Here is a 72,089-nt window from a genome sequence, read left to right as displayed (position 1 = left end):
ATCACATTCAATTACCTAGTTTTACCCCTACTTTATCTATTAAATTTTACAAAGATGTAAATGAAAAATGGATGAAAATTAGTCGTATGGAAAATATGTATCCACTCCACGGGGAGATGAAACAACATAGAAATAATTTTATAGCACTTTCACATGGGAATGGGTTTCCATACAATTCGATGTCGATTCGATACACGGACAATTACATTAATATTATTATCTGCATATGTAATATGAAAGTCTGATATTTTCATCTTTGCCATTAACCTTTGCAATCATTGGATTTCATGGAGACTGAATGTACATGTACGATTTATGTCTTGCTAATATTAGTTGAACACGCGTATGACCCTGCGAAAATGAAAGTAAATGCATGTTTCTAATCAAACTGTGCAAATTTATAGTTCTATTTTTGCTCTTTAAATGCTGGAAAGTAAACTTGCAATGTATTATCGATACATATAGCACGCTGTAAAATGAAGCAAAATTTATAAAAAAAAAATTCAAAGAATACAGTACCACAAACAGGTTTAAAGTCTCCTATGTATGGTGAACAAAAATAGTAATTTTAAAAGAATAGAACTATCTCTGATCGAAATATGTACTAGAATTAAAGTGATGAGTTAGCCATTTGTTTCCAATACAGCACATATTTGGAGAGAATGCTTTCGAATAATCCTAAACATTACTGAAGAATTTAATTCTTGATTGAAATTATATTTATAAAAGTGTTGTTTTTTCAGTATGCACCTATATCAAACAATTTTTTTTCCTTAAGGGGGATGTACAAGCCATATTGGATCTAGTCTGGTGTAAACTAAGAAATACCAAGAATGCGCTTAATACTCTACTAAACTAGCTCAAAGTTACTCAAAGTGCTAATGCACTAATTACCTACTGTTAGAGACCAAAATTAGTAAACAATTAAGTTTATTTTGTCTTAATTAGAAGAAAATTAATCATGTTAGAACTGCGCAGCTACAGCATTCATGAGATGAAAAATGCATTGAAAATGGAGTTAGTTTGATTCATTGATAATATGGCTACAACCATTTGTTTCGTTTTTTTCTTGTCATTATCCATAATTCTTGAAAATTTGATTTTTCATATGGGTGTCTTCCTGAGGCCATGTGTTTATTTCGTCCGCCATTCCTCTGTCACACAGAGTTCGAATATCAATGATTTTAGAATAAATGCGACCATAATAACACCAAGACAAGAAATTACTAAGTAATAATCATTAGGTTATATTACTTACTACTTTCATTTGTTGCATCGCATCGTCTGATTAATGAAAAAACGCGATTTTAACCTCACTCCAGCAAATCGGGAAAAACTGTTCTGTTTACAACTCGAAATTCCTCGTTAATATTATTCCACTAAGCACATGGTTGACATGTGCATATATCTGTTGTGGATAAATCCGTTTATTACCATGATTATATTTAATTTTTATGGAACAAGTCTTGATAATTTGTTGGTTTCTTTAAAACTCAAGAAAAAAAGATAAAAATGTCCTAAACATATGTGTTTACGGTGGGTCTTTTTTCTGTGGCGATAGAAGTTATTTTCAAATGGGGCACTGCAAGGAGGATGCTTAGCATTTAATTTGAAAATGTTAAACAATACGCAGTGCATGAAAAATAAATTGTAATTACATGTCTTACATTCAAAAAGTTGGTACATATGTCTATTTTGTTTATAAGTTAGATAGAAAAAATAGGCAGTTATAGGATTTCCTTCAGGCACCTCACATAAATAGCTAGAATGTTTGCAATGACCCACACATTGTATGGGGTCATGTTTGGACAAAAAACGCATCATGTCTCATTATGTTGACAACGTTGTAAGCTCTCGCTCATTGAACATACGAAGCTTGATAAAATATAATGAGTTGTTTCTATGAAATTTAGAAGCGAGCACAATGTTTGCAATGAAAGGTCCATTGCATATGCTATGTCTATCATCGCAAAAAAAGTGAGTGCTAACCCCACCCCCCCCTCCTCCGAAAATCCTTTGTTTGTTTTTCAAAATAGTGTCAAAGATTAAAAAAAATTGCATTACTAAGTATGTGATGGAACATGTACTAGCCTTATAATACCACTTGTTATAAAAATATTTGGTTGCCCTCTCTCCCGATCTACTGCCTAGAAATGGCCCGACTCATTTTTTTAACATTCCATTACACGATATTTTTTTCTTTTTCTTCCGTAAACAATTCTGTTTAAATTTTAAGGATTTTTTTTCTCACCTATAAATACGGACCCAATAATTTTTCCCTGAGTTGGGAGGACCACCAAACATCATTTTAAAGATGTTTATAGGTTGATTTTTTCTCTTTACTTTGTACAATTGTAATTTTGAAAATATGGGCAAATAGAAAAAAAAATTATGTTCAAACTAAATAAATTACTTCAAGCCACACTATAACACCTTTCCTCCTTTAAAAGTGTTCATATTATTTGAAATATTTTGCAACTGTAATTCTCTTCTACATTTAAAGATTGTTATGCCCCTCCATATTAAGAAGAGGTCTGGAAAACAAGATTCTGTGCTAAAAATAGACCACGTGCTGCTATCCATGAACTACTTTCATGGTTCTTTACACTCTTTTTGAAGACAATGGTACCTTGTTTTGAACTTGAAATTATCATTTAAAAGTGCAAAATTTAGACATTTTCTCAACAAATGGTTGTAGAGAGAACATTAATGCACAGTTTGCATATTTTTTTGGATTTTTTAAGGCTCTGCTGAATTCTGTAGCTGCGCAGTTCTAAGGAGCATATCAAAAAGCATTTTTCTGCAAAAGTATAGATTATATATGCACAACATGCATTCGGTTATGCATATTTATTGTATCTTTATCAAAAAGACTTAAAATTTGATCAAAATATAATGTATTTTAGCCATTTGAAGAAATGTTTACATTTTGCTCTCACTGCACTAAAAGTGGCCGTACATCCCCCTTAAAGGTATGTGATAAGGATTTTGAAAATAAAATTAATGCAAAATCGTAACTTTTCCAAATTTGAAAACAATTAATGTTTGCATTTTTGTATCCGACGGTAACATTTTAAACGACTGTGCACTTACATGAATTTCATCTGTGCAAAATGGGGCCAAATGAGGTAATAATAATAATAATAATAATGTAATATAATGCTGTTGTTGAGCTTTAAGAACACCCTTTAAAGAAAGGGAAGCACATCAAATCCAGCTTAAAGATTACACCGGTAAAAATTCTGGAAATTTGTCGCTTCAATTCTAAATTCAATGTAAATACATGTTATGTACAATATGACTAAAATGCATTAAACCCTAGCGAGTAGTAAGCTGATGCCTCTCAAAGCCCCAAAAGGCTACACAACCAATAAATAGTATTTTTGTGTGTGTCACGGGTGGGGTCCGATTTAACTAAAACCTTTTTGGACAGATGGGTTTATAGTAAGCTCCCAAACTATATTTGCAACAACTGATAATCTCTGAAAAGTGATGGGCCACCACCCTATCCTCATTCCCGACACTACAGCTCAACACACTGTATAAACTCACATGGTTTTTCGCACAAATTAAGATCATTTAAACAATAAAATGCTGTCTTTGTTTGTTATTACTGGAATTAACGGAAGCAGCTGTTGAAGAAAAAATACATAACCCGCGACCGTTAATTCCAGTAATAACAAACAAAGAAAGACATTTTATTGTTTATATTTATATCTGTTTAAATAATCATTTAAAGTAGGATTAAAAAGATTAATTATTGTATTAATGATGCGAACGTCTTTATACGTTTCATTGAAGGAACAGCCACTGATCAAGAAATTTGTACAGGCGACATGCCAAATGTAGTTCATGCAGTGATTAATGCAATGGGTTTTCTTAAGAAATAAAGAAGAAAATATTCAGTGGATGTAAATATATTGTTATAATGCAAAAATCGTGTAATGTGACAACAAAATATGTGTAAGAAATGATTTATAACTTAATTTGATCATATCCCATTACTTTAATCATAATTCACACATAATAATTGGTAGGATTTTTATATGCTCTTGGATGATATCTTAGGAGAATTTCCAAAAGGTTTTTTCATTGTTTCTCGTCAAATGCAACCGTCTTTGTATCCGACCATTTTAATGCATACTTTTACCTTGCCTTAATACAGAAACAGTGCAGTTCATGTTATTTCTGTATTTTCTGAACATTATTATGACACTAAGGCGTAAGATGACAGAGGCATTTCCCATCTGTTCGACTCCTTTCCATGTTCAAAAGATGGCATTTTTTCAGTTCAACTTCCTGAAATCTATAGCATCATGAAAGATACCTTCCATCGCAAAATTTCAGAGTTTCAGACCATAAATGTAAATGAAGTTTCTTTTCGATATTTACAATTTACGCTATTGAAAGATAAACAATACTTTATTATCCTATCCTTTTGCATGATTTCTTTATGCAGTTTTTTTCATTTTTCGGCGCTGAATTTCGACAAAACCAAGAGAAGTATGAAAAATGTGCAAAGCACCTCGAAAAGTACTCATTTTAAGAAGTAAATTTGAACATTTCAACCAAATAGTATCATAGAAAGTTCCATTGATTAATTTGTAAAAACCTATGATTGAATCATACATATTTAACATCATACAATTTATGAACAAACCTTTTAGAGCACTGGCTTTTTAAACTTAAGATACTGATTTTAAAGAATGTGCACCTGTAAAATGAAACCATTTAATACAATAATGGTTATGTCTCGTACTGAAACTCGATACTTTTAAGCTTTATTGCAAGAAAATCTGACTTTAATTTGTGCGAAAAACCATGTGAGTTTAAAAAATGCGTTGAGCTATATGTATTTGAAACCAAAATATGTAAAACTAATCAAATTAGAAGTCAAATGTTACTAGATTTGAAATGGCCTTTATATAACAAGATCAATTAAATATGCTGATATTTAATATAATCGTGTGATTATAACGGTATTGAAAAAAGAAATCCAGGAATTTGTCCTCTAGATCCATTCGTGCCATTAGTACACAGCTCGCTATTCTTAAAAGTAACTTGAACGTCATCTTCGGTCACCATGGAGTGACAATTCTTCATCCGGTAGCTTTTAGATCCAAACATCCTTAACCAAATTGTATAATCCTGGTTTGCTTCAACTAAACAGTGCTCATCAAAGCTAACTTGAAATTCTTTGCCACTGCTGGTAACCGGTTGTTCTAGAAACCAACATACAGTTTTATTATCACTATTTATTATTTTGACTTCTACTGTGTAGGTGTACAAATCCTTTTCACAACTACCAAGCAGAATCAATCCGCGCATGTACAAAGTTTTGTTAACTCTGAATATGAGTGCATCTATTTTACCATAAAACCTCCAGAAGGGATGATAATCTGTGCCTCTATAGATAGTGATGTCCTTTGTCCTATGACCTGTTGGGAAAATCAGTGCATTTTCAACAGGTATACCGGCAATAAATTTTGACATTTGATCTTTTTCTTGGTCTGTTAGAATGTTGTCCCCAGCTAACTTCAGGAATGTTCCCAATGGCATGAGAGGGAATCTAACATGATGTAAAAGATCTCCCATCATGCTTCGAATATTTTCCGTATTATTCACATCATTCCCTTCCTTATCACAGTTTCGAAGTGACCACAACTTTAAGGATTTGTAGAGAAATTCCTCATTTACAGGCAGGTTATCTAATTTGGTTAGTGACGCCAAACACTCTCTATTTAGCTCAAGAAAATTCGGTGACTCAAACACTGATTTAGTAGTAGCCTCTGATTTTACTATAAAGTTAATACATTTGGTGAACAAGTCATTTAAACTAAACAGTTTTGCATTTTCCATAATGGTACAGACAGACTCCTCACTGATGTGGTTTTTCAGGTAAGAATTACAATATTCTTTTAGGTCAGCCACACCATACTTCTCTGAAGCATACAGAATCCCTAAAACATTTTCCTCCTTTACAGTTATCTCCTCATAATAAAGGAACCTACAATTCACAAAAAATGAAAGTATGTAAATCATCTCTATGACATCCATGCCATTTGTATTTTTAAACACTTCTCCAAATGCATATTCATTCGACATATACCACACATGTATTTAAGATAGAAAAGTTGTACTTTTTAATTACAGTCAAAGTTTCCTTTTAAGGACACCACGGAGGGAGTGCAATCCGAAAAAAAATCATATAATTCATGTAATCTTTTTTTGACTTTCAAAGAGTAGGCAATTTGAATAAGTTTATTTCATTTTAAATAATTATTCAATAACAATTAAGGATATTCGGAACTCATATATATATGTATATTATAAACTGCTCGTAAAATGTTCACAATGTCAGAAAAAAATTGTTTGCATGAGTATTTATGTAAACCTACCTCAACAGTTCTTGGAAAATATCGGGTTCAATATCAGGAACAATGATGTCAGTAGAATTACCCGAGAGACTTCCGAACAGCATGGCATAAAATACGGAACTCCTACTGCCCAAAACATATCTGTGTGCTTTTACTTCTTTTCCCTCTTGCCCAACCTTGAATGTTACATCGCACTGGATTTGTTTGGTATACATGTACTTGTTACATTCAAGAACTTTCTTTCCAACTTGCCAATTGTTACTGGACTGATCTATTTCCGACATCTTGGATCATCATCTGAGTGGAGTTGACTTTAACTGTAATTGACTTTAAACAGTTAAATATAATTTATTACATCAGCCTGTAGAAATTATAGTGGGGAAAATGTTCCTTGTACCTTGTTATATACCATCAATTCTATCTCTTTTATTTAAAAAGAATGTTAGTACAGCTTCGGGAACTGTTATTAAACCTTTGCATATAGTTACGTGATACGTTGGAGACGTGCATTTACTTAAGGAACTTATTCTATGAAAGTCTAATAAAAAACGAATGATTTTCATTTATAGGCAAGCATACATTTCAAGTCTGCATCGTATATAATACCTCTTGAAATCTGAGGCTTTTTGTGTTTTTTTTTTAATTTGTTGAAAGTTCCTTTTAAACGTGTCCTCTCTTCTTTCTATAGCAGAAAACCACCTTAATTAAATCATAACATAATACAAAGAGAACTGATCAAATTAAATGATTATAAATAAATATTGTATTATGCAATTTTCAGGTAATATCATATTATACAATTTTTTTTTTAATTTGTAGACGTATTATACAATAATCATTAAACAACAGTTTTACTAAATTTTCTCGCTAGTAATATTCAAATATATCCAAATAAAGAATTAAACCGTTGTGTTGAAAAATTAAAAAAAAACTTTGGATAAAATAGTGAAGTGAGATATATCATTTAATTATACTTTGGTATATATTATAAAGTAATTAAATATTTCAATAGTTTTGGGTGATAACTGAAAATAAAAATGATTTAAAACTATAATATGGTTTTCAAGAATTTAAATGTATTATAAGTAGGTCTCCCTATTCTGTATATTGGACAAATGAACTCCATATCAAGATTAAAATATTAAACTATAAACAGTGTATGTGTAGTATATTGAATATTAAGTGTTTGTTAAAATGTATGGATTTCTAATGGACTAATTATTTTTAAGTCGTAATTTTATTTAAAGATATTTAAACATCACGACCTACGTCCAATAAAATAACGCTTATATACATGTAGGTATTTTTCTTTAATATAGGTAAGTAATGATACACTGCGTGTCCCTCTGAGTAGGCCTCTTTAACAAATCATGACTTTTTACATCATTACTTATTTGGTATTAAGCGAATTAACCGTTCGGGGAAAGCTATTGTCAGATATTTTCTACGTATATGGAAAATATTAAAGTAATATGAACAAAGGAGACCAGAGAGAAGATAATAATAAATATATATGTATATATTACCACTGATATCCAATACGAAGGGCTCTTCATGTGTCACTATTCTTTAACAAATATGGAGAACTTTAAATACGTATATCAACAATGAAATCGGGTCGAAGTCCAATCCGTTATTTTGAACCAGTTTCAATATCATGAAGTAAATGAGTAAAGGGGGAAATTGGGACCGGGTCATTTAATTCGATTGAGTCCAATAGATGAAGTGACTATACAATCTTTTTTTGTTAGATATGGATTCTTTTCATAATTACTGTATTAAAAAATGAAACGGTCACAGTTTCAAGAAGACAGGCAGTAACTGATGGTGTCAAATTAATATAAGAGTATAAGAAAGAAAGTACGATAAATAAATGTTAACTTAAAGGCTGAAGATAGCACACAGTGATCATTCTGGATAAAAATAAATAAATGAAAAAAATGTTGAGAGCAGGGCACAAAACAGTGACTCGAAAAATTCCAGAGGTAAAATCAGATGCCCAGAGGGAGTGGGCAAAATTGAATTCATTAAAAAATAGAAAAGAATGCCAGACATGTTTATAGTATTATAATAAAATCATTTTTAACGCGAAAAGATTATTTAATTTTAAAGCCAAAGTTCCGAATTATTCTAATCTGGAGTATGATAGTAAACATACTGAAAAGGCTTACATTTGTGACTCGTTTAAGGATGCAGGGAAACACAATACAGACAAATGCAAATCAGTCGATCCTGAAATCTATCTGCATATAAAATAACGCTCTGAAAACAGTGATGAAATTATGGTCTTGTGAATACTTAAAAGAAGAAGGTATCCATTGAAATATGTTCAAAGTCAGAAAATATCTGCTTATCTTTAAAAGCAAATTTTCTGACACATTCAATAGTATTTTTTATGTCACCTGAGTAAACTCACGTGTTTTCGTCCTTCGTCGCTGTCCGTTTTCGTCCGTCGTCGTGCGTTAACATTTGAACATTTTCAGCTTCTTCTCTGCAACCACTCAACCAATTTCAACCAGATTTGCCACAAAGGATCTATCGGTTAAGGGGAACAAAAAATGTGAATTTCATGGTCCCTGCCCCACTTGGGCTTAAGGGTGGGGCCAAAACCAATAAAATTAATGCAATCTTTAAAAAATCTTCTTCTTTACTCCTGGACATCAGGCAGTCAAAATGTTTGCATGATTGTAATCAGCATTTAGTCCTCTACCAAAATTGTGAAATTCATGGCCCTTGGGTCAAGGGTTTCAGTGCTAGGGCGGGGCTAAATAAATTATATAGTGATTTCTTTGAAAACCTTCTCCTTTGCTCTTGGGCATTAAATAAACTAAATAAGTACATAGTTATGATGAATAAGGCTGCCTCTTCCAAATTTGTGAATTTCGTGGCCCCAGGGACAGGGGTTCTTAGGTGCTAGGGCGGAGCTATATAGATTATATAGTGAAAATGCATTATTTCTTTGAAAATTTTCTTCTTTGCTCCTGGGTATGTAATAAACAAATCAAATACATAGTTATGTTGAATAAGGCTGCCTCTTTTGTTAATTTCCGTAATTACTGAATTTCATTATTTCTTTGCCCCCTGGGTATTTAAGAATTAAATCAGGGGTTCTGGTGAATTAGGGCGAGGCTCTATTAATTATGTAGTGAAAATGCATAAATTCTTTGAAAATCTTCTCTGCTCCTGGGTATTAAACAAACTAACCAAGTACATAGTTATGTTGAATAAGAGTGTCTCTTCCAAAATTGTGAATTTCATGGCCCAAGGGTCATGGGTTCTGGTGTTAGGGCGGGGCTCTATTGTATAGTGAAAATACATTAATTCTTTAAGGATCTTCTCCTCTGCTCTTGCGTATTAAACCAATGAACTATGTACATAGTTATGATGCACCCATTCTCAATATAAGGGCTCAAATAATGTCGCCTCATTTTCATTTAGATGAAATACCACTGATGTAATTTTAAATCAACATTATAAATAGTCATATAACAATGAATAAGAATTCATATAATTATCGATCTGAAAAAGTATTTAAGGAGTTCCAAATTCAAATATAGTAGCCTATTTGAAATGCACGTTATTGTCGCATGCAAATATTATGCCTAATGTAATATATAGTTTTGATTCTCAAGTAAAAATTTTCTGATAAAATCAACCTTGTATCATATATATTTCTTTTCATAACAATAAATACATTTTCTTTGTGATAATAAATAATTTTTATTGTGCAATGTCCCTGTCGCTTAATTCTATTTAAACCACATTACAAGCAAACACAAAGATTATACACTTGATAGTTTTGTTCTCCTTTATTTATTGATGGGCTAAATTTGAAATTTCAAACGATTAATTACTCCTACTTAGATAATGTAACATGAAATTGAACAATTTGAGCAACTTTTATAAATATATTTACGGAATGAAAGACATTTTCAATCGTAGAAATAAGAAAGAAATGTACGTTACCTATATTCTTCCATTAAGAATAGATATTAAGTAGAAAATATGAGACGACTCTGAATAAGCAACCCCTTGTATCCTGTAAACTGGCAAAGACGTTTTGCTTAACACAATTAAAAATTATTTTTTACATGAAAAGTATCATTTGAAATATACGTGACTGAAATGTACATGAAATTCGAATTAAGTGAATCTCGCACGAATTTTCATGTATTCTCATACTTTCACACACTCGAATGTGTACACAAAGGAAAGTTTCAAAGGTTGGAGGTCGGCTCAACCCAAAATTAATGAAAAGAAACGTTTCTGCTGAGGAAAAAAATATATTAAGGTCAATTATATGTAATTTATAATTTTGATACCTGGTATATATTTCTGAGTACGAAACCTGTATGATGCATTTCTTATGATATGCAAGTTCAAATAGAATCAATATATTGCGTGTCTAATGTACGCTTGTGGAAGGGAATTGATTTTTATATTTGAAATGTACGTTACGTATGGTAACGTACATTTTGCGTATTTCTAACTGTTTTTTTTATTTAGTCAATGAATTTCGTTTACACGAGCGAAACAAAATTATCGTTACAATCCATTTGACAACTGATCACATAAATCCATTGCACCCCCAATCCTGTAAATGTGGTAGACTGTTACCACATGCTAGAAAATTTATTTCTAAGTGTCTTAAATTCATCTTTAGCAACCTTTTTGCAGTTTGTTTACTTTTAATATGCGACTTTTCGTCAATATTAATTTAATTCTTGGATAATTTAAAACAAGGTATGCGTAGGCTTATAATTGGTAAAAAACAAAACAAAAAAAGAAAAAAGAAAGAAAGAAAAGAAACAAAAACAAATAAACCCAGAACACAAGACGGTCACGTACATTTCAAATACTGAAAGGCAAACAATACTCAGTTTTGTTTGAATCATTGCATTTTGGGTTATATTTTCCAGATCTGCTGAAAAGCACGTAATGTATGTTTGTGTTTTGACATGTTGCTACTTGAAATTGTTAACAAAACCGTCGATGGATATATTCTAGATTTATGTATTTCAATGGCCAAACACGAGCATTTGTTAGATCATAGCAAATAAACTCTTATTTATTTTTTTTTTGTCTGTACCCTTGCACACATAGAAGTAACTAGGCTACGGTGTTAATTTCAGCGAAACAGCACCAAAGAATGGTTGACCTGAGGTGGAGGGGACTCCCAAATAATATGTGAAATGAACGTTACCGATGTAACGTGACATTCATGTAGTTAATGAAAAATAACCTCGTTTGTTACATTATCTTATATTACTGCATTAAAACGCTTCATTGAAATGATTTTTATGTCAATAATTGCTTTTTTTCAATAATCTTTCTTATTACTAATTTACATATTATTACAAGCTTGAAATGTATGTTACCTACTCACTTCTGAGGCAATCGTGTCTTTATAGTGGTGATTGTGACATATAACACAATGTGATCACATAGAGAATCGTTTTTGGAATAAACTGAAACAAAACGATGAACTTTTAGATGAATTTTAAGCTTTTTATTAAACAGAAATATATCTTGAAATGTACGTTATATTTACGTAGTTTTCTAAATCGGCATGGATATATGTTTAAAAAAACAGTAACTACAAAATAGAATTTTACTACATGTACATGTTAAGTTCCAGTATCTATAGAAAATGAAAAGATTCCAAACTGATCGTTTAAACAAAACAGAGAGAAGAATTTAAAGCATATATCTAAAAAAAATGTTTTTATACATCTGGATCAAAAAGTAACCTTTGTTTTTTGAAAGGAAAAATCAAACGCACGTTCTATGCCGAGAAAATATGTTGCTGACAGAGTTGGTATGTGCTGGTGTTAAGATGAGATATTCCAATTGTGATTTTAATGAACATTTTTTTTGACATATCTTTTTGGACATTGAAGAAAGAGTGACGTACATTTCAAGCTACATTTCTGAATAAAATCACCCTCTACTTTACCGTCTTGTCATTATTCCAATTAAAATTTGATGAAAAAAATCTGGACAAAATCTTCAGATACTTTCTTTCAAAGGTAATTGATAGAAAAAATGTTATCTTGAACTTCATTTTTTAAAAAATCAGAGAGGCATTTGTGCCCTTATATTGAGAATTGGTGATGATGAAAGATGCCTCATTCAGATTTGTGAATTCCAGGGCCCCAGGGTCAGGGGTTTTGGTGTTAGAGGCGGGGTTCTAATGATTATATAGTGGAAATGCATGGATTCTTTGAAAACCTTTTCCTTTGCTCCTGGGTATCATGCCAATTTTCTAAGTACACATTAATGATGATGAAAGGTGCCTCTTCCAAAATGGTTAATTTCAGGGCCACAGGGTCAGGGTACTTGGGGTGGGGTGGGGGTTACATAGTCTGAAAATAAATTAATGCTTCGAAACTGCTTCTTAGCATTAATCAATCATTTATGGTGAAATGAAATTTATGATAAAATTTCCAGAATTTTGAAATATATGCCCCCAGGGTCAGTAGTTCCTTGGGTTGGGTGCACAACTGGTTATAAAGTGGAAATGCATTTTCTCATTGTTAATCTGATCTACCTCTGGGTATTAAGTAATCAAAGTAAGCATGCTATTTTTAGTGTATAGTTATGATAAACAATGGTGCCTCTTTCAAGATTGTGAATTTCACGGCCTCTGGGTTTAAAACATGAATCAAATTTAATTGTAGGAAAGTTGTTACATGATACTCAGATGACCTATAAGGTCCGTGAACCTCTTTTTAAATATTCTAATGAATATGCACGAAAAACTTTGGTAAGGCGATGATACAAAAATCTCGAGTTAATAAAAATTTGATAAAAAATTGACATGATCATTACATACATATACATAAATTCGAATAATTAACCATGCTGCAAAGAGTTCTTTCTTCTTTTCCCTTTAAAAAAAACATCGGCCTAAAACTACTACGAATTACAAAAGTTTAAATTTTAAACAAGCAAAAATTTACTGGAAATGAAAAAAGAAAAATCCTGATCATGAAAGAGGAGTCAAATGCACCCAGCAGCACTCAACACAATCTAGAGGAATTAAATGATGAAACTGAACAGTCTTTGTAATAGAAGGCCGAAAACATAAAACTGGATTACAACTGGAACGCAGACCTCTTTATGAATATTTTTTTACAAACTTTTATGCCATTCAATACTGAAATATGAAACAATGCAAAAAAAAAAAAAAAAAAAAAAAAAAAACTGAGTATCGATCTAAAATAGTTTAGTTTTAATGGAGGGGTAAAATTCATTATTCATTACTTTCTTAAAAACAAAAAGACAGACTATAAACAGACTGTGTACAAATGCCTTGACGTAAGTTGACAAAGTAGAACATGTGCAAAAACATATTTCTTAGATTCACATTGTTTTTAATGTACAGGGTTATTTCTGGATTCCCTTTAATTGCTTTCAGAACACTCAATAACAACAGCAGTGTACAATGGTATTTTTTCTGTCCCTAAGATTGCAATAGTATTTCACACGAAAATATTATAAAAATCTAATAATATTTCCTCTCGAAGTTATTGAAACTTCAAATTTCTGGACGGCGATCGATGAAAAGCAAAAACCTCACTAGTATTGTCAGCCTGTGTTCAGTTTTGATTATAGAATTTAACAAATTGAGTACAAATGTAAAATGTAAACTGTTTTCGTAAATACGGTACGAGCTTTATTAATGTTAATGTTTACGATTCACAGAGTGTGTTCAATTGTTAAAGTCGGCACACACCACTAAGCACAGACTGACAATATACCGTGAGTGGGTTGATTTTGCTTTCGAAGATTTCTAATCTTAATCTTCTGGATTATAGATTTAATATACATGTAATTTATTAATGCTCAACAATTACTCCTTACTTCGCGACTCTAGACAAGATGATTTAACCACTGCGCCACGCAGGCGACTAATCAAAATTCTTAGTCTACCTACTTTCATTCTTTGGTACTTGAGACCATATTAACTTCTTCAAATTTTCTGCGCACGCAGTAGGAAGGAAGAAGGAAAGCAGTTTTTTTTTCATTTTGGGCTAACACAAATTCCCTTTAATTTACTTATATTTTCTCCATAAAGGTAGATTCTTTTTGGTTCTGAAACCTGTAATTTTCCTAAGCATAATACTTTCATGAATTGAACAAAAAGACGTGTAATGCAAAAATACTAGTTTGCTAATTTTTCCGTTTGCGGCACTGTATACGTATCGATTTAAATTTCTGTTATAATTTTCTTATATATACATTACCGATTCACATTATATAATTATGACTAACAAATGAAATAAGAATAATCATTTGTAACCCGACACTCGTTCTCTCTGTGCTTTGAATTTATCGATACAATGTTTTAAATAAGACGCCACCAATTCGTATCCCTTCATTAATTTAAAAAGAAGAAAGAAAGGACTGCAGGTCTCATAGTGATCTTCTTCTGTGAACAACTCGACTGTAAGTAAAAGTTTTGATGCTATCAAAATATAATTAAATTTCCGTTTCTTAAAGGATATAGAATTGGTCACATAATTGTGAAAGTACTAGTATCCATTTCGTACGCATTTAAATAGATGTAAAAAATACCGGTATATTATTATTTACTGTAAACAATGTATTTGACGGATGAAATTAAATTGATTGTTTGATTGATAGTACGTTCTTTAACGTAGTATGCGAGAAATTTGGACCAGAATAATGTAGTCAATATATACCGGGGAGGGGTTTCAAACTCCGACCTTTACTCGGGATTTAGGGCCATTGATGAGCGAGGGATATTTTTTATGACAGCGCCTTCCGTAACATTGGGCTTCAGATGTCAAGGTATCATTTGAAGGATCCTCCACGGAACAGTTGCGACATTTTTATCGACGGCAGAGGTTCTTATCCATGACCTTCCGATAAGGGAGAGAGCGCTCTACCAACTGCGTTACAGTGACGGTCTGGAATTGAATTGAAAAGTATCAGTACGATTTAATGTATAACCCAGATAGTACTCTCATAGTTTACATAATGGTCATAAAGACCTGTAAATACAGATAAATAATCAAAGTACTGAAAGTACTGGGAAGCGCTAAGCATATTGATTTGAAATTCGTCAGAATTATTTTAATTTTAAATGTCCTGTTGTATTGAATTTTAAGCGATATTTTGACAGTGTGATAGCGCTAGGTCGAGCACAGTTGTCAAAAAGTATGTGAGTCCTGAATATGTGAACCCCGTTGGGATAATTCAATTCAATTCACTTTATTGACAATTACCATGTCGGCATACAGTCATGAACACGAATAACATTATACAATTATTGACTTTTGATGAGGTCTCCTCGTGACTATACAGACCTGGGATATGAAATTCATCATTGTCTCATGCCTTTTTTTTAAGCATTATACATTATCTTCGTATGTAAAAAGATCAATCAATTTCACTTACAGTACTGTACACGAAATTGCAAGAAAATATTTTTGCATGTAAAATTATTTTCTTTTCACATCACCTTGTAGGAATCTATAAGAGGTCGTATTTGCGTATAAATTGCAATTTATTGGAAGGGATATGGTAATCCAGTTATTAGATGAAATTCAAACTCTAAATGTACATGCATAAAAAAAAATAGCTATACTTTTGCTGGAAAATGTATACATTGTATTTGAAAAAAAAATGTGAACACTTGAAATGTCGCTAAAATTCCTCTCATTACACTGAAAGATAAAATCTTCTGGTGATCGTATTTAATTATAAATAACGAATTCATTCTGCGTTTAATACAAGTTTTTTTTCAAATTGAAGATTGGCATCATGTTTGTAACAACGTCATATGACAAAACTCAATTTAAATGAATTGAAATCCGTAGAATTAACGCCCTTTATGTCAAAGATAATATGTAAGTATACATTTTAGTATAAAGATATTATATTTATCTTTGGCTGCATTTCATTTCCGGAATTTTTGGTAATTATCAACTTTTCATTTTCGACATTTTTTAGTTTTCATTTCCAACATTTTTTTGTTTTCATTTCCGACATTTTTCAAATACATATATACGTATAGTACCTATATTAACAGATTTGATATCTTTACTTATGAAAAATTTAAAGGATTAAATAATAAATAAATCATTGAAATCTAATTTTGTTAATCTATCAGTGACTTGGACATAAGTATGGTGCTGTCACTGACATTTAATTTAGTGCACATTAAATGTGGTGAAAAAGTTTTATGCTCATTGAACATTTTTACCTAGACTTAGTGCTAAATGTATGCATATATGTAGAGATGTTTTTTTTTTTTTATCTTTTATTAATATTTTGGTACTTTTAAAATTCCATTTTCTTTTACTTAGATAACATTGAATTGCCGCACAGGTAAAATCCGGAAATGAAAAGAAAATTATGTCGGAAATGAAAACAAAAAAATGTCGGAAATGAAATTTAAAAATGTCGGAAATGCTATGCATATTTCCGGAAATGAAATGCAGAGTTATCTTTTGATGCTATCCTGTAATCTCTCATTTTCAAATATATGATTTATAGCGTACATGTATTTGCAGTAACATTTGTGTTGATTTACAATACGTGTCACTCAATAGTAAATGATACGTTTTTGCAATTAAAATTTTACACTTTTCTTCTTTGGATTAAAAATACCTCATTAAACCCCCAAAAGTATTTTTGACTATTGTTGAAATAATTTAAAATGCTTCAATATTTTTTGCGGACGCTTGATGCTTTTCACCATTTTCTACTTGTGTATGTTTGATCTTCACCAAGAAAGAAATACAATATTAATCTCAAGTATTAATAAATCTTCATGAAGGTATACAACATTATTTTATTCTGTTTTTATTGAGTCTTCATTAAGAATTGGCAACACAGCTGAGACACATCTTTACATAAACTATTTATTCCTAGTTCCCTACTTCAAGTATTACACCGTTTGCTTAACATTTAACTTATTATCAACGCCCAAACCCTTATATGCTGGTGTTCCCCAGGGCTCAGTTTTAGGACCACTTTTGTTTTTAATTTATGTTAATGATGTTGCTGATAATATGGTTACTTTTTGTAGATTATTTGCTGATGATAATTCTTTGCAGCATTCGTCTCATAACATGAAAATAATTGAAAGAGACTTAAACAAAGATTTAAATGCTCTGGAACTATGGTCTAAAAAATGGTTATTGAAATTTAATCCCTCTAAAACAAAAGTAATAATGTTTAGCACAAAGAAAAATATAGAATATCCTAAGCTTCTATTTCGACAATGTGAATTAGACTTCATTACTGAACACAAACACCTCGGAGTACTATTTTCACACGATGCCAGTTGGTCACCACATATTGATAATATACTGTCTATTGCTTACAAAAAATTGTCTCTTTTAAAAAAATTAAAATTTAAAGTAAATCGAAAAACACTCTCACTCATGTATACATCATTCATAAGACCGCAACTTGAATACAATTCGGTGGTTTGGGGGTGTTGTCAACAGGGCGATAGTGATAAATTAGAAAAACTTCAACTTTATGCAGCTAGAATTGTAACAGGGTTAACAACTATAGCTTGAAACGGGATGGGAACCGCTTAGTTGTGGAAGACAAGAAGCTAGATTAAAAACAATGTTCAAACTTCATAATAATTTAGTGCCAGAATACTTAATGGACATCCTTCCAAATATGCGCTGTAACACATCTATCTACTCGACAAGAAATTCTCAAAATTATGATATTCCAAAGTGTCGATTACAAACTTATAAGTCTACGTTTATTCCTACTGTAGTTAACGAATGGAACTCCATTCCACTTGAAACTCGAAATTTACAGTCAATGTCGAAATTCAAATCTAAAATTAGTAATAAAAAATCTAGATCTGCCCCACCTTCTTACTTTGATTACGGTAACAGAAGATTTAATGTTCTTCAAACCAGACTACGACATAATTGTGTATTAAATAACGACCTTTATAGATGCAATTTAATATCAAGTCCCTTGTGCACGTGCGGTAAAGTTGAGGACACATATCATTATTTTTTCGTATGTCCAAAGTATGTGAACGCCAGAAATGAATTTTTAAATAAATTTTTACAATTTGATAAAATCCACATACTAGATACACATGTCTTATTATGGGGGGTTGAATCACTGAGTGCTGCAGAGAATGAACGTCTCTTTTCTTTTGTTCAAACATTTATTAAGCATTCCTTGTTAATTACTGTACCAATATTAATATATGAATTTGTTCGACTTTTATATATTTATACATAATTATGCAAAATGCATCAATTTGTTTACTTTTGCAAATTCTGAATCCTTTATATAGCATGTTTAACTGTGACAATATCAATGTGTAATTTACATGTATAGGGAGAGAGCGTTATAAGTATTCAGTACTTGTGCTCAATCCCTTTGTAATTATATTACAATAAAATATGTTCAAACCAAACCAACATTTAATCAGCCCTATTTCTGTCCATTGCTAAGAACGTGATTTTAGCATTTTTCGCCATATCCTGCACACTACAAGCACACTTTTAGAGCACAATATATGTAATCCGAGAAATAAATTTACTATTTGAGTGGATTCGTTGAAAACACATCCACCACATGCTCTACATGTCTGTACAGTCCGCCTCAAACTGCCCTTCCTTTCGAATTATGTACAACACAAGTATAGACATTAAAAAAAACGTCCTTAGATCTAAATGCATTCCAGTCTGTTACTAATTGATACGTAGATACGAAAATCAACTTCACTGATAAATTTCAGCATGGTGCAAGATGTAAATAGAAAGGCTTGTTTTAGTTACATTGCCTGAAATAATTGTCTAGAAGAAAAAAAAAATTATAGTTTATATGGATATATAAAGAACGTACCATATTATGTAAGTAGTACATTGTAAATCAATGTTCTGTGATTTTTTTTTACTGAATAAATCACTTCCAGTTTGAGATTTAAAAACTTATCAAAATCGCATCTGAGTTTTAAATCATGTACCGGGTAGGTATTGAATATTCAATCACTATATTGCATGTACATGATAAATAATATACTTTTGTAATTAAGTAGATTTACGCAGACAGAAAGCGCTTAGCGCTTAAAAAGTGGAAGGAAACTGTGTGTGTCATGGATATTTTACTCCTATTAAATTTGAACATCGATGTTATCATAAATTCAATACAGTTATCATAGATTATTTTAATCAAAATTAAGCGTATACGTTGGAATCATTTCTTCTCCGATTACCTTTGTTTAAAAACCCCGGATGAATATTATCGGTACTCCTCTGACTTTATCTGTGTTGAAATTATAACCATATTATGAGAACCAGTTTATATGTAAAAATAGAGAAGGGGAAATCCATTGTATTTTTATAATCATAAGAGTTGCGAGTTATGGAACTTGTTTAGTGGCGCTGGAACCGCGACGGAAGTGAATTTACGCTGCCAGAAAGCGCTTTGCGCTGCGCTTAGCGCTTAAAAATGAGACATAAAGGTCGGAGTCAATGAAATATGGAGATAACGAACAGTATTAACTCTCAAAGTCCATTAAACAATACAAAATGGGAGCAGAGCAAACATGGTCCTCCAAAACATCAGAGGTGGGATCAGATGCCATGGAGGATTGAGCATCCACCGCCGACCGGTCACAACTAACGTGTTCCTTGTCAATGTGATGGATGTATTACATGCTCTCAAACATTGCTGAATTTTATGTCTGTATTGCAATGACAGTGACAGAAAGGAGTATATATATTGGAAGGCAAATATGTCTAATCTGTGATTAATTACCGAAGACTCGACTACATTGTAAATGTTTACATGTAGTTGATCCCCGAATATCATATTTTTCTTTTTAAGGAATCTCTAAACACTGCACACAAAATAGTTCTAGTAATAGGATTATTTTATGCAGTAAGAGTGATCTACCCTTAGAAGTAAGACAGAAAAAATGGTAACTTACAGTTAATTTCACAATTTGTAATACCAAGTAGATTAAGCTATTCTAAGCATTATATTAGAGAAAGAATAAGTACATGAATTCATTTTTCCCACTTATTTTCCATAAGTAAATAAACAACAGTGATTTCTGCTCATGATTAGTATATTGTCTTCAAAATAATTTCTGCTTAAATAAGTCGGGTACCCTATATTGAAAATTAACTATTATATTAAAAATAGTCCCAATTTGCATACCTAAATGATATATTTTTCTCCAAGTCCAAAAAGCACTTTTTATCAGTGTTTAGAGCTTCCTGAACGGGAAGGGAAGGCACATAATTCAATATCTCAGTTTATGTTTTTTGTTAATTTCATATTTTAAAATTCTTTATGAATCTCTAACAGTTTTGTATTACCGGTGACCGGTGTCGCATAATATTTGGTCCGCCTCGTTTAAAGGTCCGGCCGGACCAAATACGATAACATATTTGGTCCGCCTGGCTCTATAAGAAATGGTCCGCCCTCGGCCTTTTATACAAATTGTATGCATGTGGTTCATTCGATATTAATTGAAAAACTATTCTTTTAAAATTAATTAAAGCTATATATGCCGTATTAGTGTTTTATTTTAAAATGAATAAATATATGTGGTGTCTCATCAAGTTACATAAGTTATATACTTTCTGCAAATAAGACAATTCCACTCCATCACTTTTAAAAGTTATGAAATATTATTTGGTAAAAATTATTTTCTCTCCGAATCGGATAATAAACCGCCTCTAATTGAAATATTCATGATCACGTGGTCTCACATGCTCACAGCAAACAATGGTCCAATCTCGTGAATGAACCGAAAAGCATGATGGTCTACTACGTTTTTACTACAAACACGTGAGTTAGGGATCGTCAATACGTGAGCACACCTCAGAGTTGGTTGCTTTTTGTACCAAGGAATAATCATGTGCAATTGTCTTTTCACTGGACATTTTCGGTTGGGTGAACTTCAACAGCTGTCAGCGACTATGGTTAAAGAAGTGTGGAAACCATGTTGTGCCAAAATGAAATAACTAATACAAACAAATGATATACTAGTAATCTGATCAATCAAAATGGTGATTAGATACATTCGATTCTGCATTTTTTAATGGTTCAAAACAAAAAAAAGTATTCCACAGAATATCATGTTTACATCTGCACAAAATACCAAATGCCAAAACCAGAATACTACTAATAAATATAAATATATTCTTTACATATGAACCACATTATTTCTGACCCCTTGATATAATACAAAAAATCTTGCAAGTAGGATATCAGCATTGGTTTGGGCAAATTCGAAAGTGAAATTTGGAGTTTGGCTCTAAATAATCTTTGATTATAAATCCTGGCTTCAAATTCTGAATTATAAGTTTGAAATCAGTACATGATCGATATGTAGGTTTTAAAACTTACGAGTAAATAACACGTGTGATGCTGAAAGCTGGAGTGAGCTTTTCTCTGACAAATGAAATACTGGGAACGCATTCCATAAAACTTTCGAGATTTTAGGAATGAATTGTTAAGAATGACATCTGAAATTCATGGTTTTAAACGAGGGCAGTGGCGCCCCCTCCTTATATATACTAGTAATCATTCAATATATATTTAACTACAGAAAAAGCTACTTTATGGAACTCCCCCCCCCCACATAAGTACATCTGATGACCTTTTTTAGCCTGTGAAGGAACATACACGAAGCATCAGTGGGCTAAGGGACCTGTTCCCCAAATGTAAAAAAAAAATTACTGTTGAAAATGTTCATTGAACATTTGCCCGGTTGCCCCCCCCCCCCCTTCCCAATTTTTGTTGCAGTATACTTAAATAGGGTAATGTTGTAGTGGATGAATAAAATTTAGTAATGAAAGATATTGGAACCTATTTTACTTGTTAGTCGATTTTTATTCTAACTGTTCTACCCCCCCCCCCCCCCCCGCCCACTTTAAAAAAACGATGCTACCTACCTGAATTAATTGTTCTTAATGCTGTTCACCGAAATGCTTGGTTGTGCCCTCAAACTGGAATAGTTTTTAGGAGCCTGGAATTCCTGACCCAATTTTATTTAATTATAGCCCAAATATATTTTCTAAGAAGGAAAGATTGTATGGTATGTAAGTTTCATCTACATTTATATACGACTTAAAATATATTTGCCCATAATGCGCTCCATACTGAAGATCCGTAGTCGCTATTTTGTAAATGCTCACCTAACCGAAAATGTCCACTAGCAGTACAACACGGGGAAACTCTAAACAAAAGGACCTGTATAATGGAGTGGGGAAAACTTCAATTTTTATCATTGTTAATCATTTGTATGCAAATATGAACATGGGATTAGTAGATAATAATGTACATAATGCATTAAGCGTGTAAATGCTTGAGAATATGCATCAAGTCTTTCCGAGAGCAATTTTAAAAAACTAGCCTTTTCGAATAACACAGTATTATTTTACACAGTAGTATTTTATGTAGTAACCCATAAATGCATTAAATGCAACTCATTGAGCTGATTGGTGGATTTGTGTTCCTCACTGAACAGACGTCACAAAAAATATTTTCCTCGACCTGATGGGATTCTCGTGATGCTTTTCCCGCGCACATGCGCAGATCCAGGATAAACGTCAGTCCTTCATAAATATGCATGAGAATATCGTGTTCTTTTCCCGACCAGTACTTTGTTAATACCGAATAATATTTCGTCGAATTAGCAAGAATGCTTCATTTTTGATAGCTTATCATACTTCAGAAATTTTTGTTCGGTTTCAGCTGTGGAAAAATACTGTTTAACACGGCATACATATCTTTAAGGATATATAGTCGTATTTATAGCTAGTGTTTTCTCCAAGAAAATGTAGTAAACAATAAGTAAGAAATCGAAATTAATACATAAATAAAGGAATGTTTACATGGTTTAGATTTATTGATCGGGTTTCCTGTCGGGAAGATGGGACATGCTTCTTTTGTCGTTTAAATTAATATACTAATGTCAACATTATCATCAAAAAATATATTAAGAATACAAATGAACATACATTTACCTTCACCGCCTTGTTTACTGGCAGATTAAGCAGTATTGAATGAACAGATAAATGTTTGTAAGTCAAACACGAATCATTTAGTTACACTCCCTTTCCTATAAACATGATAAACGTTTGACAATCCACTCATAAAAACTGAAGTTCACATCTTTCTAAATATATTTCTTTATAGTATTGATAAAAGAAATCTGTCATTCTTTACGTTCAATATTGTTGTAAATAAATGGAGGGTCACCAGCTGTGACAGGGGCTTATGTCACGGTATACTACCCTACACCCCTTATTGTAAAAACAACATGCCTACGGATTGGGCAGTTGGGGGTTAGCCTATAATTGTTCCGTTTGAGAAAACCTAAAGTACCGTATCCCCTGTGTTTTATATAACGTAACACTGTTTCTTACCAATTCAAAGGCTAAGTATTATATCTACTAGATCTCTGCATTTCATTTCCTGAATTTAACATTGCTGACAATTTTTGTTATTATTTCGGAATCCGACAGTTTTATTTTCATTTTCGACATTATTTATTTCTTTTTTTCACATTTTCGGATTTTTTAGGATACCTCTACAGCAATTTAAATTTAACATTTAATATTGTTTACTTCTAGTAGTAGTAGTAGTAGAAGTAAACAATATTAAGACTAGTTAATAAGTAAAGGAAATAGTTCAGTGAAACTTCACATTCACAATACATGTACCTACATCTGTTCCAGCGTAAAATCAATTAAGTTTTTTTGACAGCTAAGAGCAAAGTCTTTTATTTGAATAAATTATCTAAAATATTTTACCTTAAGGATTCATATAACGGATGCATGAATTCTTTTTTGCATTTACGAAAATGTACTGACATGAATTTGACAAATGTCGGAGATGAAAACTTTTAAAACTTGTAAAAACTTCGGAATGTCGGAAATGAAATGCGGCCTACTAAATATTGCTCCGGGACAAGGTAAATGTGCATTAATTGGCGAAATCAAACCAAATTAAGTTGATAAATTGCTGGATTTATAAATGCCTTTATTTTTCATATTTAATATACATGTTGCTCATATAAAATCTCTGTGCACTACATTTAGGATATATTATTTATACTTATGTCTCTCGGTTTCGGTTTCAATAAAAATCCGAACATTTTATACCCCCCTCCTAAATGTTTTTTTTTTTTTGGGGGGGGGGGGTAATGGAGTGTAGTAAAATCACGCAGATACCTGTCAAAAAAGTTTAAAGTTTTAAAGTATACCGATATTGTACACCATATAAAGAGCTTGAGTTTAAATACACACAATATCAGAATGCACTTATGGGCCTTGGTAAAATGTGAAAAAATAAACAAAGTTAGCAAATTTTTCATATCAAATCATTAATTGATCAATCATTAATTGATATCTAAACCACACGATTCAACAATTTTTAACGCTGAAATTCACGAAATATAAAGAACAAAACCATACAATGTGGTAGGGGTCAGCCGACTTTTGTGATCTTCTATTAATAGAAATCGAGAACGGTCATTCATTTCAAAGTTTTTGTTTACCATGAGCCTAACTTTGTACAAACTTGTGTAAATGGTAAAAGACGTACAATACATTTATAAAGCTTGTGTGAAAGTAGGAAATTTGCACACTATTAGGCTGGTACTTAAAATATTAATTAAGGAAGTTCTAAACACTGCACACTTAAAAAGTTCTAATCTCTAGTTTTCAAGTTACGAAAAAAAACCCTGTCCAAAAATTTTCCCTTTCTAACATAAAAATATTTAAAATACAGAGGGCGGACCTTTTCTGATAGCTGCATTTTAAGGTCCGCCCTATTCCTTTCTCTAGTTTTCAAGCTACGAAAATAAACCCTGTCTAAAATTTTCCCTTTATAATATAAAAATATCTGAAATACAGAGGGCGGACCTTTTCTGATAACTGCGTTTTAAGGTCCGCCCTGTCTATTTTTCTAGTTTTCAAGCTACACAAATAAACTCTGTCCAAAAATTTTCCCTTTATGACATGAATATATCTGAAATACAGAGGGCGGACCTTTTCTGATAACTGCGTTTTAAGGTCCGCCCTGTCTATTTTTTTTAGTTTTCAAGCTACGAAAATAAACCCAGTCCAAAAATTTCACTTTATGACATGAAGATATATATGAAATACAGAGGGCGGACCTTATATTATACTGCGTTTAAAAACTTTAAAGTCATAGAAGGCGTTTTTTTTTTATAAGTTCAGACGAAAAATATAAAAAAGAACTTTTTATTTGTTTTGGTACTTTATATACCACTGTAAAGATAGGACCGCTGCATTTCATTTCCGGAAATCGGCATGGCATTTCCGCCATTTCTTTATTTCATTTCCGACAATTTGTCTTTTCTTTTCTGACATTTATTTCTTTTCATTTCTGGAATTTTTGCAAGGTACCTCTCCGGTGATTTAATGATTACCAGATACATGTAATACATGTAGAAATGGAATTTTGAAAGAATTTATTATACACAACATTTTAATATAAAAGTTCTGTATACATGTATATACATCTGTAGATGAAGCACTACGAGTATAGTTAACAGAGTTTAATGAGCATGCAATTTTTTCATCGCATTTAATGTTCACAGTTTGAATTTAACTAATAGAAACGTGGGGATATTTAAGTTCAATATCGGTGAAATTTTTAATTTGAACATAAAAACCAACTCTCATGTAAATTTACGCTTAATCTTGTATTTTCAATTTTTAGCTCAGATACGCCATATTTAGCTTTAAATATTCAAATAAAGATTATGCATGTATGGTTATAATTATTAAAAATGTCGCAGTTTTGAAGTGTACGCCTGAATATTTGGTTCCTTGGCATAATTTATTAATCAAAAAATAAGATCTATTATAATATGTAAAGCTAACACATGACCATTAGGTTCACCGACCATTCAATGACAGCGCCATCTGCCGCGGGCTCTACCTGTGGGTACGGTGGGTACCTGTCAGGTAAACAAATCCGTCACATACCCATTGTTTTATTAGCTATACACACCGACAGATTTCACACCTTTAATCGTACTAATTTACAAAAAGCAAATTCTAAGGAAAATTTCCCTTTATGACATGAATATATCTGAAATACAGAGGGCGGACCTTTTCTGATAACTGCGTTTTAAGGTCCGCCCTGTCCCTTTCTCTTGTTTTTAAGCTACAAAAATAAACCCTGTCCAAAAAAAATCACTTTATGACATGAATATATCTGAAATACAGAGGGCGCACCTTTTCTGATAACTGCATTTTAAGGTCTGCCCTATTCCTTTCTCTAGTTTTCAAGCTACGAAAATAAACCCTGTCTAAAATTTTCCCTTTATAGTATAAAAATATCTGAAATACAGAGGGCGGACCTTTTCTGATAACTGCGTTTTAAGGTCCGCCCTGTCTATTATTCTAGTTTTCAAGCTATACAAATAAACTCTGTCCAAAAATTTTCCCTTTATGACATGAATATATCTGAAATACAGAGGGCGGACCTTTTCTGATAACTGCGTTTTAAGGTCCGCCCTGTCTATTTTTTTTAGTTTTCAAGCTACGAAAATAAACCCAGTCCAAAAATTTCACTTTATGACATGAAGATATATATGAAATACAGAGGGCGGACCTTATATTATACTGCGTTTAAAAACTTTAAAGTCATAGAAGGCGTTTTTTTTTATAAGTTCAGACTATAAAAAAGATCATTCTATTTGTTGTGGTACTTTATATACCACTGTAAAGATAGGACCGCTGCATTTCATTTCCGGAAATCGGCATGGCATTTCCGCCATTTCTTTATTTCATTTCCGACAATTTGTCTTTTCTTTTCTGACATTTATTTCTTTTCATTTCTGGAATTTTGCAAGGTACCTCTCCGGTGATTTAATGATTACCAGATACATGTAATACATGTAGAAATGGAATTTTGAAAGAATTTATTATACACAACATTTTAATATAAAAGTTCTGAATACATGTATATACATCTGTAGATGAAGCACTACGGGTATAGTTAACAGAGTTTAATGAGCATGCAATTTTTTCATCGCATTTAATGTTCACAGTTTGAATTTAACTAATAGAAACGTGGGGATATTTAAGTTCAATATCGGTGAAATTTTTAATTTGAACATAAATATCAAATCTCATGTAAATCTACGCTTAATTTAGTATTTTTAATTTTTAGCTCAGATACGCCATTATAATTTAACTTTAAATATTCAAATAAAGACTATACATGTATGATTATAATTATGATAAATGTCGCAGTTTTGAAGTGTACGCCTGAATATTTTGTTCCTTAGTTAGCATAATTTATTAATTAAAAAAAAATCAGATCTATTGATATGTAAAGCTAACGCATGACCATTATGTTCACCGACCATTCAATTACAGCGCCATCTGCCGCGGGCTCTACCTGTGGGTACCTGTCAGGTAAACAAATACGTCACACCCCCATTGTTTTATTAGCTATACACACCGACAGATTTCACACCTTTAATCGTACTAATTTACAAAAAGCAAATTCTAAGGAAAAACAAACACTTGCAAAATAATTGTGGCATGATTTTTAAAGAAATCATGGCCCTAAACGGTAAAGCACACTATACGAGTAGATTATTGTCTAGAGATACTTGTATGTTGTACAAAAAATAAAACACAACAGGGTTAATCCTTCTTTCATCATATAGTATGAACAAACTACCCGGTAGCCTTAATTTCATATGTTAAAGTCAAGATTAAAACATTTTGCACCACCCGGACCTTAAAACGCAGGTGGACCTTTTCTTATACGGGCCGGACCTTTTCTTATAAAAGGCGGACCAAATATGATATCGTATTAGGTCCGGCCGGACCTTTAAACGAGGCGGACCAAATATTATGCGACACCGGTGACGCAGTTGGGAATCTTGTTTTCTTGTCTTTCGTCGTTCAAACTTATTTTTAAACACATACCTATGCATATCTGTGTTAATCTAGTTTAGATAAAGCATAAATGAATATGAAATAAGAAAAAAGTCCAGAACCTTCAAAAATAGAAAGACAACAAAAACAAAATTCAGTCTCATTTATATTAGCAATACGGTTTTCACATACTGGTACATATACTACATGTAATATAGAATTAAAATAGAATCTCTTCGTACATTGGTTTTGTAAATTTGAAGTTTATACGTAATCAATTTAATTTCAAAGAAGATGGGTGAACAAGGCGGCCAGAATGCCTATTGCGTCAGATATTAAGAAATCATATTCAATATGTGAATTGATTTTTTAAATTAACTTGTAATTATTGAAAGTTTTGAAATTATGAGAAAAAAAAACTTTTCTGAGATAAAAAAAAATCTCGTTAAAAAATTTTCTTTCATAAAATTAATAGATGATATTCGTGTGATTCGAACCCTAGCAATAAAAATCCGACGTATCAATAGCATACTGCATTGAGACTAACGCGTTAACCACTATGCTACACCACTTGTGGTTATTTTAGGCATTTAAATCATGTTTGTGATATGACTTGCGACTTAATAGACTTGCTCGGAAAGATGCTAATTCTGTGTCATATAAGTGTACTTTTAAGGTATAGTGGGTCTTCGCTTCATGTTTTTGTAAACCAAAAAATGTGTATTTTATTGCACACTTTTAGGATAATCTTTCAAAAAAAATGGAGAGAAGACCCACCCATATCGAAAAATTTTGTTTAAGTATGAGAAAATGATCGTTTTTGTTCTTTTTAGTGTGTGTAAGCATTTTCATAGGCAAATATCTTCAGTCTTTGTGAGATTTTTGAAAATTGTATAGATTTTACATAAAGTATTGAGATTAAAATTTTCACTTCTTATCTGTCGCACTATAGGCACTTCGCCCGTCTTATTCCCCCATCTTCTTATAGATACAGCTATGAACGGTGAAAATGAGGACGCCAAATATCAAATGCCACCATCAGAGGAAAAGCAAAGCTACATCAAACAACCCTACATCCCTTTAATACTTGTGGCCTTTATAGCTCTAGCAGTTGGAGCAGGTGGAGGAATCTTGGTGTACCAACAATTAGGTATATATCATACAATCGTCTATTAAAACTTTAAATACCCTCTTATCATTTTTATTTTCTACCTGAATCCGTTTTGCACCGTTTCTTGCCAAAAGATAATGGCAACATATTTTGAATTGAAAAAGAGCATTTACGACAATTCCAATGCAAGAAATTAGAAAAAAACCCAGGGGTACATGATTTTTGGTGACATATCGGCTTTAATACCGATATCCGTTTTAAGGAGAGAAATTACTTTTTTCCTAATATTTTTTTTCACTGTTATATTTTAGAGACTAATCAAACACCATGTGAAGTCTCCGTCCCTGACCAAGAGAAACAAGGTCAAGGAGATTCCTCTTCTTTAGGTAACTGCTTGTTTTGTTGTTGTTGTCTCTCGAAAAGACACATTCTAAAAAAGTTTTATTTCCGGATGTGAAGTCCCAGTATAAAATAACAAATCATCAGTAATATAAACATTTTGATTTTTATATTATTCTACGGTATGTAGAGTTATTCTACTATCAAGAAAGCCAAAAAGAGGCCGAAAGAGAAGGTTAGTTTTCTTGAAAAAGCTATTTCTATTCGTTGCTTTCAAATTTGAAATAATTTGTCATCATTTATGACACTCAGAAAAGGGTATTTTACAAAAAAGATCACTTGGGATTCGGAAAAAGTTGTAATTATTGTGTGATTCAAGCTTACGGCATATATAACATATATGTATATATATATATACATGACAAAGGACTTTTGCTTTGAATCTTAAAAACGGACTTAATCGAAAAAATATTTGAAAATGTTTCACAGAAAAAATATGAATTTGTGGAAATATTGAAATTGAAATATTTGAAAAGCTTACTGCAGCTGCCTACGGAAGCCCGTTGTGGCCAGTTCAGAGACAGAAATATTTTTATTGGTTTAATCGCAATAATTATTGCGTTTAATCGCAATATTATAGTGAATAAGCGCAATATTATTGCGATTAAACGCAAAATTATTGCGTTTAATCGCAATATTATTGGGTTTAAAGCAAAAATTATTGCGATTAAATGCAATACTTCTTGCGTTTAAACGCAATTATAATATTTTTGCGGTTAATCGCAATAATTTTTGCGTTTAAACCCAATAATATTGCGATTAAAGGCATTAATTTTTGCGCTTAATCGCAATAATATTGCGCTTATTCACAATAATATTGCAATTAAACGCAATGATATTTGCATTTAAACGCAATTTTTTTTTTGCGTTTAAACGCTATAATTCTTTTTTTTTTTTTTTTAAAGCAATCACTTCTATTGATCTTTGGAGACTTCAATGGACCCACGCAAACTGATTTATTTTCTTTCTTTCTTGTACAGTTACTTATAAAGAGAATTGTGTATTGTTTAACTTATTATAGAATCAGATTCTTCTGAACAAGCATTTTCTGAATGGCTAAATCATTGGTGTGGATTTAAAGCGGAGAGAGAAATGTCGGTCTGTAAAAACAAAGACAACCTAAAAACGAAAGATAGCTTAAACATGCGTAGACCTCTATATTACTGTGAAAGTTTTGGTCAGTTGCTTACAAGCACAAATTACATTTCCTATATATTTTTTTCTACTTTTAAACTTTAAAACCATGCTAAAAATTTTAAAATATTTTTTTTAAAAAAGGAGAATTAATGATTGAAAAACTATCACCCCACGTTGCGGTTGCAAGTTTAAACCATGTATAAGGGGTGAAGGAAACGACTGATTAAATGTTTAGATTTATGTATATGTACATATTATGTATATTCACAACCTTTCCTCTGATCACATACAGTACACACGAGAAACAAGAATTTATGAGATGGAGTCATATGAAATAAAAATTAAAATCAAATAAAAGAGTTCGATGTGTACTACCAAATTGATGGGGTTCTTACATGTATAGGTTTAAAAAACTCTGGTTGCTAGGATGTCATTGTTTACCTTCAATTTTCAAAAAAAAAAAAAAAAAAAAAACTGCAAAATTTTGCAAAAAGACAAAGAATCAAACGGTTTTTCTTTAATCTACAGCACTAAATCATTGTGTTTAAATGCAAAATGAATCCTTAGAAGGAAGGATTATTGCGTTTAAATGCCAAAAATAATTGCAACTAGTGCTAATTGTAACGGGAACCGTTACAGATGTTCCCCAAACGCTCCCCAACTCCCTTTTCGTGCCATATTCCCTGTAAGTTTCATTAAAGAAGGCAAAATCTATGCATTTAAGAAGTAAACAACGTTTTTCCAAAAGTATACCAAGTATTTCAAATTTAAGCAATGCAGACGTGCGCATGTGATTGCATGAGCGTAATGTCGATATCATCTTGTCTACACTATTTGACTCATTTGAACGTGCACGCACATGCATGATGACCATACCATCTTGTAGGAGTCCATTATGTCTGTCTATGTTCTTAATCCCAACCTGTTTGGTTGAAAAACAAGGAGTTATAGCCATTTAAAGTTTAAGCCAATCAGATTGCAGCGCACGTGCATGCGCGTATTTGAATGACAATTATTATATATCATATTGTGGGACATCTTAAAGTATGCTTATGTTTTAAATTTCAAAGCATTTTATAAAAAAACAGAAAAGATATTGAGATTTTTGTGTCAGCCAATCAGAGCAAAGCGCACGTGCATGCACATGCATGCATGTGAACGGTGACCATACCATCCTGTAGGAGTTCTTTATGTCTATCTATGTTCTAAAGTCCATCCTGTTTGGTTGAAAACTAATGGAATTATAGCCATTTCAAGTTTCAGCCAATCAGATTAAAGCACACGTGCTTTCACGTGATTTCAAGAACTTTTTTCTTAATCATATTGTAGAATATCCTAATGCATAACTATGTTTTAAATTTCGAAGCATTTCGTCAAAAATCAAAGGAGATATGGCCATTTAAAGTTTCAGCCAATCAGATTGCAGCACACGTGCAAGCGCGTGATTTCTTGAAACTTTTGTATATCATATTGTAGGATATCCTAATGCATGACTATGTTTTAAATTTCAAAGCATTTCGTCAAAAATCAAAGGAGATATGGCCATTTAAAGTTTCAGCCAATCAGATTGCAGCACACGTGCATGCGCGTGATTTCTTGAATTTTTTTGTATATCATATTGCAGTATATCCTAATGCATGACTATGTTTTAAATTTCAAAGCATTTCGTCAAAAAATAAAGGAGATATGGCCATTTAAAGTTCCAGCCAATCAGATTGCAGCGCACGTGCACGCGCGTGATTTCATGATTTTTTTTCCATATCATATTGTAGGATATCCTAATTCATGACAATGTTAAAAATTTCAAAGCATCTCGTCTAAAAACAAAAGAGATATTGAGATTTTTGTTTCAGCCAATCAGAGGAAGGCGCACGTGCATGCGCGTGAGTTCATGCTAATTTGACAGTGTCATATTATTAACACTTTTAATATATCCTTATGTAATGAGTTTCAAAGCATTTCATTAAAAAATGTAAAAGTTATAGCTATATTAAGTATATCAGTCAATTCACTCATTTCACGCGCACGCACGTGCAGGCGTATGCGCGCAAAATGACCTTCGTTCCGCACACCTACACTACATACCTATTAACCCTAAAAAGGTTTTAGCTCAGTTGGGTGAACAGTTTCTGAGAACACTCGCGGACAAAAAAGTACCGGAGAACAAATAAGAAAAAAAAAAATAATAACTAGTGCTAATTGTAACGGGGACCGTTACAGATGTTCCCCAAACGCTCCCCAACTCCCTTTTGGTGCCATATTCCCTGGAAGCTTCATTAAATAAGACAAACTTGATGCATTTGAGACTTTAACTACGTTTACCCAGAAGTGTACAAAGTTAATTCAAATTTTAGCATTGCACGCGTGCGCATGTGAATGCATGTGTGTAATGACCATATCATCTTGTCAACACAATCTATATATTTTAATATACTAAATATTAAAGTATTTAATCCAAAAGTATTAAAAAAGATGCGCTCATTCAAGTGTTTTTTGGATTTTGCTCATTTCACGTGCACGCACGTGCATACTTGAGCATGGTGACCATACCTTCTTGTAGATGTCCGTTACATCTATCTATGTTCTAAATCCCACCCCGTTTGGTTGAAAACCAAGGGAGTTATAGCTGTTTAAAGTTTCAGCCAATCAGATTGCAGCGCACGTACATGCACGTGTATGCATGTGCATGGTGACCATATTTTCTTGTAGTAGACCAGTATATCTATCTATGTTCCAAATCTCATCCTGTTTGGTTGAAAATCAAAGGAGTTATAGCTATTTAAAATTTCAGCCAATCAGATTGCAGCGCACGTGCATGCACGTGTTTTCATGATAATTGCTATATATCAAGTTGTAGGATATTGTAATGCATGGCTATTTTCAAAATTTCAAAGGATTTCGTCAAAAAACAAGAAAGATATTGAGACTTTAGTTTCAGCCAATCAGAGCAAAGCGCACGTGCATGCGCGTGAGATCTTGCTATTTTGACCATGTCATATTGTCTATGCTTCTAATATATCCTTATGTTATAAGTTTTAAAGCATTTCATCAAAAATTTAAAAAGTTACACCAATATCAATTAAATCGGTCATTTCACATGTTGCACGTGCACGCTCTTGCAAGCACGTGCGCGCAAAATGACCTTCGTTCCGCAAATCTACATAACATGTCTACTGACCCTAAAAACATTTCACCTTAGTCGGATGTATAGTTTACGAGATCATTCCCGGACAAAAAAGTACCCAGGAAGAAGAAGAAGAAGAAGAAAAATAATAATAATAATAAGAAACAGAGTAAAAACAATATGTTCCCCAACTTCGTTTGGGGAACATAACTAGTGCTAATTGTAACGGGAACCGTTACAGATGTTCCCCAAACGCTCCCCAACTCCCTTTTTGTGCCATATTCCTGTAAGTTTCATTAAAATAGGCAGAGTCTATGCATTTAAGACTTAAACAACATTGCATGAGCGTAATGACTATATCATCTTGTCTACACTATTTTACTCATTACACGTGCACGCACGTGCATGAGACCATACCTTCTTGTTGGAGGCGATTATGTCTGTCTATGTTTTAAATCCCAATTTGTTTGGTTGAAAAACAAGGGAGTTATAGCCATTTAAAGTTTAAGCCAATCAGATTGCAGCGCATGTGCATGCGCGTGTTTTCATGAAAATTATTATATATCATATTGTAGGACATCTTAAAGTATGCCTATGTTTTAAATTTCAAAGCATTTTGTCAGAAAACAGAAAAGATATTGAGATTTTTGTTTCAGCCAATCAGAGCAAAGCGCACGTGCATCCACGTGCATGCATGTAAATGTTTACCATACCATCTTGTAGGAGTCCTTTATGTTTATCTATGTTCTAAATCCCATCATGTTTGGTTGGAAACCAAGGGAGTTATAGTCATTTAAAGTTTCAGCCAATCAGATTACAGCGCACGTGCATGCACGTGATTTCATGAAAATTTTTATATATCATATTGTAGGGTATCCTAATGTATGACTATGTTATAAATTTCAAAGTATTTCATCGAAAAACAAGTAAGATATTGAGGTTTTTGTTTCAGCCAATCAGAGCAAAGCGCACGTGCATGCGCGTGAGTTCATGCAAATTTGACCATGTCATCATATTTATACATCTTATATATTCTTATATAATGAGTTTCAAAACATTTCATCAAAAAATTTAGATGTTACATCCAAATTAAATATATCAGTCAATTCACTCATTTCACGCGCACGCACGTGCAGGCGTATGCGCGCAAAATGACCTTCGTTCCGCACACCTACACTACACACCTATTAACCCTAAAAAGGTTTTAGCTCAGTTGGTTGAACAGTTTCTGAGAACACTCGCGGACAAAAAAAGTACCGGAGAAGAAATAAGAAAAAAAATAATAATAATAAGAAACAGAGTAAAAACAATATGTTCCCAAACTCCGTTTGGGGAACATAATAAGAAACAGAGTAAAAACAATATGTTCCCAAACTCCGTTTGGGGAACATAATTAAACGCAATATTATTGCGATTAAACGCACAGATTATAGCGTTTAATCGCCAAAGTATTGCTTTTAATCGCAAAAATTATTGCGTTTAATCGCAATATTATTGTGTTTAAACGCAATACTTTTGCGATTAAACGCAAAAAATAATTATTCATCATAATTTTTTGGTGGATTTTGATTAGAGATCACTTAAGTATTAAATCCATGAATCATTAAGAAATCATAAGTTAATATGCGATTTTGTGTCGTTTTCCGTGTAATTAAAAACAAAGTTTTGCAAATATTTTTAACATTGTGACAAAATCTAACAAAAGTCCCCAACTTAACCTGGAAACAATGTTCAGATTGCCTATATGAGAAATGCTGCTAATTTCTGGGGAAAATGCTTGTGTTACTGTAATTATTTTTAACCGTGTACATTGCGTGCATCTATAGCTAGGGTTATTTTTTTTAAAAAAAAATTAGATCTCCGTTAAATAAAAAAAAACAAACTTCAATATATGCATGTATACTAATCGTACGAATTATTAAGAAAAAATGTTAATGTGCATTTTATATTCATATTTCAGGTTTACTACATGTACCAAGTAAGTATTATGAAAGTAATAAACACAAATTTTATACACTTGATATTATAACAGTGATTTTAAACAACGGTTTTGTGCAGAGAAAACTACTTCATCCTCTTACATACAAAGTTTTTTTGTTAAAAATATTCCAACAAGCGTTTGTGTTAAAATGAGACTTTGCCCTTTTTGAACAAGCATTTTAGAATTTGCCCTTTTTGAACAAGCATACATGTACATGTACTTGCAAACTATCAAGTTGCAGGGGGCAAATTAAGATAAGAACAAATAGTGTATCTGTTGACAGAAAGAATTAATTAAGATCACGTTCTAGTAAATGGTTCCCAAATGTCTCATTGGAACAAGACCATTATGAAGTCATAAATGATCTGACGAATCTTTCCCCCAGAGTTTACAGCTGTAAAAGAAAGAATGTAGAAAAAAGCAAAAAATCGCTCCTTGCGATTCTTCATTAAATAATTGAAAAAGTACATTATAGTCTAAAAACCTACATTCAATTTGATCTCTTTTTACAGGTGAGACCAAGTGCTGGTATAATGCCATTTTAGGAGAGGTCGGGCCATTCTAGATATATTTCATTTGTCAAAAATGGACAGAACTCCCAGTTTTTTTTTTATATGTATTTCCCTCTTATTTCATAGAAAATGACAGTTTAAAGCATGATTTGTTTATAGTGCTAATCATAAATTTAAGTCTCGGTGCATTCTATCAAACAAATCTTGTTATGATATGAAGCATAAAACTTGTAAAAGAATTTATGTCTTGAATTTCATAAGCTTGTGGGCTCCTTTAATATATAAGATCATGACTAAAACGAGGCCGAGTCTAATTATTTCTGCCCTAGGGATGTTGATAATTTTTGATAATTAGATTTTACTGTTATATTTATTGTTTAAAGATTAAAAAATCGAATGTTTACCATCCCAATTTCTTAGGGGGCCATCTCACAAGTTGTAAAATTTTACTATTGGACCCTATGGGAACTTGTTGGAAAAGAGTCAAATTATCACATTTTTTCAATAATTTTTGTATTTCAACCCTAGAGATTTCTTTTTCATTCAAGTAGATGAAAGTTATCTTAAAAAGTCACCAAATAGTAAAATTTCAAAAAGTTCAACTTCTAGGTTGGGTAAGGAATAAATCCGAATTGATTACTAAGTTTATTTTTTTCAAAACCCAATGCCTCTAAAATTGCCATATTACGGTATAAATAAATATTAGTGCAGATGAATTATCGGCGCATATGATTTTGTCGGTAAAAATAGCAATGTTTAGATTGCTTGTATGTTTCTTAGGATGGTCTGTCACCAGTATTTAGTATATTATCCATGGACGTCTTGAACATACAAGCGAGTCATGCGTCATTCTTCAGCGTCATGCATTGCCTACATGTACAAAATCCGAATTCAAAATTGTGACATTGTTAGAGCCATTTCAATATTTTTTCCTAATTATTGTCGTAAAATCACATTTTCAGACCAGTAGGGGTTTCAGAAAATGTTAATTTTTGATTAATCAAAATATTTGGTAAAGATGTATTGTCGCACAAATGACTGTAAAAAGCTGCTCAAAGTCATGCGCACTCGAATTAGACTCGGCCTCGTTAATTCTAATCAAAAATCAGTATGTTCATTTAAATTCGACTTAGGAAAAGAGCATTTACTTTATACTTTTATACAATTCAAAATAATTTAGGAAAATAAATCAAATTTGTTTCGTTGTTTTGAAAGATGCTCAATAGTGTACATAAATATATGGTAGAAAAAAATTGTTTTGAAATAGAAGATAAACAAGTGTTTAATTTTTCACTCTTCGTAAGCACGAGCTATTAAGAGCGCTTATTGTAGTTTGAAATTCAGAAATATTCAATACTTATCTATCACAATATAATATCCTACAAAAATATGTTTGTCTGTATTTTGATACATAAAACATACATAAACAATGTTGATTTTAAAACGTTTTTTTTTCAAATGTTTTACTCTTTGAATAAAAAAAGATGCAAAATAATACAATCCTTTTCACGCTTTAAATTAATGGGAATATACGTTGTCGTATTATTTAGAAAGCTTTATATTAAACAGCCAACTACTGTTTGTAATTTTTTATTATAGAAAATATAACTGTAATGTTTTTCTTTAATTTTTAAGTACATGTAGCGAAATCTTCAGATGTTACATTTTAAGTCTGAGGAAATATAAATAACAACAAAAAGAAAAATATTTATTTAATACATTTCAATCCATGATATGGTATGCAAAATAAATGACACAATACTTTTTTTTGATTTAAATAAAAGGTTCTTTTATAGTTACAAATACGATATCCTATCTGAGAACGTTTTTCGTAAGCAAACATACTAAGAAGATTGTTTTTAACGTTCCAATGCATTTTTTTTTTCAATTTTCAGAAAATGGTACAATAGGTACGTCTCGTAAGTTTCTTTCACTGAAACTATCGTAGAACAGAAAGCATATTGTCATAAAATTTAGAATTTAAAAATATTTAAAACACGCCTTCTGTCTATTTGAGTTTTGGTATATATACATGTGTATATTACTCAAAAACCAAATCAGCTTAGATCTTTTGTAGCATACTATCATCTTGCTTGTGGGTTTGACAAATATATTTGCCTATGGCAAAGTGCAGACGGCTGGGTAAATGTTGATGTCATTGGTGGTTCAATAGATGTTTCAATTCCAAAAGGTAGGTGTTTGTCAGTATTACTTTTCGTGGATTTGAAGTTTTGTTTTTTTCCCGAAGTTTCTAATACATGTACCTACAATTTGTAAACAAAACGAAAAAATATAATGTTAACTATCAATCCTAAACATCTGGCACAAAATATAATTGAATCTACATAATAGAAATGTATAACATTAAGTTGTATGGAGTTGATATGTTGTTTTCCCCTGAGACGAAAGTCCTGATGGGTTAAATATAAAAATTAGCATGACGTGTAAAATTTTGTAGAAAACATGGTGATTTCAAGACTCCGTCAGTTAATGATAAATGTTGGAGACTTTTTAAACTAAAAAGCGGTAAATGATCTTAATTAAAAAATAATTTCAAGAATTGTATTGCCTCTTACAGAGGTAATAACACAATAAAGAATTATACCTTAATGAAATCATTGATCTGTGAGTTTTTCAAGAAGTGCTAAACGTATATCATGTATATAAAAAAAATAAATTGTAATGGGATTAACTCGGGAAATTGCAATTAAATAACGTGTTTGGATAAAAAAGATTTTATTATGCATATTAATGCATAAATTGCATGTATGCTAAAGGTAACAAGTGTTGTATATTAACATGATTAATCTACATATAGTAAATTATTACTCATAGCTATTATGTGAAAATAAATAGTGATATGTTTTAGTATATGTTTCTGAATAACAGAAGACTTTATAAGTTTTAAAATAAATCTTGTGCAAACCTTCTCTGCATTTATAACAACACTTATTCTATATGCTCAGATCAAATTGGTTCATGATCTAGTATGAGATTTATTTCCATAGAGGTACACACCCCTACTAATGTGTTGGAACCTTTATATTTTCCTGTGTTCTGCAAATTATAAAATCCGATGAGTTCAGAGTAGCTTCGGCAGTGGCTCTGGCAAGAGTTAGCGAGATAGGGTAAATTATTCAAGGAAATTTTGCTAGGAAGTGACCAGCACGTGGAGACATGGTAAACAGAAAAGTTATTTTGCGTTTCAGTTTTCAACCCCTCCATGATATCTGTAGAAATGTATTTCAATCGATCTCTGTTGAATTCATTCAAATTCAAATAAGTATTTTCTAGGGTACAATTTTCTGTATTCATGAATTAAAATTCTTTTTGAACAAATATTTTTGCATGGGAACCTGGACTATATTTTGAGGCTTCAGATTAGCAAATGAGGCACCAACGTGACTTGAAAATCAGCTGAATGAGAATTGCTTTATGGGTTACTACGAATACTACAGGAATTTAACGCTTAAAAACAAAGGAAAATCTTATGGCGATTGGAAAGACACAAAGACCCTTTCCCCATCCATTTCGTATATGAATAACATTTTTTTTTAATTCTGACTTTCATGCTCACAATGACAAACAATTAATTTGTTAAATAAACGATGGAAGTCTAGGTTTATCAAAGTCATACTGCAAAGCGATTTGCGTCTGTATTAATTCTTTTGTTGTACTATCAGTGAATACAATTGTCAAGTGGATTCCCTGGCCAAACACGTGATCACGAGTATGGTTATGTATAAATGTTTTGTCCATTTAAATTCCCAAGATATGCTGCTCTTTTTCCTTACCCTTGAAGCCTGGTGTTCTGAACCTGACACAAACTACAATTTACTAAACGTATTTTTTTTTCTAATTAACAAAAAAAAAAAAAAATAATGATAATAATAAAAACGCCCGTGACATCTTTCATAGTTTCTAATCTTTGTATTTTGTTCATAAAAACATTGTTTTTATTTGCACTCTATTGACGTGATAATAGATTGACCTGAACCAAGTGTTCGAAGTAAAAGTATTTGGCGTAAACGTTGCAATTCATTCAATGATTGGTCAGTTGCTCGTGGTAAGGTCCTCCGTGCGTATTAATAAAGGATATGGAGATAACTAATGGTATTCAATATCAAAGTCCATAAAACAACACAAAATAGGAGCAGAGCAAACACGGAGCTCCGAAACATCAGAGGTTGGATCAGGTGCCATGGAGGAGTGAGCATCCCCTGCTGAATGGTCACACACGCCGTGTCCTCCTTGTCATGATCGGGAAATAACGAAAAAATCCGTCTTCAATTCAGTGTATAAATAATGGACTAACAATTAGTATGAAAAACGTCAGTCAGCATTTTACTCAATGATAAATTGTATTTGCTGACAAGGTCATTGTATTGACGATAGAACTTACGAAATGATGACTTTAATATTCTTGTTTCATCAACTTGCTTGTCAATAATTTATCTCGTTTTAGAAATTGTTCATACCTAGAGCATGCTCTTGCGCATCGAATCAACTGAGATATATATACTCCATATGCAGGTGATGAAGATATATTGCTGCATAAGTAGGGGAAGTTGACGATAGAAAAGTTAAAGTCATCACGTTTATCATATGGCTTGGTTGTTAGATAGAGCCATTTAAGGCAAACAAAGGTTTGTCAGTGCAGATGATATTACATTTTTACATTATTCCTCAGCATATCGGTCGCTACTAAGGCTCTAGTTTTCACCGTAAATTATGATAAGATATACATGTATTGTTATTTTATCATCCCCCTTTAACCAACCTTTTCTGAAAATCATGAAAGTCTTTAAGAAAGGTCTGGAACCACATATTTGTAAAAGAAACAGGCTATAGCAATTTCCTGTTTAATACAAATTTAAGTTCTACCCTAAAACTTTTGAATGTCTCAACCTAAACCACGTGTCTTGAATTTAAATCACAATTACAATAGTAGGGGTGTACAGAGAGCGTGGTACATTTCTTCGTATGCGAATTATTAAATATACATGTATTTACATGCAGTTGCAGTTTTAAAAAATGTCTTTATATATTCTGTTAATTAAGATTCCTACGCATTAGAAAGAGCAAGAGCCACTCCGGGCCTTTCTTGGCCCTAAGTATTTCTGAAAAATTAAAACTCAGCCCACTATAGGTTAAAAATGCAGTATTTTTCACTTGGAATGTTGGTGACCTTGTATCTATTTAACAAAACGTGATTTCCCTCTCGTCAATGCATTATTACGTCATAAATTGCGTCATTTTTACCATATCCTGTAGATTCCTTTAAAAATGGCCTAAAATTGAAGTATTTTTTTAAAATTTCATATAGAGAATAATCTCTGATCCAAAATATAGAATTATATAATGAACGAACTGTTTCTGAAGATCAAAAAGCATGTTTAAATATTTTGATCGTGGGCTGTGCTCATATTTTAATTCTTTGCTGAAGGTAGTCAAATATGCATGTTTTTTTTATTTGCAAAATTCAAGAACACTGCAGTTTCTAAAAGCCCATTTTGCAATACCTTGATTTTTAAAAAACGAATTTTATTACAGAAAATGAAAGCACTAAGTTTCTACTTTATTTTGATTCATGAAATAGGAAGGAGGGTGAAAGTCAATTAATTGATATTAGGACAGGGCCATTTTATGCATAAATTGAACCTAGCTCTTTGACGATTATTTTTTGCAGGAAAGGTTCTTATATATGATTCATTACAATCCTTTTATGACATGGCTGTTTTAACATCTCCGATCATTAACAACACTGAGGGCTCCTACTGTTTCCTTATGCAATACCGAGCGCTTGGAGACATATTGCTTAATATATTTCTCACGATTGGTGATAATTTCGTAGAATTATGGAATGATCCTATTAAGGACCTGACATGGCAGATTCTACGAGTGGATTTAGAAAAAGTATCAGGGAATTTCCAAGTGAGTACTTTTCTTGGTAATTTTTAATGTAGGTTCTTATATTTGGTTTAACCTGTTTAAATCAAATGTTAAACACTGATCCAAATAGGACAGATGATACAAACTTTTGTCAAAGAATTTGAAAATATCAACTTGGGTCATGTTTAAATGAACAAAATTAAAAAAAATTTCACTGCGTAGTTTTTGATTTTTTATTCAAATTTGTACAAAAATTTAACGTGGAAAATATTTGTATAGATTAATAAAGATGGTTTCAGAAGGGCAGAATTATGAACATCACAGAAGGTTTTCAATTTCTTTATATTCTAGAAATTTATTATTTGCATCGTTTGCATTGAAATTAGGCCAAAAAATATATACCAATCCGTGCATCCATTCTTTTTGTTTGTATCATCTGTCCTTAACCCTACGAAATATTTAATTTCATTTACCAACGACAATCTTATAAATCTGTAGCTTTTGAAATCATTTGATTTACAGCTATTCCTAACAGCTAGCGACCCTCAGCGTCAGAATATTCCAGAAGGTATTATTCCTCCACGTCAGAATGTGTCAGTCAGTATTGATTACACAGATCTACGATCTGGTCCCTGCAATCCCTCCATGATTGTGGAAGAAGTCCCGGATGTTATTGGTATTACTTTTCTTCACAAAATGTAAACTGAAAAAATTGTTTATGTTCAATATTATAAAATGTTCAATTGAAAACAAAAACTATCTATAATGTTTCTTAAATAGAAAATGGACCCATACCTGTACCAGATGTAAACAGTAAGTAAATATTGCCGCTGTAATATACCGAGCATATAATTTCTTCATATTCACAATTTATTTAAAGACTTTGAAAATCTTAAATTTTAATTGTCGCTTGATAACAAGGAAAAAATCACATTTGATAAACATCTCGTTTTCAACTGAAAATATATACACGAAGGATATGGAGATAACAGACAGTATTCAATCTCAAAATCCATAAAACAATACAAAATAGGAGCAGAGCAAACACGGACCTCCGAAACATCAGAGGTGGGATCAGGTGCCGTGGAAGAGTGAGCATCCCCTGCTGACCTATCTTTTCCATAAAAAGCACATTTTTCGAATCCTAAATTTTGCAAAATAATATTAAAAATCTTGAATCTTGTCGATATAGAAGGGCATTAACATGAATAAGCAGATCAATCAATTTTTAAAAATGGAAAAGCACCACCGATTTGCCCGCGGAGTTATGTTTTCAATAGAAATCTTCTCTAATATTACACGTATTGCTCAACAAAGGCTCTACGATTTGATTAAGCAACAATTTTTTTCATATTACTACGGATATTTGATTCTTCATGAATCACATGAAGAGATTCATTTTGTGACATTTTCATAACTTTGTAATTTATAATTGGCAAACAAGATAATTCAACTTTTCCGTCGTCAGCATCCCTCATTGATGTAGTAATATCCTTCGTATGGCAATTATTACCTTCATATGGTAATTACCTTCATAGGAAAATTATATATGATTTTTTCCAATTTATTTTCATTCACGTTTCAAAGGTTATGTAACAGAGGATATGTTTACTGGGAGTACTCTGTTTGGAATAGTATTAATCTCGAACAGGTGGTGCTTATTTACTTTTTCAGATGACCGTTTCGAATTCTTGGGTACGTATAAAACTTCCTGTTTGCAAGAATTCCTACAAATTTTGTCTCAAGGCTAACTAATAAATATCAACATGAATAGGAAAGTTTGAAGTATTCTATTTAATTTTACATTGTATAAAAGGAAATCCTTAAAGAAACTGTGGAATGTTAAATTTAATTTTTTTTTAAAGATTTTCGACGTCATGTATGCGGATTTGACGTGTCCACTTGTTTATGGAAAAGATCTGGCTGGGATATTTCAAATAAATCTTTTAATACACAAGATGCTTTGGTTCCAAAAGGTACCCAAATTATTCAAATTAAAAAATAATTTATCTAAATATTTATTTGAGGATCTCATGTCCTTTCTACAGTGAAAAGGAACAGTTGTTACAAGATGCTTTTTTTTAATCTAGCATACTTTTACAATGATTAATATATTATAGTTTTTGTTTATATTATCAATAAAAATTATTCCAACAAAACAATTAAAGATAGATTTTCATTCCGAGTGTGCATTTTTAACTCAGCAACAAATATATCGATCCCTTTTCGGCCGATAAATGTAGCATTGAAAGCATTTAATATAGATCTTTAAGTCTTATTGAATTTTATATACAAGAAAAGCTTAGAAAATTGACACAGTTCATCTGAAAAGTTCTTGAAAAATTCATAAATAAAAGTTGAGAATTATTTAACTTTGAAGCAATGCACAATTTAATTTCAAAATTACCTATTGATAAAAACGTTAGGTCATTTCATTAAATTAAACGACGACAGAGACACTGTTTCACTAATTGTTAACAAAGATGTTACAAAATTCATAATATTTTGTTATATATATTCTAAAATTAATATTGAATAACATTGATATGTTTGAGTACATCAGATTGACAAATTTCTACATGTATGTTCAAAAAATCCATTTTATAGCTATCAAGGTAACTTGTACTTGGTCACCCTTTGAATCAGTTATTTCACTTATTCTTTGAAAATATTACGTATTTTGTTCAACCTTAAAGATGGAGAGTGGTTTAAATGAATTAGAAAGATAAAGGACATGGAAGTCCTTTGTTTATTCTAAAACCGTCAGGGTAAGAAAATATAGAACGACCACCTTATTGAAATTCCAATATATTTTGATCTTATTCCTCATCGAAATAAGCGTTCTTGATACTTCATCCGATTTACCCTCTCAAAGATTTTGCTCTCCAATAATTCAATATCATTTGTATTATTTTACAGGAAGCTTTTTAAAATATGACTCCTACTCCTCAAATTTTGAACCGGTTGTTTTAAATTCTCCTATCATAAACAACACGGAAGGCTCCTATTGTTTCATAATGCAATACCAGATGATTGGAAATGGAGATTTTTATATCCTTCTTGAGGACGGTCTTTACAGACCTCTCATATGGAGAGGCCGTTTCAAGAATCTGGAATGGCACATCCTCCGGTTAGACTTAGAAGCTGCCTCAGACTTCAGGGTGGGTATCTTTTATCGTCAGCTCAAACATCAACGCTATGCCTTTGCATATTGATACATGTAAATCCTACAGAAAACTGACTCTTTTTGAAAAATTTTGCAATACAACATGATACTTACAAATAAAATGATGTCTTCTAGATGAAGGCATATAGATTTATCAGTGATCGCCAATTAATTTTGAATTATTAACTGACGTCTTTAATATTTTGACAAATGAAAATATCAAACATTAGATAAAGACAATATACGAAGCTACATTTTGAGGCGGGTCTCTTGTTTTTCACAAATATGAGAGAAATAAAAACAATTGCACATTTAAGCTTTCGCAAACACTGAGCTCAGAGTCGTGTTTGTGTGTTTGTAATATATATATATTTTATTGTTCGTATCGTTGGTCATTTTTAGTGCTTTATATAAATTTCCATCCGTGACCTTGTATCTACTTGGTAGATCCGACATTTAGGATATACAGTGTTGTTGGTTTTTTAGTGCTTTTTATATATATATATATAAAGCACTATATATATATATAAAGCACTATATATATATATATATATATATATATATATATATATATATATATATATATATATATATATATATATATATATATATATATATATATATATATATATATATATATATATATATATATATATATATATATATATATATATATATATATATATATATATATATATATATATATATATATATATATATATATATATATATATATATATATATATATATATATATATATATATATATATATATATATATATATATATATATATATATATATATATATATATATATATATATATATATATATATATATATATATATATATATATATATATATATATATATATATATATATATATATATATATATATATATATATATATATATATATATATATATATATATATATATATATATATATATATATAATATATATATATATATATATATATATATATATGTATATAAGTTGGTTAAAAATATCTTTGATAAATAACCCTGTGCTCTATCTTTTTTCATGGCAGGAATTGTGATTTTTAAAATCTCTTTCACTGATTATATATATATATATATATATATATATATATATATATATATATATATATATATATATATATATATATATATATATAAGTTGATTAAAAATATCTTTCACTGATTTTATATGCAAGCGACTAACTTCTTTTTGACTTGCTTTGGATCATAATAGATCACGTAGATTTGTAAATGCCCCTAGTTAACGTACTAGTTCTTATTTGGAAGGTATTCAACCTGTACTCAGTTTAACGGAAATGAAGCCATTCAGATTTAAGAGAGTGTAAAGATACTGTAAAATTGTATAAATATCTCAAAACTTATGGAAGATTAAATAAAATTAAAATTTTTACAATCTTGGTCGCAAACCTGCATCTATTAATTTAAATTATCTTTTATGTTTTCCTATTAAATCCGGGATTTAAAGTTTTGACATTTCTTTTATCATTGTTATATGTCCATTACAAAAAGAAAATTGCAATTTGTGAAGTATTTTAAGAAAAGTGGTGAAGATAACTGAGATGAATCATTTAGATTCCATGAAATATATGAAGATAACGAACATTTTTCAAGCTCAATAGTCCATTAAGCAATACAAAAAAAGCACAGCAAACACGAACACCCTAAAACATCGGAGGTGGAATCTGGTGCCATCGAAAAGTGAGCATCCCCTGCCCACCGGTCACACCTGCCGTGTGCTCCTTGTCATATTCGGGAAATAACGGGAAAATCCGTCGACAACTCAGTGTGTAAATAATGACCTAACAATTAGTATGAAAAACGTCAGTCAGCAATTCTTAAATACGGAGCAATCAAAAGCAGGCAAAACTTGCACCCATGAAAACAGGAAACATGTACCTGTCATAAGAAGAGTAGTCAGCCCCGATTGAGAGAGAATTGCTTATATTTATGAAATAATTTTTAATTTATAGTTGACCCTCGCAGTAGGCGATGACAAGCGGCAAAGTATATCAGTGCGTATTGATTACACAGATCTTCGATCTGGACAGTGCGATCCTTCCATGATTGTAGAAGAAATCCCGAATGTTTTCGGTAAGTTGTATTTAATTAAAAAATTAATGCAATCTTTAAAAAATTTCTTTTTTCTCCTGGACATCAAGCATTCAAACTGTTGTGTATGATTGTAATCAGCATTGAATACTCTACCAAAAGTGTGAAATTCATGGCCCTGGGATCAAGGGTTCTAGTTCTAGGGTGGGGCTAAATAGATTATATAGCGAAAATGCATAAATTCTTTGAAAATCTTACTCTCTGCTCCTGGGTATTAAACAAAATAACAAGTACATAGTAATAATGAGCGAGAATGTCTATTCCAGAATTGGAAATTTCATGGCATCTGGATTGGGGGTTCAGGGGTTAGGGCGGCCTCTATTGATTATATAATGAAAATATATCCAATTTTTAAAAAATCTAAGTAAGTACATAGTTATGTTGAATAAGAGTGCCTCTTTTAAAATTGTGTCTCTAATCTATTATGGGCTCTATTAATTGATATTGTGAAAATACATTAATTTTTTAAAAAAATTTTCTCCTCTGTTTCTGGGCATTAAACCATTGAAATATGTACATAGTTATGATGAGGAAGGATGCCTCTATCAAATTTGTGAATTTCAAGACCCCAGGGTTAGGGGCTTGGGTGTTCAGGTGGGATTCTAATGATTATATAGTAAAAATGATTGGATTCTTTGAATTTTTTTTCCTTTGCCCCTGGGTATTGTGCCAATGTTTTAAGTACATGTTAAAGGTGATGAAAGGTGCCTCTTCCAAAATGATTAATTTCATGGCGCCTTTAGTCAGGGGTACTTTGGGTGGGGGTTACATAGTCTGAAAATAAATCATTGCTTTGAACCCTTATTTTGGTATTAATCAACCATTTATGATGAAAATTTATGATAAAATTTCCAGAATTCTGAAATATGTGCCCCAGGGTAAGTTGTTCCTGTGGGTTGGGGGTGCACAACTGGTTATAAAGTGGAAATGAATTTTCTCCTTGTTACTCTGATCTACCTCTGGGTATTAAATAACCAAAGTAAGCAGGCTACATGTTTAGTCATGAAAAGCAAAAGTGCCTCTTTCAAAATTTTGAAGATGGCCTTTGATTTAAAACACGAACCAATTCAATTGTTGGAAAGTTGTTACGTGATACTCAGGTGACCTATAAGGCCCGTGGGCCTCTTGTTTATTTCTAGTGTGTTTGCTGGTCAAATGTGAATTGGAAAATGCATAGTAATTATTTTTATCTGCATTTCCTGAAGATTTTGTAATATTCCCTATATAATATGATTCACTTTAAAGATTTAGTTTGAAAAATCATCCTAGGAAAAACACATTATTTTGAGAATTCAGACACATTTTGGGAGCATTTTAAATTAGTCAATGCCAAATTTTCAGAACCTGAGGATCGAATAGCCCATCAATTTTATTAACAAATTAAAAAAAGCAACCTTTGTTTCTGCAAAGTCTTTTTAACTGAGAAAACAATTTTCAGTATTATTTTTTCTTTGTTTCAGCTGAACCTAGCTGAGGAAGTGGACGTGTGTAACACAATTAATTTGATTGGATTTTATGCATTTTTTAACAAAAAGGAGATACTATATATTGCGTGTTTCTATATTACATTACATATACTGTGACAAATCTTCACGAAAAAGCTGAGTCAAAGAATCAATGTTAACATTTAGCCTTGATCTTATTTAAATGAATAATTCTGCAATGGTTAATAAGACTGTAGCACAGACTATCTTTAATTTGTTATCTTAATCCTAACTTGTTTAAAATTCCAAAATTTAATTTAACTTTATCTCGAAATAAAAATTAAGTGTTTGCAAAGTACGCATAATCATTATTTCTGTAATTCAAAATTATTAACAACAGCTGCCTGTATACCCATTTTTAAATTTCAATTCATAAAGACATTTAGTACTAACCTTTTTCGTGTATGGAGCGAAAGTAGAAAGTAATAATGTTATTTAATGGTAAACAAAAGATGTGCCACATATATGTAAAATTTTAGTCATACACCCTCTATCACCTTTCCAACTCAAACAAATAATTCATTTACCTTGTTATTTGGTCATTTGTATTTTTTTTTAATAAACAGACCGATTGTAAACACACGAATCTCTACAAATCTGTTGAAATTCCTATGAGCATTGATTGCGCCTCCTATAAAAGACCTTTTTTGTACGTATTCATATGATGCAAACTGAAATCAAAATCTTAATCTTGGTAAGTAAAATCAAAAGCCGTGGCCTTTATGTAAAAAAAAAAACAAGCTTATATACTGCACATTATTAATTAAAAGTAGTTATACCTCCTTTCAGTGCGACATAACTATTTCTGGTGTAATTCAGCTTTTTTCAGTGTAGTTAAAACTTTTACGTTTAAGGACTTATAGGAAAACTTGACGTTCAAAAAAGTTATAAAAGTATTTCATTAATTTCATTTATTGTCAGTAAAATCAATACAACATACCGAAAAAAATTTTTAGTTTTTTTTTGGCTTGTTAACTTTTTCAGGTAAGTAAAATTGAAAAAAAATTAATTTCTATTATTTGTAATAGCTTCTTTACATTTTTAAAAAAAATACTACTCCACTAAAAAAGTAATAAAAATTTTAGGTAATTTCATTTATTGTCAGTAAAATCAATACAACATACATATACCGGGGGTATTTTGTTAACATGTGTATTAAGATCAGAAAAGATCTACATAACAAATTGTGAAAAGGTCAAAACAATGACCCAAGAAAACACATACTACTAGGTGGAATCACGTTCCTAACTAAGACGTGTAAGAGTTTTCTGTTGATTGGACACGCGCTCCCTGAGCCCTTGTAATTCGTATCAAATTGATCTGTTATATACAGTGACATAGTCAAATTTAGTTATTTTCTCCCTCGTAAACTCCTCCAAAAATTAATCTTTTCTTGACTAATTTGAATAACGACAACAATTAATTTAGTTTAGGTGCGTTCGTTACAAGATTGCATTTATATATCAATAATTATACTTAATAATGACGTAATTAGAAACACACTTTTATTTAACACCTACATTGACAATAAACATATACTTATATATGATAATTATTTGTAAATATACAAACAATGCGTTCCGTAGTTTTTAGGGCGGGGATGTAAGAGAAAATGTATGTTCTTAAGATATTGCGACGAACTTGGCAATGGCCAAACAGACTCCTGGAACACTACTAATCGTGCATGCAATAATTACTATGAAAAGATCGGACATTTCCGTAATACCGATTTCTCAAAAACGTCAAATTCATTTTAAAAAACCCTAACCCTATAATCGCTATTAAAAGGTATGACAGACAAAATACGGCATAATAAAAGTTTCTGTATACAGAGTCCTTTAAATGACAGTATAAATAGTGAAATCTGATTTTAAATATCGGTTTTTGAAATTTTTCTAATAGCAACTGATTCCGCAGATGGTTACTCGATGTAATGGATGACGTATCAGTTTCTGTACAAGTAAATAACATCTAGATGGCAATACACATATCGGTTTTATTAATAATTGTATGGCGGTATCATTGTACAATATATGACAATGGTTTCCAAACGGATACTAAAAATATATTGAAAATTTTCTATTTTTATAAATTAAAGTGAAAATTTCGCTTGATTTCAGAAATCAACTTGAGGAGATGGCGTTTAAATTTTAAGAAAACAAGACTGATTTGAAACTAGTGGAAACATGCTATCAAAATTTCTATTGCCTTTTCAAAGCTTTTTTGTCTTCGATTCTATTAAAATTCATTGATAAATCTTTGCAGGGAAATCAAAACTCACACTGAGTTACTAGTATATCAGAACACTGAATAAAATGACAATGGCAAAATTGAACGCCATTTGGTACTTGTAAGACGAAACAGCCGATGAAGAAAAAATCCCCGTGTCATAGTTACACGTGTCAATTGGAGTACTTGATGAATAGCCAACAAACGTGACCAGTTGTCCCTCAACCATTTTTTGGAGCTTCATTCCGTAGGCAGAATGTGAGTAAACAAACCGTTTTACAGTTACGTTTACATATGGATTTTCAGATTTCTTCGTGTCAAATGAAACAAAGGAATCGGTCCAAAATACTCGATAAATATTTGGAAGTTCAAATGTAGTTGACTTGAGGCTGAAAGTTCCCTTATTTTCAGGTATCGAAGAAGTGGACGTAGTTTGGATAATAAGAGATTGAAACCATGGATAGTTGTCCTCTAGAGTCTTTTGTGCGGAGGAAACATCGACGATATTGGGTTCTCCGAGCAACAGTTGTGCTTGGTGAAGAAAATGAGGACATGTTTCTCGTATACACTTCCGATAAAATTCTTTCATGTAAGAGTTTATTTTTTGAACTGAACTTTGACACTCAGTCTTGTACAGGGTAGACGATTGGTGAAATTTATCACGCTCTGCAGCAACGACTATAGCACAGCCATCTACGAAGTGTTTGTACAGATATTGGAACACAGTTCTAATTGTCGATCCTTTGTAGAATCCTTCTCTGTGGCGGTAAGCTCAAATAAGGGAGGAAGACCAACAATTGAACCACCGGACAAGTAACTGGCTATTGCTCTGACGTTCACCATGATATCATAGCATTTTTTTAAGTTTTCACGAGCTGCATTATTTGTTGGCCTTTGAAGAAAATTGTCTAAATCGATTTTGCAACTTTTTACTTTTTCGATATTACTTGATAGGGAAATTTTATACGGCTGTTCATTTATCAAGTCTATAAGTTTTTCAACAAGTGATGTCACATAATCCAGCTTGTTGTGAATTTCGTTAACGCTGCTTTGCAGGTTGTTTATTGCTTTCTGAATTTGGTTGAAGTCTTCTCCCGACGACAGTTTGTCGATAAAGTCGATGCCAAATGTAATGATATCGAATGCAGCGGAAGCAATAGATGCCATTTTCAGTCCTTGAGAAACAGCAAACTGAAGAAATATCAGTGTCGTAATGCAACACAATCTCATTTTTAAAATCTGAAAATTAGATTTTTAAAGAAATAAGAAAAAAAAAACAACTTCTACCAAGAATCCTTGGTCACACAATTAAAATGAACGTTCCCTTCTTAGATAAACCTTACTGGTTGTTTTCTTGTTCATTCATGGACTCTCGGTTCTACGTTTTGTTTCGTAATGACAAGAATGTTGCTTATTCACCTTAAAATGCATGCAGGAGGCACATGCTTCCAAGAAAAAAGATTTCATGCTATTACTTGGAATTATTTTTCGTGTCCAAAAAAGGCATGTTTGTTTAAAGTCCTTGGAGTTATTTTAAATAAAAGTTGTTTATAGCGTGAATCATTGCGTGAAAAAAGATAAGAACATAAAATGTCGGATTATGTAACTTTATGAAGAACAAATACACAGGATATCGCGGCCAAAATAATTCCTTGCTCTCTCAACTCGTATGAATAACTAGAGTACACAGAAAAAAGGTAGTTTCTTACTTAAGATATATACCTTATATATAGTATCTTATGATTGTCTCCTTTCAAAGTCCTTGTAATTTGAACATATTTCCTAAACTGAATGGATCTTCTAATGAAACACATTTAATATAAGCATGCGACAGACTGAGAAGTATTTTTGAAATTTATCATTTCAGGCATGTGGTATCCTGACCTCCTGCATGTACTTTTTCACACTTTTTGCATAGTAAATACGAAGTGGGATATGTACCACGGCGAGGATTTTGTTGTTTTAGTAATGGAATTATTTCTTTTGACATATTGAACTCTTGCCATTGATATTTAGATTTACTATAAATCCAATGAAATATCTTACACTAGTGTCAATTTCTCGGGCACTACCATTTCCAAAAGAACAAGGTTGTCAGATAGTCATCAATTAGATATTTTCTGAAAGATCGACCTTCTTACAGTTTCTAATACCTGCACAGGCAAAGTGCTTATAGCGAGTCAGTTTTCAATGGCTTGACGAACTAATGAAATAAAATAATACTTTATATCTGTTAAATTGTTGTAATTCTTTTTATAAGATTTCAAAATTTCCAATCAGAAATTGAACCTATTAATATGCAAAAAACAGTTTTTGTAGATGTAAGTTAAATTTGATCTTTTGAAAAAAATCAAAGAGGAAAAACGATTTGAAAATAACTGTACTCTAGGCTTTGATTACCAACTTAAATTAATGTATAAAGGGGCTGAGGAAACGACGTATGAAATATTGAAACTACATGTGAATAGTGGCGAAATATGCGAAGACATATTCATAACACGTCCTATGATTAAATTACGTAAACTCAAGAATGTTTATGATTAGATCTTTATATCAAATATACTCAACAAAAAAGAAACGCATATTGTTTAACTCATCAAAGAAAGTTTAAAAAAGTATATGGAACAACTATCTTTTTTACCATTGGATACCTGTGACCTATTTAAAGTACATCATAGGCTTTTAAACCCCAATTACTGAATTATTTCCCTTGATTTATCATGTTTATGAAAATAGTGTTTTGCATGATTTCTTGTAAATTAAGGGTCTATTTTCAATGAAAGTTTGGATTCAAAGAAACAATAAACACTGCTATTAAACCCATATTTTTGCTTTGATTGGAGTGTTGATGCTGCAATGCCATGCCTAAAGAAAGATGAACACCAAAACGCTCTAACAATGATACTAACCGGAGCTACGCAACTGGAAGTTGCAACTGCATTTGGCGCACATCAATCGGCTTTGCAGCACTTAAACGCACGTCTCCACCAGCTAGGAACACGGATGACTGAGGAAGAACAGGCCGTCCGCGGGTTACCACACCCAGGCAGGACCGTCAGATCTTCCTTCAGCAACTGCGCAATCGACTCAGAACTGCTGTAGACACTTCCTTTAAAAATCAGCATAAAGTGCACAAGTTCGCAAGAAACTTAGAGGAGCTGGCATTTGTGCACGACGTGCGTACATGGGAAATCCACTAGCGCTTAGGGGTCGCAAAGAACATATGAATTGGTTAAGACGTATGCCTCTGGCGAAGTCAATGACTTCGACTTTACTTGTCAATTTGGAACATAGGACATTAATTTTTATCACAACACACTCTAGAATCACTTAAAAATTAAGATATATACTGAAAACTGAGATTTTCATGTTTAATCTGAATATGCGTTTTTTTTTTTGTTGAGTATATATTAAGCAAATGCCATTCTTAAAGATTGTTTGTTTTATGCACATACAGACGGTAAACATCTGACGAGGCAGGTGAAACGGCACGTGCGATTAATACAGCCAAAGCAATCTTAACTAGATGTGATATATATATTTATAAAAGTTATGGTAAAACACGTGTGTTTGTTTTGTATGCAGATTAAGTCCATCGACAAAGGAGATCGATTGGTTGTTTATTTGTTTACGGGTGAATAGGTTGAATCCGTGCTACGCATGATTCAGACACGTATAAGGTAGATTTTCGGGTGTTTTAAGTTATTCGAAGTTCGCTGCTACATTGCAACAGACTTATGTTCGCTTAGATCGGAGATAGAAATCAGTCTATACTAGACGAGCGCCTAGCTTCATGTAGAAACAGTTGCTGATTATGCACAAACAAACAGAGCCGAGGTTCCGGGCATCTCTGACACGTTTGGACTCCATGTGGGTGAAAATTGGCATATTTGAAGGTGCAGCTACAAACTGGTAATTTCTTATTTGCGACTTCCTCAAAGAAAGAACGAAAGTATAAAAATAACGTTTGAATTTTAAACACTGTTTATATTATTTACGATAGGGTAAAGGACCATATAAGCACTCTGTGTCTTTCACATTAAGGCAACAAAATTTCATTCTGTTAATCGTAATTCCTGAAAGCTTGAGTGATTAAAACGTTTGTCAACGTCTAATCTTCTGCCAGTTTTGTTTCTTTAATTGTTACTAAGCCTCATAGACCATAGGACTATGTAAGCTACGGCTACGACTCTTACAGCAGATAGAGGCACGCGCAGAACAGAGAATCTGGTAAGCATTTGGACACAGATTAATGTCCGTTTTTCAGCTTGAATTTAGCTTTGTAAAAAAAACAAAAAAAAAAAAAAACATGTGTTACTTGAGAATGAGTATAATTCTAGTAAAGTCACGGTAGTAATTAATACACGTACGTACCTGGTACATGTATATATAATTTTATATCTATGTGATGGGTTGGAATTTGGTAGCAATTATGAACAAAGTTCCACTGTTTCTAATTTAAAGTAACGAGACACACTATTTTGGAAGCTAATTGTATTTGAATTTCATGATATGGTTTGAACAGTCCTAAAATTTTACAATTCTACATTGTACTGCGACACATTGATGCTTAGAACTGCACATAGCTGGTTCATTTTTCTGAAGTTGTTTTCAAATCTTGGAAATAATGTACAATGTACATGTAATTGAATATATTGTTCCTGATGTTCCTGATATAAACTCGAAAAATGATGAAACATCGTTTTATTTTAGAAAAAAATTTTATTCAATAAAACCTTTGTTTAGCCACAGTGGTTTTTATGCTCCTAATTCTGGACGTTGTACAATGTATTTTAAAATACGTAGAAATGAAGAACATAAGATAAATGCATATTATTGATGCTCCATAATTTGTACATAATGTATTCCGATGCTGATAAATATTATAGAGTATCAATTTAAGACAGTGTTTATAATAGCCTTCATTATACATTTTGCATGTCCTAATTTAGTGTTTTCTATCTGTTATGAAGAAAATACGACTCAAGAGTTGATATCATGATGATATTCGCAAGACCTATTGCCACATGTATTGATGTATTGCAGACAAGGCCCTTTTAAAGTTCTGTAAGTAGCTTGAAGAAGCTGGCATGGTCTGGCATGTAGTATGATGCAGACAAGGCCCCTTTTGAAGTTCTGAAAGTAGCTTGAAGAAGCTGGCATGGTATGAGAAGTAGTATGATGCAGACAAGGCCCTTTTGAAGTTCTGTAAGTAGCTTGATAAAGCTGGCATGGTCTGGCATGTAGTATGATGCAGACAAGGACCTTTGGAAGTTCTGTAAGTAGCTTGATGAAGCTGGCATGGTCTGGCATGTAGTATGATGCAGACAAGACCCTTTCCAAGCTTGAAGAAGCTGGCATAGTCTGAGATGTAATATGATGCAGACGAAGCCCTTTTCAAGTCCTGTAAGTAGCTTGAAGAAGCTGGCAGGGTCTGGCATGTAGTATAATGCAGACAAGGCCATTTTCAAGTTCTGTAAGAAGCTTGAAGAAGCTGGCATGGTCTGAGATGTAGTATGATGCAGACGAGGCCCCTTTTCATGTTCCGTAAGTAGCTTGATGAAGATGGCATGGTCTGAGATGTAGTATGATGCAGACGAGGCCCTTTTCAAGTTCCGTAAGTAACTTGATGAAGCTGGCATGGTCTGAGATGTAGTATGATGCAGACGAGGCCCTTTTCAAGTTCTGTAAGTAGCTTGAAGAAGCTGGCATGGTCTGAGATGTAGTATGATGCAGACAAGGCCCTTTTCAAGTTCTGTAATTAGCTTGAAGCTTGCATGGTTTGAGATGTAGATTGATACAGACAAGACCATAGAGAATTCAGTAAGTAGTTCGAAGAAGCTGGCATGGTTTGAGATGTAGTTTTACAAAGAAACGACCATATAAAATTCAGTTAGTAGCTTGAAGAAACTGGCATGTTTGAGAGGCTTTGATACAGACAAAACCACTTAAAATTCAGTTATAGTAGCTTGAAGAATCTGGCATGGTTTCAGATGTAGTATGATGCAGGCAAGACCCTTTCAAATTCTGTAAGTAGCTTAGATGAAGCTGGAATGCTTGAATGGTTCATCATGTACATTGATCATAAAATTATTTTTGAAATTTTTAAAATTTTAGAAGTTAACATTTTTGGAATGTAGTATTGACTAGTATATTTAGCAAAAGACCTTCAAAAGACCTATAAGTATCTTGATGAAGCTGGAAAATTCCGAGATGTATGGTTATGCAGACAATTCTCTTGTTGGATTTGTAAGTATTTTCGAAGTTGACATGGCCTTAAATATAGTTGCCTTCTTGTCTTTTGAAGATGTGTAAAATTATAGTATCTCATTGAAGCAGGAAACTCGTTTTATCGATAAATGCAAGTACATAAACTTCAAAAGATATACAAAAGTGCAATTTGTTTGAGATGTATTTGCAGACATATTTGAAATTTCAATTGACAAAGCGAAACTACTGTACTTGCGTATTTATATTTTAATAGCTTAAATACTAATATAGCATTGTCTTGTTTATTCTGTAAAGGAGGCCAAATTGTAACTGTGCTTCTTATAATCACAGACTCTGTTGGATTGGATTCTAAGCGTTTAGAAAATGATTTGGGAATAATAAGGCAGTTTGATATCACAATCTGATTTTGAAATTTTTGGAGCAAAGTTTTTTCAGGTATCTTTAGTCAGGACACACGGACCAGATGTTTTGCAAAACTTTCATTGAAGGATTTGTCTGAAGACTTCCAAAGCCGTGTTTTAAAATCAAGGTTCGGACAAATCACCTCTAGTCAAAATCAAAGAGGAATAATGTTTACATTCTGGTAGGTGTAGTTCAGTTCTTTTGTCCTATTGCTAATAACCAAGAGATGTTTAGAAAAGGTTAATAATTGAGTTTGATCAGATGAGTATAATTTATGATTGATTTAAATTTATTTTGTATTGTAAAAGTTATTCTTGTGTATCTGGAAGTCACAAACAGATTTTCTCTGTTTCTAGATTGAACAAGAAACAGAGAAAATCTGTAAGCACTCAAACTTTTAAGTTTATATAAGTAATTTTATTCTTCATAGTGTTTTAACGGGGTTGCTATCTGAACTGCAAATGCTGATATGTATGATTCACTAAAAAAAAAAAAAAATCAACGTAGAAGGCTTTTTGAGTTCATCTGAAGACGTCATGGTAAAAAGGAAAAGAAAACTCTTCAGCCGGGAAGGATAACTCTTTTATTTAATGATTTATTCAAAAAGTCATGAAAGTCTCCAAAGGAAGCTTGAAATTGAAATCTTTATGTATAACAAATTGAATTTCATGCAACTTAAGGTTCATTAATACTCTGATAGGAGAGATAACTCTGAATGACATAAATGTCTAATATTCCTTTATAGATTTGCAAGTGTCTTTTTTGTCTAATTGCATGTATTTTACTTATAAATACATTTCTTTTTTGGAAAATCATTTAGGTTCAAGCAACATTTCATACCAGTGAGCAGACTGAGTGTTTATGAATCTTAATGTAATTGAAAGTTCTTTGAACATTTTTATACAAATGTCCTCGATTTAGCCTTAAATACCAATTTTTAAGTTTGATATAAATTTATAATTGGTTTATGAAGTTTAGCATTCATAGCAAACGCTTTATAAACTACAGTATTTATGCATAATAATAATTGTGCAGCATACATAGAAGAAATTAAAGTAACACAGAACTCAGTATAAAAATCTGTGGAGTTTTCTTCAAATGCTTGGAAACCTATAATTTTTAACATAGATATAATTGTCGAAAAACTTTCGTTTGGAAAATGCATGTTATAGGTGAATTCATTTGCATTCCTGAAAAGTTATATTTTTATTCTCCTAAATAATATTAACTTTTCTTTATGAAGTTTGAAGAATGATCAATGTGGGTAAATACGCATCACTTTGAGAATTCTGCGACATTTTTATGATAATTTTTAATTATTCAAGGCCTGGTTTGAAAAACATAATAATTGGATTACCTTGAAGTCTTGATATCTAGGGGTGGGGTCATACACGTTTCGATAATTTTATGTCAATGCTTTCTTTATCGTCGAAGTCTGTTGCACTCGCGCATGCGAGCTCATCCTATATAAAGTGTTTTTGAGTTTTATTTATAAATAATTTATGTTCGTTTGAACTGGTGAATTTAAAACAAAAATATATTTATAAAAGTTATGATAAAACACGTGTGTTTGTTTTGTATGCAGATTAAGTCCATCGACAAAGGAGATCGATTGGTTGTTTATTTGTTTACGGGTGAATAGGTTGAATCCGTGCTACGCATGATTCAGACACGTATAAGGTAGATTTTCGGGTGTTTTAAGTTATTCGAAGTTCGCTGCTACATTGCAACAGACTTATCCCCCACCCCACCCACCCTTCCAGCATGATCGATATACTGTACACGTTAAAATGTTCGTTTTAATGTTGACTGTCGCTTTATTTGTTTCTTTTTCTTTTGTAGAATGATTTGGATTTCAGAAGTTAAGCTAAAGACTGTGCTTTGTATACTGTATACACTTCATTAAAGTCTGTTGCACTCGCGCATGCGAGCTCATCCTATATAAAGTGTTTTTGAGTTTTATTTATAAATAATTTATGTTCGTTTGAACTGGTAAATTTAGAACATAAGAGTAATTGACCAAATGTTTCATTAACATATTAGGGTGATGGGTTCTAATAAGTTTTAAACATGTCTGCTTGTTATTATACCGCTTCTTTCTTGCACAAAAATTGTCATTCGCCAATCGTCTAAAGTTATCAGCTTACATTTAGAATAAGGTATTGAACAATAACTCATTACAATATTATCTTGAGATCTACGTTCCTTTATTTCTTTCTTAAAAACCACAGAAAAAGAAAAGGTATTTAATTTCTAAATTAACTGCGGTAATTTTTGGATTGTATAATTTTAACAACAGCTGTATTGGAATACCCTTATTAGAAAAATGGTCTGCAATTGAATTCACGTCAAATCGATTTTTTTAATTCCTCAAAGAATACATTTTAAGTAATGAAAAAATAAAACCTCATACAAATTAAATTGAAATGTATATTTTGTTAATTTTTATGGTCATTTAAATCGTTCATATACTTCGTATTCTTCATTCTTTAGGCTGACGTTTGTTTGAACATAAATTATTACTTTTTCACGTTGTCCAAGGTTCGTTTATTTTCAAGAAATAAATTTTATATCCTGAAAATGATTGCTTGATTGTGCACTGTTGAATGTCCCTCTCGATAATTTTTCACTCATGCCAAGATGCCACCACTTGCTGGTAAAGAGCTGCAAATTTTTGTCCTTTATTCGGCACTTAGGGTTATTGAGCAGTGAAGATTCTTTACACTGGCACCTACTGCGACACGGGATTTCGGTTTATACGGTCTCATCCGAAGCACAGTCTCCACGGCCCTCAGTAGGATTTAAACCCGCGACGTTAGGATTAACTCCCTACTTCGCAACGCAAATAAGTACCTGTAAGGTGACAAATGGAAATAGCAGCAAATTTATTAGATGAAAAATAAATTCTAGAATGGGCGTTTCTTTTTAGGACTTATATAAGGAAAATGTAATGTGGTTCAAATCTACATGTTGAAGACATTTAAATTTTTTTAATTTAAACTTCTCACGTCATGTCGGAGTCATATGATTTTAACAAATTAACTTGCAGCATTGAAGTCATCCATAAATTCCAATTGCAAGGGCATAAATTAACCAATGCAAGTTAAAAATTAAAGTTTAATTCATAATTCTTTTCAACACTATCTGTACTTCGTAGAACATGTGCTGCGATTCCACTACATGTGTTTATTTGCTATAATTACATTTATTAGACCGCAGATTTAATATTTCGCGGGTTAAATATAATGAATAAAACTTTAATCATATTAACTGCAAGATTTCATCTGCACTTTTCAAATATTTTAATACATCTTGAATTTATGTGTAAAACTTTGCTTTATAGATTGAGGGTATGCCATTGTTATAAATCGATTTATTAGGACACTTCTATTACTTTTTCAATGTATTTATGACAGGATCACTTGTCTTGAAAATATACATAATGCAGGGACAGTATGTGCATAAAATAGTAAAAATTAAATCTAGTCGCCCTCGTGGCGCAGTCGTTACAGCATCTCCTCTAGATTCGCGAAGTAAGGAGTTGATCCTTACGTCGCGGGTTCGAATCCAACTGTGGGACGTGGAGACCCGTCCTTCGGATGAGACCGTGTAAACCGAGGTCCCGTGTCGCAGTAGGTGCTGGCACGAAAAAGATCCCTCTGTTCAATGGCTCTCAGTGCCGATCGAGTATAGGACAAAATTTGCAGCTCTCAACCGGCAAGTGCTGGCGTCTCCATATGAGTGAAAAATTCTCGAGAGGAACGTTACACAACATACAGTTAATCAATCAACATCGCATCTAAGCGAACGACTTATATATCTGCAAATAATATTTCATTTGATTGCAAAGGACATTTTGCATTGTACAAAATTGTTCTTGTAACTTTTTTTGATAAAACATTCTGATGGTATACATAAGTACTCTGAAGCTGACATACTTGTAAAAAGATGCTTGAGTATTTTGGTTGACAATATCTATGTGGGTTTTTGAGACCAGGTCCTCCAACATCTATTGGAATTCCCATTGGTACCAATTGCACTCCGTTAATAGGAGACCGACATTTGTATTCATATGAAGCAGAATTAGATCAAAATCTTATAACTGAAAAGAAGAAAACACTCGCTGTGGACTTCAACTCGACATCTAGATATGTCGATGATGTATTGTCAATCAACAATTGTAACTTCCATTCTTGTTTCGATACGATATTAGTAAGCTTGAGCTATAAGATACTACAGAGTCTGACTCATCTATTTCATATTTGGAAATTTTACTTGAAAAAAATGTTATTGGTAATCTAACCTGTAACCAAACTCTATGATTAACGTGATGACTTTAACTTTACAATTGTCAACCTCCCTTGTAATATACCTTCATCATTTACATATGGAGTTCATATATCTCAACTGTAAGACACGCAAGGACATGTATCTATGAACAATTTTTAAAACGAGGTAAATTATTGACAAACAAAGTTATATGGTCGATACAATGACCTTGTCAGCAAATACAATTTATCATTTAGTCAAATGCTGACTTACGTATTCCATACGTATTCTTAGTCCATTTTTATATACACTGAATTGACGACGGATTTTCCGTTATTTCCCGATCACGATATTGATTTTCAGATATCAATCGAAACAAGATATTTAATCATATCAATACAGTATTTTCGATATGAAAAAAAAAAGTTATATCGATATAAATATATGACTATTTTCGAGATAGAAGTAAGAGAATGTGGTTTTAATTCACTTCATGCAGGGGCGGGAATTCTAACTGGAAGGGGTAAGTGGAATACGAACTCAAGGCATTAGGATCAAAGCATAACTTTACGTCTCTTAAAGCAAACAAGTCATCTATTCTCACACGGACGACTTTGGTTTTAAAATGCTGATTTCACACTTTTTCAAAACTTAGACTGAAAATAAGTCCAAAATAAAATTACCCGTATTGCGTATAAGTTAAGAGGGAGGAATGATAGCAATTAACATCAACAACAAAATTACAGGCAATTTTATCTTATAATAATATTATATAAATAAAAAAAAAAAACAATGTTTAAGTGTTTCTTTTTTTGAATGAAACATACATATAAAGCTTAAAGCAATAAAATCCATTAAATAAATTATAAGACGTTGTCTTTCATTATGTAAAAACATCTTAATACAATGCAAATTATGTGTATAGATAAGGGGTTATTACATTTATAACCATGTAAAGGGGTTATTTAGTGACTATAAATCCCCCCTTTTTACCTTAAAAAATTATTTTAAAAACACCATCCTATAAACCAGGCCTCAACCACATTTGAAATAAAAACAACATTTAATTGTGTTTGGCGTGCTTGTCATGACCTTTTATTATATGTACATTTTAATATGTAATTCACAAATATATGCGCCGATTACAATTATATGGCAGCATAAATATTGATGAGAAAGCAATAGAAATACCACCTGGATCCAAGGAGCCTGGAGACAACAGTACCCCCCGGAGATGGTATTCTATGCAAAATTATGCCAAGTCCATTAGACGCAAAAATTGTCCATTAGACGAAAAGTCGGTCACATGGTTACCAATCGGCGCTGACACTGACGTCCCTTGTGAATAAGTCCTGGTCATGACGCTGAAAAAAAATTGAAAAAGCAGAAACACCATTTTCATAATTAAATGTTAGAATTTTAATATTTTTGTTTCGGAGGTGGGTGGGAGGGATTTCGTGTGTTTTGTTCCGAGGGTTGATGAAGAAAAAGGAAGAGTTGAACGCGCATGCTCACCATATTGAGAAGGGGTACACGACAGGGAAATTACAATTGACTTACTTATAAGAGTTACTGCCCTTTGCCCATTAGAAAATTATGCACAAGCAATTACTGCACTAAATAACCTGGTTTATCCTTATGAGATAAACCCTATTATTTAGTGACTATAAATCCCCCCTTTTTACCTTAAAAAATTATTTTAAAAACACCATCCTATAAACCAGGCCTCAACCACATTTGAAATAAAAACAACATTTAATTGTGTTTGGCGTGCTTGTCATGACCTTTTATTATATGTACATTTTAATATGTAATTCACAAATATATGCGCCGATTACAATTATATGGCAGCATAAATATTGATGAGAAAGCAATAGAAATACCACCTGGATCCAAGGAGCCTGGAGACAACAGTACCCCCCGGAGATGGTATTCTATGCAAAATTATGCCAAATGGTACATATAACAAAGTCGAATGTACCATCCGCCATAAAACAAGGCGGCAATTTTGCCCCTTTCACAATTCAATTATTTAAATTACTTGCGCAAAATGCGCACAAAGAGGTGAAATTCACCAACATTAAAACTATAACTTAGAATTGCGACAGATGCGCTCATGATCCAATTCAAACAATAAAAGTTGCGTCAAATGCGCTCATGATTCAATTCAAAACAATAAAAGTTGCGTCAAATGCGCTCATGATCCAATTCAATCAATAAAAGTTGCGTCAAATGCGCTCATGATCTAATTCAAAACAATAAAAGTTGCGTCAAATGCGCTCATGATCCAATTCAAACAATAAAAGTTGCGTCAAATGCGCTCATGATCCAATTCAAACAATAAAAGTTGCGTCAAATGCGCTCATGATTCAATTCAATCAATAAAAGTTGCGTCAAATGCGCTCATGATCCAATTCAAAGTAATTCAACTATATTTATGACAACACATATATATTTCTATAGACATTCACCTAACCATGACAAGCACCACCATTTCAAGGAAAGGTCCTGGTTTGAAATTTACAAGATAAAAATTGTTTCAATGCACCCTTTACAGTATTAATAAACAAATCATTGCCTAAATCTGTCATGTGAGCACCATAAGGGCGGAACAAATTCCTTCGATTTGCAGTTATATCTGGGTACCTAATAGCTGCTCCACCTAATTTATTCAATACAAAAGATGCTACTGAACTATTGATTCTTTGCCTATATTTTTCTCCCTCAGTGTTAGCTACTACATTTGACCAGTTTCTTCGTTGCAAGATATGAGACCAAATAATAATGCAATTTGGTAATCGCTCTTTTATTTTTGCTAAATTAGCCTTCATCATCATTTGTATACCTCTTAAAGTGTTATGTAGTTGTCCAATGTTGTTCCCCTCCACAGTGAATAATAATGATATCTGGAGTTTTGTTACTAACTAATAAGAAGTCTAATGTTGTTGGGTTCAATTGCTCCCATACCATTCCACGGATTCCATGCCACAAAATTTTTTGTTTGGCCTAATCCCAGGTCCGACTGATTAGATTTAACTGCATAGCTATGTGCCCAATGTACAACTGAAGATTCTATAATCCAAATGACCCCTGTAGAAAATCAATGCAATTATTTCAATCAAACATGCACCATAATTTCTATCAATAACCTTGTATCTAAATATTAAAAGGACGAATGTATGATCTATATGCTGTTGATTTCCATCTACCCATTTGTTGAATTTCCCACTCAGACAACCCTTCCAAATACAAGTGAGTAGCATCCCCAATGCGAAATGAGTGGGTTTTGTAATTTGAAGTTTTGATATCTAGAAATTTTAAGGATTTATGTAACATGCTAGAAAACTGAAACTGTGTCAATGGCTTAGAGTTAAAGTGAGCAAAATATACATCCCTTTCAATTTTTCTAGACAGCAGGGAAAACTCCTTCAACAAATTTACCAACAGTACCGATTCTGACGTGCAAGGCACCCAAACTGAAGCCCCAGAGCCTAATTGGTCTGTTTTGGAACTTTTTATAAAGACTGATATTCCACTGTCTAAAATCTGAATATCATCCCTTCTTAGCTCTATAACTTCACTTACTCTCAACAATGCAAAGAATTCCAAGGCAAAAGATGACTGAAATAATACTGCTTCATATGTTGATAAGGCCAAATGCTGTACTGCTAATGTGATTCTTTAAAATTATAAAAACTCTGTAGACCTTGTTTATAAACTTTACCAGTATTTTCTGATATGCTAGCTTGCACAAATTTGTTTATAGTTTCTCCATAATTTCCCAAAATTGTATTGGTATGGAAACTGATCTGCCAAAGGGGCTAGCTGCCTGAACCTGGACCACTGAAATTGAGAAATTGCATCATTTTTTTTTTTTTTTTTTTTTTTTTTTTTTTAGATGACAAAATACTAATACCCAATACTATGGGAACAAGCTCCAATAATGTTATATCCCTAATTATGTCTGGAGATAAGTATGTAGGCCAGGAGAAACAAGACCAATGATTTCCAAAAACTACCCCACAGCCGTATGCTCCTGAACTATCTGTAAAAAATTCTAAATATTCACTGTCGAGCCAATGTTGCGAAGGAATTGGCGCAGTACCATTAAAGTTGAGCAAAAGTTAAACCCACATCTGCAAGTCCATTCTTATTTCATTTGTTACTCTAATGAAATGAAATGATTTTTTAACTCCCTCCATTGCCCCATAGATCCTACGAGAAAAAAGCCCTTCCTGCTGGTAATGCCTTAAAGTGGCACAGTGACGCACAAGGGGGAAAATTGACAAATGTAGAATTTTCGCATGACCTCTGTAAATTTTGTTCAATTCCTTAAAGTATTGGGTTTCAGAAAATTACAGGTTTCAGAACCTAAAAATTAAAATTTTATGGGGAAAAATAAAAGTAAAAATAATTTCTGTCTGCCCCAGAACGAAAATATTGCAAAATACCCTGGTACTTCTTCCTTCCTATCATACGCGTGCGCAGAAAAGTGTTTAATAAGTTTCCATAGTTACCATGGTCTCAGGTATCCACGAATGAATATAAGTAAACCAAAAAATTTGATGCAATCTTTTTAAAAAGTTGTTAGAACATATTTCTCACCTTTGCATGCTCCAGTTGAATTTTGTTTACAAGTTTGAGCTAAAAATAAGAGTATAGCGTGACCTTGACATATACGAAACAACGAAACGGTTAATACAACCTTTGTTTTTCCGGCACTTATAGTGTGCAGTCAATTCTTGCAGTTGAATTGTCATATCTTCGCTATATACTCATAATTTTCGTAAGTCTTTCTTTGTATGCTACAGAATCTTAAAATTAAGATATGATTTTGACTCACTGTGCCGCTTTAACTACAAAGGCCAATATGCTCCTACCAGGGATTGCAACTGCTTGAGCGTTACCTTTTTACAACTTAAAATACTTTGGATTTTTGACACAATCCCTTTATTTTGTCCTCTGGAATAAAAATTGTTTGAGTTATAGTGTCAATGCCCAAGCCCAAAAAACAAATACGAGTAGTTGGACCCTCAGTTTTCTCTACAGCTAATGGAACCCCAGCCCTTGACAGAGTTCTTGAAAGCAACACATTAATATTTGACATTCATCTGTGGATTTCTCACCAACAAATAAAAAAATCATCTAAATAGTGAACTATACTCTCAATATTTGATCTATGCTGCACTTCCCAGTAAAGGAAAGTTGAAACTTTTCAAACAATGAGCAAGATATTGAACAGCCCATGGGCAATTGTTTGTCTATGTAGTACAAGTCTGCAATTTTGAAACCTAATACACAAAATTCTTGGGGACATATAGGGAACAACCTAAATGCATTTGAAACATCCATTTTTTTTATTAATGCCCCCTTACCTTTGGCCGAAATGATTTTTTATTGCATCATCAAAAGTTGAATAATTGACAGAACACAACTCTGAATCTATATAATCATTACACTATCTCCTAAAGGATAAAATAAATTGGTGATCATGCGCCAACCCCTTGTTTCTTTGGAAGGATACCAATGGGGTTACAACATAAATAAGAAATAGGAGGGTAAGGAAAATGCTGTAACACCCTCCCAAGCTCTATTTCTCTGTCTATCTTGACTTGAATCTCATTTACAAATTGTTGGGTAGATATCATGTTTTTATATTCTAACCGTTTTCTATCTGCATGGTAATTTAATTTAAAACCAAATTTAAACCATTTGCCAAACATTTGGCATTCTCACAGTCTTGGTAATTTTGTAACAATTGTTCTAATAGCGAAACATTTATAAGTGATCTGCCCAAATCCCATAGCCTGAGTCGAAGGTCATTTGCCAACTGTAAACTAGTGATTTTGTCCCTTCTGGAACTGGTTTCCACTGTTCCTGTAATAATTATTATTAGTATTGTGATTTACTGAAGCTGTTTGAAATTGGCTACCTTTGGTGCAAGTTTTCATAGGATGTAGGCCAGTGTATTTAAGACATTGGTGTAAATAATTGCACATGTATTTATTGCACACCCCTTGAAAATTAAAACTACCGGTATAGCATTTTAAACGAGAAGGTGCTAAGCTAGTTTGAGGATTTCTCAACTGATTCCCACCTGCTTTATTACTTGGTGGTTGGACATAAACTAACCAAAGTTCTGCATCTACAGATGCCCAACTGATTGTCGAGTTGAATGACTTTTTTAAATGAAACTGAATGTCATATTCTTGCCAACCCTGATACATATTATCTCCCCCTCTCTTTATCATAGCTATATATATCTGAACAAAGACAATGCTTCAGTAGGATGCTTTACTAAATAAATATATCCAAAAAATCAAGAAGGCTGAGATATGTTCACAATTTTCTGTTCTTTAACCTTGGGTTTAAGTTGGAATGTGCCATCCTCAAAAACTATTTGATTTGTAGGGGTAGACGTGGGGTCATGAAATAGAAGTTTATTAAGATGAACAAATTCATTTTTATATATATATTTTTTTTAACTTTGTGATACATGAACACCTAGGGGGGAAGCTGTACTTATAAATGGTAAGGGCAAAGCTAAGGAATCAACTTTGTGTATTGTACCTGGGTCAGTTATGCTCCCAGCCCCCTGTTCGTTATTTCACCACGCCCTGCTGACCTGGCTGGCTGCGTCTGTATTTAACATGGTATGGCTTGTTCCATCATGCTGCTAGCAGGAATACTGGTGTTTATGCTAGAACGTCGGAACGGTTAACTTGGCTGTGGTACCATGAGGCCTAGTCACTGTAATGGCCGCCTGGGTTCGTGGCGTGGTCCTAACCGCAGTGGAGATGGCTGCAGCAGCTTGACCGCTAGGACGGGCATATGGGCTCTTGGACTTTGACTTTCTGTGAGCTCGCAACATATTTACAGTTTATTTTCTAACCGATGCCAATGATTAAAGTTGATTTCACAAATTTTGTCGGAGACGAAAATTTCGTGTGTTTTGCTCCGAGGGTTGATGAAGAAAAAGGAAGAGTTGAACGCGCATGCTCACCATATTGAGAAGGGGTACACGACAGGGAAATTACAATTGACTTACTTATAAGAGTTACTGCCCTTTGCCCATTAGAAAATTATGCACAAGCAATTACTGCACTAAATAACCTGGTTTATCCTTATGAGATAAACCCTATTATTACATGTACACTTATATGTTTATAGACGATAAATATACTGAAAGGAAAAAGAAACGCAGGATAACATAATATTCGAAATTTTTTGACGGCATGACCGAAAATTACGAAAATTGGTCAGATGAGAATGTTACTTATGCACCAAAATCAGTGTTCAGTATAATTTCGCAACCATAAAATGCAAGACGTCACGTAGAGACCACGCTAAAAGCACAAAATACGTGAACATTGATGACGACGAGTTTGTCAACAAATCTTGTTGTACAGTTTGATGCACCTGAGGTATACACATTGTTTTTCAATATTTACAGTGGGTATTATTTCTTGCAATCTTGGTACAGTTTACAGAAGTTCCATGGTGTCTGGTTTTCGAAATGTCTAAGAAAGGACAGAGGCAAGAACGGGTTACTGAGCATTTTCTTCTACATTTTCTACCATAGAACGTGTAAACGTCGTCAGAGATGGTCTGGAATGGTTTCCAACCAACCGTGACGATGGCATAAATGCGAAACAGTGTCATGTTACGATCGGGTTATTCGTCCTGCGACCTGTTTAATCGCCACCTTACTACCACAATCAAAGTACTGAGACAGTACTGAAAGACGGGGTCAAAATAATCTTCATGCTAGATTTCACAAATGTGATTTTTTTTTTTACGAGTTTTAATAACAACTTTATTTTTTCATAAACATACTAAAACAAAACTATAAGTAATATACATTCACATTTTTCATTTAATTTGATTTGAAGTAGAAATTTTAATAATTGCTCAGTCTGGAAACCTTTCTGAACTGCTCCGAATTTCATCAGGTACGAACTAATGATTTTTCCGGAAGTAAACAATGGATGATGCGTACACAGTCATAATAATACGCAGGATAGTACTTTGTCTACTAGTGTTATTTGCAGTTAATATTTTCAGTTTTAAATTATCAAAATACTTTATTAGTTGAGTTAGACAAAGGTTCATATCAATTTCTTCAGTTTGATACAAAATTTTATGTTTTGATCGAAACAATTTCTGCACTCTTTCGTATGCGTAGATTTAATTCATGTGTTATCACCACGGCTTCCGTTTTCTATTTTTAGGCCTCTGAGAGTAAACTAAAAGACGGGGTCACGTGACCCCGTCTAAAAACCGCTCTCAACACAGTAGACTATCGTAATCATTACATTCACCACAAAACTAAAAAAAAAAAAAACAATTGCGCAATTTGAGTTTTTAAGCCGGTCAACAATATGTTTGTGTTCCTCTCACTGGCGCATGTGCGCGGCGTTTGACTTATTTTTCGGTGTGGTTACTCATGCCCAATATAGCCAGGATTTGAATGATAAACACTCTTATGAATAACATCCAAAGGGGCATCAAGGATGTAACAAATGCGCGAGGGAGACACTGAAGATAACGAGTTTCATATTCTCCCTCATTTTGTTCGTCCAAATATAAATTAATGAAGTGCTAAATGAATAAAACACAACACATATTAAATAGGAACGCTGCTCGCTAGTGTTTTTATTCAATTATACACCGCTAACCATCTTTAAATAATGCAACTGCATAGCCCAAATTCATTGCACTCCATTGCATCACTATCAGCCATACTACATGTAATCTTTAAATCCTAGCGAGCGAGCTTAGAGTGCCGTACTACCGCATGGCCTTACTATTTATACCTTATGTAACCACGTGACTTTTAAGGAAAAATTTTCGAACACGCTAAATAATATCATATCGCACATCATTTTAATTCGATTTTTACTTTTGGGCGTTATCGTCATATGAGTTTCAAAAACCAATGAATTATCAGAAAAAATCAGATGAAATTTTTATTACATTTTCTTAAGGTAGGATTCTTCTCATATTTCTTGTATTAAAAAGTAATGAAATTTTCACAGAATCAAGAAGACAATATCAGTAAGTGATAGTATCAGTGATATTAAATTTGACCCTTTTATATTAGAGGCAAGGTCAGGTCAAGGTCATAATCTTTTTCCTTGACAAAAGGACTGTTGCCAATCATGTGATGCCTACTTCTATTTCAAAAAAATAAAGATTGTTTCTTTTGCATACAAAGATATTACCATTTCGGGTCTATAGCATGATATTACCAAATTTACATAAATGATTTAACTAATTTAAAACTGGATATTCGCTAATCCGAATTTTCTCTATTTTTCTTAATTTTTAAGGAAATATGAGTTTTTTTATAAGCTTCCTATATTTAACTTTTTCTTCTTTTCACATATAATAAAGTTGTCTTATAAATGTACAAAATGATACAAAAACAAAACGTTTTGATCGTTTACTAAGAGAGAAAAAGTACTTTTTATGGATTTTTGGCTCAAATCTGTACTTTGATTGGAAGCGTTTAAAAGCTTACATAGTTCTAGTTTGCTTGAAAAATCATATTTATTTGATATATTTAGAAAGTTTAGTCCGTAACAATTAATTTAACTTCCATTTGACAATTTCTTCAAGTCTTTTATTGTGTAAAAATTATAACTAAATTCATTGTTCTTTCATAATTTTGAGAGGCAGAAAAGAAGATATTTTCATGCGCCACCATTCCGCCAAAAATATAGTCCCTGCTA

At 32.3% G+C, this 72,089-nt stretch overlaps 2 protein-coding genes across 3 annotated transcripts in view; one reads left to right on the top strand and one right to left on the bottom strand.

The window, feature by feature from the left end:
• Positions 1–7,061, bottom strand: part of LOC134249871 (BTB/POZ domain-containing protein 6-like) — a 9,512-nt gene extending 2,451 nt beyond the window's left edge. Inside the window, exons 1-3 of one of the 2 annotated variants that reach the window (XM_062732233.1) lie at positions 6,984–7,061; positions 6,399–6,674; positions 5,373–6,007 (exon numbers count right to left, since the gene is read on the bottom strand). In XM_062732233.1, coding sequence (XP_062588217.1) covers positions 5,373–6,007; positions 6,399–6,661 — 898 coding nt within the window. In that variant the 5' untranslated portion in view covers positions 6,662–6,674; positions 6,984–7,061. Of the gene's footprint in view, positions 1–4,942; positions 6,008–6,398; positions 6,675–6,983 lie in introns of those variants that run through there. The other variant, XM_062732232.1, reaches the window with a different exon arrangement.
• A 31,553-nt stretch (positions 7,062–38,614) lies between these two features.
• Positions 38,615–49,697, top strand: LOC134249873 (uncharacterized). Its single transcript, XM_062732235.1, has 9 exons — positions 38,615–38,743; positions 42,242–42,486; positions 42,967–43,120; positions 43,225–43,257; positions 44,119–44,139; positions 44,310–44,420; positions 45,364–45,605; positions 47,602–47,722; positions 49,201–49,697. The coding sequence occupies exons 2-9, from the start codon at positions 42,283–42,285 to the stop codon at positions 49,212–49,214; spliced, it is 900 nt and encodes a 299-aa protein (XP_062588219.1). The 5' UTR covers positions 38,615–38,743; positions 42,242–42,282; the 3' UTR covers positions 49,215–49,697.
• Positions 49,698–72,089: the final 22,392 nt, after the last annotated feature.

This window comes from Saccostrea cucullata, unplaced genomic scaffold (genome assembly GCF_032062105.1).
Source record: "Saccostrea cucullata isolate Sc308-1 unplaced genomic scaffold, CSIRO_AGI_Scuc_v1 ctg1975, whole genome shotgun sequence".
NCBI lineage: Eukaryota > Metazoa > Mollusca > Bivalvia > Ostreida > Ostreidae > Saccostrea > Saccostrea cuccullata.
Note: the sequence above shows the minus strand (reverse complement) of the source record. Positions and strands in the feature narration are given on the sequence as shown.

What these genes read in the sequence shown, in the direction of transcription:
- LOC134249873 (XM_062732235.1), top strand. Translation starts at nt 42,283, where the DNA reads ATGGCTGTTTTAACATCTCCGATCATTAACAACACTGAGGGCTCCTAC. An exon ending in AGAAGTCCCGGATGTTATTG is followed by an intron (nt 43,121 to 43,224) that starts GTATTACTTTTC and finishes TTTCTTAAATAG; the next exon opens with AAAATGGACCCATACCTGTA. An exon ending in ACCTGTACCAGATGTAAACA is followed by an intron (nt 43,258 to 44,118) that starts GTAAGTAAATAT and finishes TTACTTTTTCAG; the next exon opens with ATGACCGTTTCGAATTCTTG.